This window comes from Macrobrachium nipponense, chromosome 14, assembly GCF_015104395.2.
Source record: "Macrobrachium nipponense isolate FS-2020 chromosome 14, ASM1510439v2, whole genome shotgun sequence".
Taxonomy (NCBI): domain Eukaryota; kingdom Metazoa; phylum Arthropoda; class Malacostraca; order Decapoda; family Palaemonidae; genus Macrobrachium; species Macrobrachium nipponense.
This window is the reverse complement of record NC_087207.1, coordinates 53126520-53189019: the sequence shown is the minus strand read 5'-3', so window position 1 is coordinate 53189019 and position 62500 is coordinate 53126520. Positions and strand designations below refer to the sequence as shown.

Genomic DNA, 62500 nt, shown 5'->3' with positions numbered 1-62500 from the left:
CTCTAGTGTTACGGAGGACAGAAATACATATACATAATTAAGGAGATCACGGCAACAGCTCCAGTGTTTCAGAGGAGGGAAACCACCGCTAGGGTTTAGTGTGTATTTGATAGGTTATTCTTGCTTTCCGTATGCCTTCTCCTGTCTGAACCCCCTTCTCTTTGTGGATGTATTTTGCTTTTTCCTATCTTAATTGGGTAAGTGTGTTGTTTTATAAATATTTCAGGGTGGTTGGTTTTCATTAATATATGTATTCCGAGGTTCAGGAATAACTTCTGTCTGGATATTTTTGTATTAAATTTAAGTATTTTTGTGGTGTTTCGTTTTCCCCCATGAATTAATTTTTGCACTTTGATATTATTTTTGAGCTATTCCACTGATTGTGGACTTAGCTTCTTGTTGTGAACAGAGTTTGGTAAGAAAGTTATTTAATTTTTAGTAACGGAGGAAAAGGACCGTTACAGCCACGAAGGAAAAAATGAAAAGCGACATAGCCAAGCACTTTCAGTCTAGTGCGACCCTTTACTCAGGCACAACTGATCTTACAGAGGAAAAACATAGTCAAAGTAGGCTTAATATCCAAACTGACATTACAAGATTAGCAATAAGGTCGATTTCACTCTACAGAAACGAGGAAACCCCTGAGGGCAGGATAAGCGAATTTTTAGGCAGCCACATCTTGGAGTATCACACACGTGGTCTACAGATGATTCATTCAGAAAACAATACATTTTGAAAAAACAAGAACGCATATACAACTTATTACCATGAAATTTACAAAAATGTTCCCCCAAAAAATTAATGAAAAGACGAAAAAAAAGATATAAATATATCGAGCGAGAGAGAGAGAGAGAGATAATAACTATACACATGTGGGACTAATTGATTAGTAGTTCATTTATTTTAAGGTCCTTCATAAACATTTTACAAATATACGAGTCCAAATAGTACAATCCCAGACTAAGATTTAGGTTGTTTTCATTAGTGATTTGTAAAATTGCTGATTCCAGTAAATTTCTTGATCTAGCAATTACAGAGGTATCGCCCCAATTAATACAATGAGATTTTTCACTCAGATGGATAAACAGTGCATTTGAAGTCTTGGCTGTTCTAACTGAATACATATGCTGCTTAATACGTACACATAAATTTTTACTTGACTGTCGAACGTAAAAAGATGGGCAATCCTTACAAGGAATTTTGTAAATGATGTTGATATTTGTTTCGGGATTATTCTTAATTTGCATATCTTTAATGGTATTGTTATAAGAGAACACTGCATTAACATCAAACGATTTAAATATTGATTTTATGGTTTCAAATCCACGAAAGTAAGGTAAGCAAAGTACATTTTTAGGTATTTCTTTTTCATTACTAGTAACACTAAAACTTTTTATGAGCTTTTTGATAACATAAATCAATTATATGAGGTGGGTAGCAGAGATCGTTTCCTGTCTTTTTTATGTATTCCATTTCTTGGTCAAGATATTGTGGACTCGTGATACGCAAAGCACATAGGAACATAGAAGAAAAAATTGAAATTTTAATATTAAGATGGTGGCCAGAATAAAAATGTACATATGTTAAATTATTTGTGGGTTTTCTATAAATACTGAATTTACATTGGAAAGATTCTCTAAGTATTAATACGTCTAGGAAAGGGATGACATTGTTATTTTCAATTTCAACAGTGAATTTTATGGATGGCACTAAGTTATTCAATTTAGACAATAAATCATTTACATCGATACCAACGGGTAAGACTACTAAAATGTCATCTACATATCTGTACCATTTTAAGGGGACAAGTGTGATATTCGGGAGGTGTTGTCTTTCAAAAAATTCCATATATAAGTTTGAAAGGAGAGGTGATAAAGGGTTACCCATGGCCATACCAAATATTTGTTGGTAATGTTCTCCATTAAAAATAAATCTGCAATCACAAATATATAACTTAATCAATGAAATTATGTGACTAACGAACATAGGCAATTTATGCAATACAAGTTCATTACTTAAATATTCTAGCACAGAGTCAATAGGGACTTTTGTAAACAAGGAACATAAATAAAATTGACTAAGATATCACTAGGGTTTAGTACAATGTTATTTAATTACTATATTTCAGAGACTGCTGTCTCCCTCTGAAGAGGGAGACAGCAGTCTCTGAAATATAGTATTTTTCTCTCTATATTTTGGTGTTTTTATGGGCTCCTTTTACTATATATATATATAGTATATATATATATATATATATATATATATATATATATACATATATATATATATATATATATATATATATATATATATATATATATATATATATATATATATATATATATATATATATAAATTTATTTATATATATATATATATATATATATATATATATATATAAATAATTTTGCTCGATTTTAGCGCTTTTTCCGGGGTTGTCTCGCCACGATGCTAGTGTTTGATCAGGTGACTCCATGAGCAATATAGTTTTGCGCTCAGGCCGTAAAACCGTACTGTAGACTGTTAAGAATCTTCTGTGGGCTTAATTTCAACTGACTGCCAAATTTCATTGTCAAAGAAAAAATGCGTATGTAATGAAAATCTGCTGTCTAAGTATCCATTTATCAGAAAAACTACAACAGCAAGCGATGTAAGGCGTGAAAAAGGTATTAGTGACTTCAGCATTTCACATAGTGGAATTGGTGATATAATTAAACATCTTGGCACTAAAAGACATCGGTCAGCTGATATAAGTGCTTCAACTAGTAAAGCAGTTACTGATTATTTTACACATGAGAAACCTAGTGATAAGGACTTGGAAGTGGCTGCTGCTGAAGGTTTGTGGGCAAACCACACAGTCAGGGAAAATCAAAGCTTTAGATCTGCAGACTGTGCAACAAAAGTTTTGAAAACATGCTTTGAACTAAAGTTTTTATGTGCTCGAATAAAGTGTGAGGCAATTATTTCTAAAGTATTTGCACCATATACTAAGGCAGAATTACAAAAATAAATAAAGGATGATCACTGCATAACACTGTTAACTGATGCAAACAATCATGGCAGTTGTTTCTTGTTTTGATTCGCTTCTTTCAGCCATACGAAGGTGCTCAGGTTAAACTCCTTGACTTTAAATCTCAACCTGGAGAAACCTCAGATACAGTTGCGCTGAATGGCCTTCGGCTCCGGCTCGTGGCAAATGGCCACAAATTTTATAAATTCTTATTCTCAGATACAGTTGTTAAATATTTGAACAGGAAATTGGTTGTTTTTTGTGGTGATAACACTAACTGTAATTTTGGGGGTGTGGCAAGAAAAGGAGTGAATAACAGTTTCAAGATGTTGAATGAATACATTGGTAGAGAACTAATCGGAATTGGCTGTTTTGCACACATTGTACATAATGCTGTGCAGTCTGCTAGCGATTGTCTCCCAGTCGACATGGAAAGAGTGGTGGTGAAAATATACTCATATTTCTATATCTATACTGTTAGAGTAGAGGAGCTGAAGGAGTTCTGTAGTTTTGTGGACATTGAATACAGATACTGGGATATAGTAAAACGAGGTGGCTGACATTAATGCCCGCAGTTGAAAGGATATTTAATTTGTTTCTAGGTTTAAAATCATACTTTCTGAGTCAAAGCAAATGTCCAGTTATATTGAAAAGCTTTTTCGAAAACCCAGAAGCTGAAATATGGCTCAATTTTGTTCATTCTCAAGCAGCTAATTTTCACCAAGTGGTTTTAAAGATTGAAGGTGAAAATATATCAGCTGTGGAAGTGTTGAGTACAATATCCAGCTTGAAGGAATCTCTGTTATCCAAAAAAAGATAATGCGTTTTTGCCACACTCAGTAAGGAGCCTAGTAAGCAAACTTGAGCAAGTAGGTCTGGTTGAGCTGCCAGCTGTCCGAAGAGTACTTGACACGAGTGTCAAGTACTTAGACCAATGGCCAGGTCATTTGACAAACATTGAGTGTATGCAATGGGCTTCATTAAAACAAGTTCCACAGTGGTCGGATGTTGAGAAAACTATGGATTTTGCTGCTGAAAAACAAGTAGGCAGTCCCCGGGTTACGACGGGGGTTCCGTTCTTGAGACGCGTCGCGTCGTAAGCCGGAACGACGCTTGGAAATATGTCTTAAACTAATAAAAAGTTATAAAAACCTTACTTGTAATCCTTTGGTTACACTACATGTTGTTTCCTGTAGTTTTATGTACAACCTGGAGTTATTTTCATAAAAGAATGCTGGTTCTTGAAGGTAAAAACTATTGTAATCCTCTGGTGACACTACATTCTTGAAGTTTTATGTACAACCTGGAGTGATTTTGCCAAATCTTGAGGGCTACAAGAACAGCTGATTACTATTTACGTATCATATAGACTAATTAAAGTAAACGTATCTTTAAATAGGCTTATATATTAGTATCAACAAAACATTTCCTGCTATGATGAGTCAGAGGCCGTTTAATGAAACGAACACTTCTCTGTCCTATCTGTTCAGAAAATAAATGTTACGTCAATCCCCGAGACGGTGACCATTGTTGCCAAGGCGTCTCTCTCTCTCTCTCTCTCTCTGATCAAATTACACTGGAACTTTGACATACGATTGCCCTAATATACGAATGTTTTGAGATACAACAGAAAATTTGCGAAAATATAAGCTTTGATATACAACGAAATATTTGAGATACGATTTTGCGATGAGTGTTAGTTGTATAGCCGACCGATAAATGGCGTTCAGTCTGTTTGTTTGTTTGGTGCTGCATGTTAACACGTCGTTGTTTAGTTCGTTGTATTTGCGCCTATTTTTCGTGTTATTTTGTCTATTTATTATTAACCATGGGTCTCAAAGCTAAAGACAAAGCATAGGTGATAAGAAAAAACCCAAGAAAATGATTTCGATGGAAGCAAAACATGAATTATAGCAAAGCATAAAACCTTCCAAAGGCATCACCATTATTTCTAACTACAAACTGATTAAAATAAAAAATAAAAATTAGTTTAGCAATGTTATTTCATTTGTGTTTATTACGTAGTTATTAGTGTACATACGTAAATAAAAAGAGAACAAATCGTTCCCTGCCACCCTTCCCTACCTCTTCCCCCTGCTGGCCTCACGTCATCTTTCGTTGTGGTAAGTAAAATTCCTTTCTTTTTTTTAATTGATTTTATTAACCTTTATTATCATTTATCACATTGCTATGTTATTTATCATTATGTGTGTTATTACTCTGTTTATTTGTGTATAAATTGTGTATATTATATGTAATTTAGCTGTGTTTAGGTGTGGTTCATACCGCTAGAAACGGATTAATACATATTACATTATTTTAAATGGGAAAAAATGCTTTGAGATACAACTGTTTTGATATACGACGATGGTAACGGAACAAATTAAATTCGTATGTCAAGGTTCCAGTGTACTGGATAATGTCTCTCTTTGGATACTTCGATTTTGCCAAATCTTGAGGGCTACAAGAACAGTGATTACTATTTACGTATCATATAGACTAATTAAAGTAAAACGTATCTTTAAATAGGCTTACATTATTAGTATCAAACAAAACATTTTACTGGCATGAGTCAGAGGCCGTTTAACGAAACGAACACTTCTCTGTCCTTACTCGGAGCGTCGGAAGACGCCTCTCTCTCTCTCTCTCTCATTGTAATCTAACCAGAAACTTCTTGTTTTGTTATTATTACTGGAAACAAGCAATGATTTTTTTCATTATTTGTGCTTTTGGACTGTATATGTAAACTTTGCGCACCGCAAGCTAGTAGTGTTCATTCGCTCGGAAACTAGTTCCGCATATGAGGCCGTCACTAAAAAAACATAGAAAAATACGACATAAAAAGTGTCGAAAATCACCATAACCTCAAAATTTTTTTTGTAATCTAACCAGAAACTTATTTTTATTAATATACTGTGCTAAACTATAAAGGAGTTTTATCATAGTATGAGTTTTTTAAAAGCGTCGTTAACTCGGAGCGTCGGAAGCGTCAGCGTCGTAACCTCGGAACAAGCGTCGTAACCCAGGACGGATTTTTCCATTGAATATTTAAGAAAAAGCGTCGTAACCTCGGAACGTCGTAAGCCGGAACCGTCGTAACCCGGGGACCGCCTGTATTTGGTCCCAAGTTAAATGCAACTGTATATGAGTTCACTTGTGTCACAAAACACATTAATGGAAAGTAACTGAATGGAATGCCTCAAACATACCAACGATGGGTAGAAATATTCACCCATTTTAAGGCCAGAGATATCAACCATCAACACATGTCTGCATTGGTTCAATTTATACTCTGCCTCCAGGAACTAATGCTTCAACTGAACGAACTTTCTCTCAGATGAATAAAATATGAACATCTGAAAAAAACCAGCTTAAAGTGCCAACCCCTGAAGCACTACTAACAATAAAGATAAATTTCAAACAAACCTGTATGGAATTCTACACTACGTTAAAATCAACACCTAGGTTATTAAAGAAGATCACATCCGTTGAAAAGTACGAGAATTGAAAGTAGGGAAATTTTTGCCTGTTGATAAGGAATTGATGTTTCTCTCTCTCTCTCTCTCTCTCTCTCTCGATATATATATATATATATATATATAATATATATATATATAAATATATATATATATATATATATATATATATGATATATATATATATAGTGTCCCGCTTTCAGCTCCAATAAATCTGGTCACCTGATGTAAATAAGTAAACAAAAATCGAGAGTTAAACATTCCTCAAAGGACCGTATAATGAATGTCCTTTGGAAACATAAACCATTGATCTGGTTAAAATTGTTTTAAATTACAAAATATTTGTACAAAACGCCGCAACAAATTTGGATATAGCTGACATTTTCAATGGCAGACCTAAACGTAACATGTTAAGTGGGTGGGGAGGGGCTACCCTCCTACAAGAATTGCCCACCTGCTAAATTTCGCAAACAAGGTCTGTAGATGATTTAAACAACTAAAACACTACTTGAAAAGGACATTAATTTGATTAACTACTTGTTGCTGTAGTTAGAAAAAAATATCTGAAAAATGATTGATAAATTATATACATTAACCTGAAATAAGTGCACAATATACTCGTATGATATTTTATATGCAATGACTAAGTAAAAAAAAAAAAAAAAAAAAAAAAAAAAAAAAAAAAAAAAAAAAAAAAAAAAAAGTGTCCATCCACTGACGAACTCTTCGTTTATCCCTGTTAAATGGAACTCAATGAATTCAATGGAAAGAGAATAAAAAAAAATCTAGTGCAATGGAAATCTGGTACACAATAACTAATATATACGTAGCTGCCTTCTTTAAAAATAAACCCACCAGGTGGAACATTTCAGTCCATCAATAATCCCTAATAAATGCAGACTGAAACGTCTTTAGGTATACACAATAGCGACTATTTGAAAGAACTAAATGTAAGGGCGGAAGATGAACGGAAAATGAAGCTTTAACAAGTAAAAGACAAAATAATCTAACAATAATTGGACAGGAATTGATTATCTACAAAAGTGATGACTGAATCTTGTTAGAATAGGTATTTTACTTAAAGTGAATAAATGAAAGTAATATTTAATGAGTTTTCTATTTTTTTCTTACCCAGAAGAAGGAGAAGAAGAAGAAGAAGAGATTGAAATTACAAGCCAGAAGCAGTGGGTTAACATTAGCAGGAAACCCGAATTCAAAGACTTGTAGGCGGATTTCAAACGAATCGAAGACAACGGAAAATGTGGCTGATTTTGAATGATTTGACCAAATTTTTAGTGGATTTCGTTCGAAAATCTGAAATTCCTGAAATTTTCTGGTAAGTTATTAAATAATGATTTATCAAGCAAGCTTGTGGATTAATATATCAGTGAAAATGTAATGTTTGAATAGGAAACGTCCAAGATACGGAAGATAATCCATTTCAAGAACCACCTATAGTATTTTCACGGCTTATTTCAACTGCCGAGGTTTAATCTTTAAATTAGTTAATGTTGTTCGCACTATTAAAAACTGACTGAGTAAAACAAAGGGAAAACAACGCCATTTTGTGAATTCCTAAAAATACGACGGAAAATGGGATAATAACCTCGTTTTTCCAGAGGAGTTTATACCACCGAAGGTTCCTTAGAGCACACCTTCACAAAATAGGTCAGTGTGAGGAGCAAATCTCATTTTGTATGTGTGTGAGAAACATTTCAACTTAAACAAAAAGATTCAACATTTAGCGAAAATAGCGAAATGTCAGGGCGGCTTTGGCGAATTTCAGTGCGTTACATTTGGCAATACTGTCAGAAGACTCAGAAGGGGCAAGGCCGCAAGATGGAGTGGCGATCCAGTCTACTCTACTCCTTGGGAGCTGTACCTGGTCTGGTGTGAATAAATTGCTTAAAAACTCGACTTGAAGCGAATTCTGGTGAGTATGAATGATTTATTCAGATTTGTGAAGCGCTGGAGACACTGTAGCTGATTAAATTACCGTAAAATATGCCCATATCTTGTTTTATTTTGCTTAAAAAGTGAACTTGCTTTTGTTAGGGTATAGGCCTAACCTATAGTGTCCTGTTGTGCTTCTAAATTGGTACTGGCGCACGTGTTGAACAAGTAGTGAATCGAATTTCGTGACTGAAATAGGGAAATTATAGGGTATGGTTTATAGATTGTTAGTCCTATAGTTGCTGCTGTTGTTTAGGCTTGTTAGTAACATAATGAGGTTGATCATTGAGAATACCAAAGTCATGCAGAAAACAACTCCAGACTTCAGGCCAATGCCACTATAGGCTATATGTGTGGCCAGACAAAAATGGTTTTATCCCTGACACTTGACCATTCCCTTTAGTCAGTGTATAGTGAGCTTTAAAACAAAAACACAGTATAAATATTTTGGTAACTACTACACTTTCACTTTGGTTTTAGGGTTAATGTCTAGGAGAGGGCCGCATGAAGATATAAGTGATTTTCAATTTATTTTTACTAGAATGTGTAGGAATGTATGTAAATAGTGGTATACGAGTGAGATAATTTAGTTAAATTCAATAACAGTCGAAATATCGACGATTAAACTCACGCTACTCTTGTCGTCCTCCCAGAATTTTTCTAAGTCTGTTGTTATTGTTGACTGTGTCTTTTTTTTAGCTCTAATGAGCCCTGTAACTACTATAATCCGCAGACAAACTAGTTCACTATGACGTCTTACACGTTTGGCCAATCAGAGTTTCATTTGCTGACACCTCATCAACTTTGGCCAATGGCGCAGGTGTTTGAAAATTTTCTCAGCACGACAATAAATTTTCTTGCCCAGTTCGTTCTTAGACATGGAGGCCGTAGCAAGCACTTCAGCTGTTATTGCACAAGAAGTTGAAATTCCAGTTTCTTGTCCTGACTGTTTCCTTAGTTACGGTGAATTTGTTTTAGCGTATTCGGGGAATATTGAAAAACTAGTGGATTTGTGCCAGAGAGACAATTTAATTTTACAAAATAAAATTTTTGTCCATATTGTCATGAAGTGTGTAGGGTAGATTATAAGAAACATAGTTTTAGGTGTGATAAATCTTACATTACGAAAGGACGTAGACGCAAGCGTTGTTCATATAAAGTGTCTTTGTTTGTGGGTACCTGGTTTTCAAAAGTGAAAGTGGACATTGAAACAAATTTGAAATTTATAGTTTTGTGGGTTCAAAATTGGTTTTGCTACGAAGTAGCCATTTCTGAATTAAAATTAAATAAAGGTACTGTATGCGATTGGTCGTCATTTTGCAGGGAAGTAGTAATTAATTGGGTATTTCGGCGCAGCAAGAAAATTGGCGGCAACAATTGTATAGTGGAAATTGACGAGTCCAAATTCGGCAAGCGGAAATATAATGTTGGCCGAGTAATAGACGGCCAGTGGGTATTTGGTGGTATTTGCCGCGAATAATGAGAGTTTTTCCTGGTTCCCGTGGAAATCTGGGATCGTGACACCCTGCTCTCGGTGATTAAGGAGAGGATCGAGCCAGGCACAACCATAATTTCTGCCTGTTGGCGCGCATATGACTGTCTGGCAGAGGAAGGTTTTAAGCATTTGACTGTTGACCACAGCCTTCACTTTGTTGATCCCCAGACACAGGCTCATACCAATACTGTAGAGAGGAAGTGGCGGGACGTGAAGAATTTAGTGCCTAAATTTGGTAGGAGAAAGCAAAACACTCGTCGGGTACCTGGCCACTTCCTACTTTAAGTTGCATGTCAGGGAACCTTCGCAACGGCTTCACGTTTTCCTCAAAGCAGCAGCACATCTTTATCAACCAACAGTTTAAGGTAAGCTTCAATAATTTATAGAGTATATTATAATGGTGGTAGTATAACGATGTATACAGCAGTACCATCACTTTGGATTTGGTTTGATGGATGTGTTAGGTAGTGGCCTTAAGGGGGGGTCCGCTCCCCGCTAGGCCTAGGTAGGAGTACAAGGTCCTAGGTTAGGTTAGGTGGTTGTATTAGGTTCGGTAGCGCCCCGAAAATCACTGTGGCCTTAAGGGGGGGTCCGCCCCTCCCCCGCTAGGCCTAGGTAGGGGTACAGGGCCCTAGGTTAAGTTAGGTGGTTGTATTAGGTTCGGTAGTGCTCCGAAAATCACTTTTCTCCTCCTCCCCCCCCCCCCACCCACCCAAAAACCCCGCTTCCCACTGGGGTCCCCCATAATTGTAGTAGTAGGTTTATGCTTACATTTTGTGTGTAAGAGTAAGTCTTACCTTGGTTTTTCTTCATTTCCTCATGTTTCTATGCGATGTGCAACACCAATCTGGTCGTTTTTTGCCGTTTTTCGTCGTTAATACTTGAAAAACGGGTGCGGCCTTCTCCTGGACATTTACCGGTTTTAGCATATGTAGGTATAGCCCTCCACAGGGATGATTCCCTTCTCTGGTACTTTCTTATATATTTTATAATTGTCTTTTAGTGTTTTCCCATCAATATTGTAGCTCCTGCAGACAGGAAAGTCTTTAGTTCTTTTTTAAATTTGCCTTAATTTTTTATGATCTTCACTTCAGACAGTATTTTTTGTATAGTCTCTTAAGATTTAGTGAAATCCATGATCCGTGTCGTAAATTATTCTACGACTATAATTACTGGCCTCGCCAGATCTTGTTGGCATATAGGCCCACCTGAAGGGACAGCTCCCAGCTCTTGCACGAGGACAGATGAAAAAGGAACAAGCAAAGTTTGACAGTTTTATCACAAAAATAAATCCTACCCTCATGCATTCCCAACATTAACAACCTAACCTACACTTAACAATAACTTCCCACAAACTTAAGAACATGGTGTTAAAGCTCCAGTAATGAGCTGTGGCATTGCAGTAACAATACTACTGCTAAATCTGGTTATTTCCCATATTTTATTTATTCCTGCAGATGGTAACATGCAATTCAAGATATAAGAATATTTCAGCCAATTAGCCTAGGCTAGGTGATTGAAAATAAAAGATTTTATATGAATTGCTTATCTGGTTTTGCCATTTTAACTCCAAACCATCATGGTCTTTTTAAAAAATCTCTTTGTTTGCAAGTTTGTGAGTTTCAAGTTCCTCTGCAGCTTCCACATTTATATGACGATTGTAATAATGCCTTGCGGCCATGAACGTTAGCAATTTGTATGGAGACCTATACATATTCAAAATCTCTCCAATTTTGTTGTAAGTAGTAGTGTGTACCTGCATTTTGTAGTAGCATAACATGGGCCTTATATGCTTATCATTTAATTTCTGCTCTGTTAACAATTGGGATATAATTTTTTTTTTTATACTGCCTTGTTAATATCTGAATGTGCCTGCAAGTTAACGGAACTTTCTGCCTCTCCAAAGGCCTTTTTGCAACCATATGGCATCCACTGATATTCCCTGTGTGCGTTTTAACATTTCTATGACTGAAAATCCTGTATGCATTTATATTTGGAGCCTTGAGTATCTCATATGAAACTTACGATTTATTAAATCAGGTGAATGATGATAAGCTCAGCCCTACATCCCATTTGTGACAGAGTTCTCAGAGAAACAAAGTAAAAGTGGAAGGTTTAGAATTTTCTGTACAAAGGTGTACTACTAACGTAAGGCAGCAGTATTTTTTTAGAGGCATTTTACACACCCACCTCACTTATACCTTAAACAGATAGGCTAAGTCTTGTTCACAAATGCAGAAACACCCTTTCTTTCTCGTGTTTATCAAACACTGTAAAACTAGGAAGAATCAATTATACATTGTTAATAGTGAAAAAAAAAATTAATACTGCTGAAGATTTTCTAAGGGAAAAAACTGGAAAGATGCAGATTCCACTTAGAAATCATAAATCATTTGAAGAATAATTTTTAGTGGTGATTATTTGTAATTCCCATTTTTAGTGAGGTTTTGTCGCCAAGGTAACCTTTTTGTGCAGTGTACTACATTTTTGGTTTTTCATTCACAGGGGACAGCAGTTAAGGGCATAGACTGGCGTTGCTGCTGAATGTATTTCAGAACTGATGCTGCCATATGATAGTTAACAGAACAGAAGTTGTAATGGAATAATCCAAATTGCAGAATGGATTTGGCCCTAGGAAATGACCAAGCTTTTGATAAGTAACAAAATGTCTTTGTAAGTATATTCTTTTTGTGTTTAAAGTTTTGTAGGTCATAAATGATTGCATTGATAAGATATAAATGTAGGAGATTAAAGTTTTCATTTTTAACCCTATGTAAAAGGCCTCATGTTTCAAGTATGGGTTTATCAAAAATATTTTTGGTCTTTTCTTTTTTCAGGTTAGATGCTGCCGCAAAGTAAAGGTAAAGAGCAGAATTCATTCAACAAGAAGACTTAAGTTGTCAAGGAATATTGTTTTCTTGAAGTCTCCACAGAAAAGACATGCATATATTGTCTTAGGTTCTTGAATTGTTCTAATGTATTTAAAATGCACAAATGTTGAAGAAACTTTATGAAGAGACAAATCATTGATTAACAAGAGCCTAATTCCTTCGTGTATCGGAAGTGCACAAATGTTGAAGAAACTTATGTAGATACAAATCACTGATTTATAAGAGTGTAATTCCTTTGATACACATGTAAGAGTGTACAAAGAAGATTTTTCAGGTGTTTCTTAGGTGAGGGAGATCCCTCTTGAATAGGTTTACCCTTCAGTCACATTTCCTGATAGGGAGTTGGCCATCATAGCTTTTGTAATAATGGTCTGATCTTGGAGGTGGTACATTGGCATAAGATTCTTTTACGAATGAACTTCAGGAGATAGAGGATTTTTTTTTTTACTAGAGTTGATTTCCATATGAGGATTTCTGCTACCCTTGACATAACTACCATGTCGTTTAAGTTCAGAATCAGGAGGAAAATGGCAGCGTCTTCTGTGATCTCTAGATTAAAAAAAATTTTCATTCGGTTCAAGTAACGGAATGGAAATTATTTATACCAGTGAGTAAGGTACAAGTATTTAACCCACCAGTGTATGTTGGAGAGGTTTTGATTTTATTTTATACTCTGATAAGCATGTAACCAATTTTCCTTTCAGCACTGGATGACCTATTCGGCCACAGTAGTTGTCCTCGAGCCTAAATTTTATATTCTATTTAACTCCCTTCAGGCAAGTTGGGGTTTTGACCTCTCGTGTATGAAGAAATCCTCTGGGTAAATCCCAGTGATGTAGTAGAAGGCAAATGAAGATTGTATATTGGATATATGACTGCCTATCAATCCTTATTTTACAGTAATTTATTACTATTGCTTTTAAGCATATGCCCCTGGTGGCAATGTTTTGGAAGCATATTGCGTGATTTCTTAACCTTATTTAAATGTGTGCTTTTTCCATTTCATTCACCTCCTAATTTGTCGTCATGTTGACGTGGTAAAAACTAGTTACGTTTCAGAACTCGTTTAGAATATGACTTGAAGTCTTCAATCCAGGAGTCATATTTAACCAGACTATTCAATAGAATACCTTAGATGATATTATACAAGCTTGATCTCTGTTTGGAAGAACACTGGATTTTTTCAGAATTATTGCTTCGCCAAAAGTGTTGTAATTTATATAAGAAATGGAATATGTTAAACTTTTTCACTTTTCCCATTTGTTGGCGGGCCTGATATATTCTCTCTCTCTCTCTCTCTCTCTCTCTCTCTCATTGATTAACATACAAACTTGACCGAATGCCTTTTTAGCCCAACTTGGTGTGTCTATAGCTGAATTCTGATTTCCAAATAATTATGGTGGTGGTTGTCTAATGATTAAGGTCACATTGGTATATGGTGTATTTAGTTTGTTCCAAGTAAGGTCACATTCTCCTTCGATTTGTGAAGAATATATTTGTAGTATATGGTTAAAATTAAAGAATAATATGATGTGATAGGGAAGACCTTCACTCAAAGTGTCCTTTGCCTGAAGCTGTTTCTTCCTTGAAAAGAAATCTTCCATAACTGGAGACAAAGAATTCCAATTATTTTCCACTTGCCACTCAGCAAATGAAAATTTGTAACCAAAGTTGCAACGGAGGTGGCAGGTCTTCAACTTCCAGCATTGTTAGACTTGAGAGGGGACAGACTTTAAGTAATCTTTCAGCTGCATCTTTCTGAAAAATAGTCTCATTTCATAGGGGTCTATTATGAGTCTACTAAGTAAAAATCTCATTGTAACCTTTACCTTTCAAGATAATCTTTTATCTCAATTTTGCTGATTATTTCGACTAGTACCCGTGAATGTTGTCCACACGGGTGAGGCGATGGAGAGGTGGGCGTACTCGACGATGCCAGTAGTGTGTTCAGTGCGGTACGATAAACATGGTGCCTACCACAAAGAAGAAGATAGTGTAGCACGATAATTGCTTTGTGTGATGGCGCAAAGAATGGCTCTGTAAAAGAAATGTATATGGTTAACGTACGTCTGCCAGGGTCGAAGTTCAAGCCATCGGGCACCACCATGGTGATTTTGCTACAGGACCCATCTGGCGGTTTGCCCGTTAGAAGGGAAGTCCGCCGATCAGGCCCGATAGTGTGGACAGGCCTTAAGACTGGTTTCAGTCAAGCCTTTGTTTACTATTCATAGCATGTGAAAATTGCGGAAGTGAAGATGGTGGATCGTGTAACTCCTAGCGCTGTCGCTAGGAATCTTGGAGCTAGTGCTAGTGCTTTGCTTTTGAGGTCTTTCGTTAGTTTGGGTGGATGATGCTAGCTAGCATTGTGGTGGGTTTTGAGCACAATACAAGCTCAACTCACAATGTTGCTTGGTTTCTTCAAAAATAGTCTAGGGGTTGGAATGTGTTAACCTTCCTTGCTCGATCATGTCTTTCAGATATACTTGACGGCATTGAGGTGACAATTAACTTTCATAATCAAGAATTCCAAGTATGTGTTCCCCCTCCGTATTCTTCTCCATGTATTGTCATGATATACCCATAGTTAACATTTAAGAAGAGGGCATTAAGAGTAAGGGAACACAACAGTAGTGAAGTATGCAAGTTTATACTGAAGACTTAGTTTAAAGTTCTAATAATGTTTAAAGTATGGTCGGTGTTTTTTTTTTGTTTTTTTTTGAATACTCTGTACTTAATGTTTAAAGTGTGTTCGGCTTTTTTTTTAATTTTTTTAAATTTTTTTTTTTTTTTAAAAAAAATTTTTTTTTTTTTTAAATCTGTTACTGTGGTTTGTGTCGTTCAGTAGTAAGGTGGCTCCATTCTATATGTTTGCAAGAAAGTCCTTTGTCTCTTTGGAAGCAAGAGGCTCCACTAATATTGACTCCACTGCACCACCCCACCCAAGATAACCATCTGTAACAAGACAGTTGTAGGAAAATTATCACTCCATACCTTTAAAATTATGTATCAACAGAAGTAAAGATTTCATTTGCCTACTATTATAAAATGGGTAATATATTTGTGTTTATCTGTTAAATAATTTGTAATATAGATATTTTGTATCGGGTTTGTATTCTTCGATATTTCTGCGTAATGGGGTTGCTGTAACGAACGTTGCCACCTCTTACGCGCTCAGTTCACCTCGTGCACACTGCATGTTGACTTCTACCACCTTATAAAAGTCTGAAGAAGGGTTCAACGTTTGGAAGCGTAGAATGAAGTTTACTTTGGTGTTTTGCACATTTTAAAGTTGGAAGTCCCTAGAATCTCTTCATATTTTGGATGCCAGTGTACGAGGGTTCTCTCAAGTGATTGTTTATTGAGTTAGTGTGTGTTCTGGAGGTACCGGTTAAGGACGTTTTGTTTATTTTCACGGGACTACTTGAATTCTTGCATAATTTAGTTGTTCATTGTGACTATCATGTCATATTCTAACTTTCTGGAGTTATATTATTCATTTTGCGATGCTTTCATCAAGGTACTGATTCGAATTATCCTCCTTTTCAGTTCAAAAGTAATAATACACCGTCTGACAAGTTTTATATGGAAAGCCAATAAATAAAAACTTATATGTTGCTGTCAATTAGAACCCCTATTTTGAAACACACCCTACAACAGTGTATTATGGAAATGGTACATCTGGTGTTCCAGTAAAAAAAGTGATTATGTGGCTTGTAAATTGGGTGTTAATTGGTAAAGATGCGAGATATTTATCTCCACGATTTATCTAAGATTTATATGTTGAGAAAAAATTATTGATGTGAGGTCTTTTGAATTTAGGTAATTTTCCTTTTAAATGTCAAAGTTATTGTTCCAAGTAATTAATTTTTTTAAGTAATTTTTTATTTTAAAAGTTTTGATTTAGATAATTTTATTTTTAAAAGCGTTGATTTATTTTGAAATTGTTACAGCAATTTTGAGTGTTTCAAGTAATTTTTCAGTATTTAAAGTGATTGTTTAGTGTGAAATAGTTTTCAGTGTTTTGATTGATTTTTAGTCAAATGATTTTAGAATTTTTTTAAAATTTTCTTCAATTTTTTTAGTAGTGGTTTTTCTTTTCTAAAGTTTGAAATTTCCCAGTGGTATTGTTTAACTTTTTTTCAGTAAAGTGATTTAAAAGTTAATTTTTAAGACTAAAGTGAATTTTTTCAAAAGATCCAAGTAACCTAATCTTAAGATTTTCAAGTAATTTTTCAGTAAAGTAAATTCTTCAGTTTGTAATATAGTTTTCAGTGTTTTAATTTTGTATAAAATAGTTTTGAAATTTTTAAATTTAAATTTTTTAAAAAGCGAATTTTGGTTCAAAAGATTAAAGTGTATCAAAATATATTTTAAAGTGGGGCTTAATAAAATAACTCAGTGAATTTAGATTGTGGTTAAATTTTAATTTATTTTAGATTAAGATTTGAAAGTACATAATAGTGGTCTTAACTGCCAATTATGTTAATTACCAGTATTTGACAAAGTTCATTAGGATTTCTCATAAGTACTCTCTCATAAGTACTCAAATAAGTGGATCGAGTGATTGAATTTTCTGGTAATTGCTCTGTGCATTTTTTTTTTTTTTTTTTACCTGTGCTAGTGTTACTATTAAATATATTGTTGTTCTGTAGTATAGCCCCCGCATTTTTAGGAAAACCTGTAGAAGTAAATATTAGTGAGAAAAGAAAACATTAAACAGCCGGACTTTCTTTTAATTCAATTTTTAAAATTACAATTCAAAAGTTGAGGTAGGTTTCTCCAAGTCTTGAAATAGGTATTACCTATTTTACTTTAATGCAAGCAGTACAGTGGCCAAGGAGGGGTTTTGGGTGTGCTCTCTCAGCAGGACACAGCTAAAAGCAGGTCATGATCCAAAACCTTTCAGCTGTGTTTATACTAGAGTAATTTGAACTGAACTGGTGACTCATCGAGGTGATTATCTTTCCTTGCCCTGAACTAGACTTATGCCCATTTTCTTTACTTGCGGGAGAACGCCCTCTTCCTTTCAAAGGTGAAACTAAAGAAAAATTAAACTTACTTGGATGCTCAAGTAAGCCCCCATGACTGGTATTCAGGTAGTATCGATACGGTTTAGAGCTATATAAAACTCATAATGACTGCCAATTGGTACTTAAGGTAAGTCTTCGCCTTACAATTTGCGCCTCATTGATCTAATTTAGAATGCCCTTTAACTAACATTGCCAAAATTACACGAGTTTAAAATGGCAACTAGTGCCAGATAATGCAATTTTATAGTTTCGACACGTGACACTAGAAAAACTACGGAAATCGTACGTAGTACACATGGCTTTCGAATGATTACATTAATTTTCATTTAGAAAATAACAACACTACTCTCACGTTCTGTTCGAGAAAACGCGTTTATTTAACGTCAAAGAAAACGGATATCAATAAGAAAACTACTAATGTTGATTCGTACTCAATTTTTTGCTCTCCCGATAATTTGCAATTTGCCGCGTTAGTATTATGAAACTGATGATTGGATATCAGCTTTGGAGAAAAAAAAAAAAAAAAAAAAAAAACTAGCCTTACGTTAAGATTCAGGGACAATTTGTACTAAATTTACTTTTGAAATATCGAAACTAGTAACCGACCTTACCTTTGTTAAAATAACTTTTGAAATTTAGTTTCAACATTAGATTTTTTAAGAGCAAGGCAAGAGCAAGGCGTACATTATACGCTTAATTTATGTAGTACTGAATAGAACCTGTCACACTGATTTTTCTCATGTAGTATAGCTAATTAATTTTGAATGTTTAAATCTAAAAATATTCCTGAATGTGGTTTTTCTAATTGATCGAATTCGGTCTCTTATCTCACTTAGGCTGTTTAAAAATTTTCTGTACATCTTTGAATCTTCTTCCCAAACTTTTTACTTTATGACTCTTTGAAAAATCAAATACGTATGCTATATAAAGGCCTGTCCACACGATCGGGCCTGATCGGCGGCCTTCCCCTCTAACGGGCACACTTGACGAGCAAACCGTCAAATTGCCCAATGGGTCTTGTATGTTGTTGTTGTTGTTGTTGTATTAAGCCAACACTTCTTGTTGGCACGGGCCTTTCCCTTGTTCGGCCCGTAGGTGATCTGAAAAGATTCTTTAGGTACATGGTTAGTTTTTTGAAATTGGAAATATCTTTAGTTGTAGAGACAGGAGTGGACAGGGGAAGGATGATGGTGTCAGTAAGAGAGGGCCATCATGTCATATTATAGAAGAAGTTTGAATGAGTGTAAGGCTTTCGAAAATCGGAGAAGCGGTGCAGGTGGGGTTGTCCAACCCTTTACTCCTTGGGTCCCTGCGGGAGGATTTTAGTTGTAGGTAAAGTTTTTTAAAAGAATGATAGTGGATGATGTGGATAGAGCCTTACAGTGAGGGGATGTGATGAGGGTGATTGATTTTATTAGTTTGATTACCTTGGTGGAGGTAGGTTGTAGAGCACCTGGGCATGCTCTTCTAAGTTTTCAATGATTGTCTTTGTGACTGTGGCAGCTGCATGCTCAGCATCTTGTGCAGGTATTGCATTTTGTGCTGCACCTCTTAGCTGTGCTGTTTCTCTGCATTCCAGCAGGTAGTGAAGGAGTGGTTGCTGTGTTTCTTCTTGACAGTGTTCACATGGTCTGACACTGTTTTCCACAATTTCCCAGCAGGCTTTATATCCTAGCCTGAGTCTGTGGATGATCACAGCAAGTTTTCTTGGTGTGTGCCTGTCTATGGGAGGAGGCACTAGACCAGTCGATTTCTTATACCATCTGGCAGACGGTGAGTTCTTTTCTACCACTCACGATGGTCATTTATCAATTTTTCTTTGCAGAGTGGTTTCATTGCATTTTTGACTTGTTGCAGTGCAGGTTGTATATGTACTTGCACTCTGTCAATGTGTTTTGTACTTTTGGCTAGCTCATCAGCCCTCTCATTGCCTGGAATTCCTATGTGTCTGGGTATCCAGTTTAAGGTGACAGGTCTTCCTCTTTCGCTGTGCTGGTGTAGCAGTGTTTTAATTCCAGGCAGCAGTGCCTTATTTTCTTTAATTTTCTGTTGTTGCAGGGCTTGCATTGAGGACTTTGAGTCTGTGTGGATGATTACAGGCCTTACTTCATTCTCCAGTGAGTACAGCAGTGCCTGTCTTATTGCTGTTAACTCTGTCTGCATAGTGGAGGCGTGGTTGGAGGTCCTCCAGCAGGCTGTGAAGATTCTTGAATATACTGCAGCTCCCGTAGTTTGATTCTCAGGATCTACAGTGCCATCAGTGTAGTATGTTTGTGCCCCTATGGTCTCAGTGTTTCTGATTGCTTCATAGGCTGCCGCTCTTAGCTCTTCTCCTGTGCAGTCCTCTTTTGCTCTTGGCAGGCTTGTGTATTTGTATATTGTAGTGTCCTTCTTCCAGGGTGGTAGTTGTTGTGTGCCCTGTGTTGTGTCTGGACCTAGTTGCAGCAGTGTTTCTGCCATGCCTAGACTTTTGATGTTGTCACTTTGGTCCTTACCATAGGAACTCGAAGTTTGAATCTGTGGGTGTTTGGCAAGTTCCTCTCTTGCTCTTTTCTTAGAGATGGAGTATCTTTCTGAGAGGAACATCTTGGCCATTGTGCTTACATTTCGCTGTGCAATCCTATCCTCTAGCTTTGGCAGGTTAGTTTCAAGCCTGAGGTTGCACAGTCTTGTCCATGTAGGTGCTCCTAGCATGAGTCTCATTGCATTGTTTTGAATGACCTCCAGTGATTCTTTCTGAGCCTCTGTCAGCCTTATCAGAGTGGGGGCAGCATAGTCCACCAATGTTCTGGTGCAGGCTAGGTAGTACTTCCTTTGTATGTGTTCATTTGCTCCTTCCTTCAGGGATGACATGTATCTCATGGCAGCAAGTCTTGCATTTGCTCTTTCTCTCAAGTACTTGATTTCTTCCTTGAAAGTTAGCTGCTGATCTATGACAACTCCTAGGTACATGTAGCTGTCTACCCATTCTATGGGCTTCAGCTCCTATTGTTAGTGGTTGCAGCGGTCTGTGGGCTTTTATTGTCATGGCCTTTGTTTTATTTATGTTTATTTTTAGGCCTAGCTCATTTGATTTATTGTTGATGTCATTGAGTGCCCTTTGCATTCTGGGTACTCTAACAGCTCCTCTTGCTACTACACACACATCATCGGCATAGATGAAGATTTCTACGCCTTCTGGAAGCTGCAGGGAGGCTATATTCTCCATTAGTATATTGAATAAAAATGGACTCAGAATTCCTCCCTGAGGGGTGCCATTTTCCAAGTCGTGGAATGTAGACATCACTCCTTGGAATTTTACTCTGGCCTGCCTTCTCAGCACGTAGTTTTTTGTCCAGGCTAGTAAGTGTCCTTGGACTCCCTTCCTTACTACTGATTGTAGTATTGCTGCTGGACTGGCTAGTTCAAAAGCCTTTTCAAAATCTATGAAGACTACTGTGGCCTTCTTCTGATTTATATAGCTGAGAACATCTGTTATGCACTCTGTAGTTCCGACTCCTTCCTGATATGCATATAGCTGCTTGTGCAGTGGACTAATCTTGTACTTAATTCTATTTAGTACCATTTTTTCTCCAGTTTTCTCAATGCATGACACCAATGCGATTGGTCTTGGGTTCTCTGGATCTTTAGGTTTGGGGATTGGCTGCGTGTCTTGCTGCCGCCAGGTTTGTGGTCTTGTGTGCTCGATGTGTGTTTTGTTCAGGATTCTCAGAAAGGCTGTTTCTCCTGCAGGACCCATTTTGCTGATCAAGGTGTATGTTATCCTGTCTGCTCCTGGTGCTGTGTCTCTGCCAACTTTAAAAACTGCTTTCAGTTCCTCTACTGTGTAAGGGATGTCAGTATCGTCTGGTCTGTGGCAGGCCGCATCGATCTCCTCCCATCGAATCGGTGCTAGTTGATCCTGAATTCTTCTTGTTTCAGGGGAGAGGTTACCTGAGCTAGTCCTATTGGCGAAGGATGTTGCCAGTCTTTCCGCTTCTTCTAGTGGGTGAGGGTGAGTTGCTACGGGTGTTCTCTTCTTTCCGGCTACTCTGTTCAGCCACTTCCATAGCTCCGAGAGAGATGTGTACTGTGATAGTTTTGTACACCATTCCATCCACTTTTCAATTCTTATCTCTTGCAGCTGCTGTTGAACATCATTTTTGACTGCTTGTAGTAGTTCCCTGTTTTCTGTTGTCCTTCTTTTCCTATACATTTTTGTTACCCTGTTCAGTAGGGTTTTCAGTCTTCTTACTTCTGGGCAGTAGTACCAGGAGTCTTTGTAGGTGTGGTCTCTTCTTCCTACTCTCATGGGCATTGCCCTGTTTGCAGCATTGTGTATAGCCTCAACTAGATCTTTTTCTAGCTGATCTATGTCTTCTGGAGGTGTGTATTGTGCTGCCCACTCTTCGAGGGCTAGACGAAACACAACCCAATCTGCTAGGTCTTGGTTCCATGTCGGAGGGGGTGGCGGTATTGGCGGTAGTTGCTGCATCTCCAGCTCTGTTACTGTGGCAAAGTGGTCGCTCACTAATGTCGTGTGTACTTGCCACCTTGTTAGGTGTCTGATTGTTGTTGTGGCAAATGTCAAATCTAATCTGCCTCCTCTTATGTGTGTAGGTTGCCCTGAGTTGAGTAGTGAGACTCCTTCAAACTCATCTAGAGAGAAGGCTATGTGCTCTCCAGGTTGGTTTGTGGTCGATGGGGTCTTGTAGCACAATCACCAGAGTGGTGCCCGATGGCTTGAGCTTCGACCCTGGCAGACGTACGTTAACCATATACATTTCTTTTACTGTGCCATTCTTTGCACCATATTCTCTTCTTTTTCTTCTTTATCACACACAAAGCAATTATCAGGCTACACTATCATCTTTGTAGTAGGCACCATGTTTATCGTACCGCACTGAATACACTACTGGCATCGTCGGGCACGCCCACCTCTCCATCACCTCACCCGTGTAAACAACATTCACTGGCAAGCCCGCCAGAATTTGCCCGTCAAAATATACAGGGTCTGCTCACGAGGCGGTACTAAAACCTTTTCCCGCCCCCTTGTGGAACGTCTTCAGTTACAAAAGGACCATATCTTTATAAAACTATATTTACGATAACATTTTCATGTAACTTTGCGATGGCGTTTTTTTTATATAAATTTTCCTTTTATTGCATGTTGCCGTATACTACGTTAAAGTACAAAGAATGCTCTTTCAAATGATATATAGCACATTACAATTAAGATACTTTCAAACCCACAAGGTAGCTCAGAAAAAATTATCTACGCACAAAAATGTGCAATTACTTCATCCGTCAACCTACATACATTCACGTTTCGTAGCGTATCTGACTAAGGTTTGATAGAAAAACTGAAAAATGGATTAGAAAGCTGATAAAATTTACTATATAGTGCATAAATAAAATTGATAGGTGTTCTCAGAAATTTTCGAGGAATTCTAGGTCGAAGACGGACGAAAATGTTTAAATTTTATGTAAATATTTACCACATTTTTCTCACAATTTTTCATCTTATTACGTTTTGCCATATACCATGTAAAAGTACAAAGAATGCCCTTTCAATTGGTATATGACATTACAATTATTTTCAAACCCATAATCGCGCACAGAAGATATTATCTACGCACGCAAAAATTATAAAAACTTAAGCGTTCGTGGGAGATCTGAAATCTAGCCCCGCCTCTTGTGAAACGTCATCAGGTACATCCAGCCAGACTGACGATTAACTTTGTACTTTTTTCGAAAATATTATAATCATTTGAGGCATGCATAATTAATACCTTTATGTATACAGTTTGTTATATGTAAACTTGTGTTCGGAAGTATATTTATGTGATAAGAAGTGCTAATGAGAAATTTGCTGGAAATGTGTTCCCCGTATCATTTTCTTCATTTATTCCTTTGATACCTTATATCGTATATGATGTAATTCTTATACTTTTGATGTTTTCTTTTTTGTGGCCAAGTCGTGCAAATGCAACTGCCATTTTTTACACTTCCTGTATCCACATTCTTTGTATTATTGCATTACAATAAGTATTTACAATAAGATTTGGAAAATATAATTAATCTATCATTCTGACCTTCATCATAAAAGAAAGTTGCTTTTCAAAGTGAGGTATGAACACAGTGACAGAACTAAATAAATTTCTTAAGAATTATTTAAAATCTTGATATTACTACCTGAGAGAGAGAGAGAGAGAGAGAGAGAGAGAGAGAGTTGTCATGTTAAAAGAAATGGACTTGAAGAGAATACAGCAAACCAGTATATAGGTAAGTAAATAAGTAAGTAAAGAATAAACATATGAAGAAAGCTGGAGTAGCTGTGTGTGTTCAAACTGGTATATTTTGTGCAATAAAAAAAGGTTTGGTGACTAAATGAGAGAATGGGTATTAAAAAAATCAAACTTGTGACCTCTACAGATTTTATCAAGATTTTATGAAAAACACCACGTGATATGGATTAAATGTATAAAAACCAAGGTGTTTTTTTTAAGTAATTCAGTGGAGAAACACTGGAGTGTTACTCTTGTGATGTCACAGTATTAGCTCCGCCCCCACTGCCGAGTTGAGCAGACCCTATATACTTTGAATGCTTATTAAAAAACATCAAGCATGTGACCTCTCTACAGGTTTTATCAGTTTTTTAACAAAAAAACCATGCGATTTGGATTAAATGTATAAAAACTAAAGCTTCTTTAAGTAATTCAATGGAGAAGCACAGGCTGTGTTACTCTTCTGACGTCACAGTATTAGCTCCGCCCCCACTGCCGAGTTGAGCAGACCCTATTACTTTGACTCTGTCCTGGAGCATGCCGATCAGGCCCACTCGTGTGGACAGGCCTTAAGATTTAAATACTTTCAAAATCAAATACGCTTTGATATAGTTACTCATTAACTGCAGTTTACAAATGAAAAGTAAAGTTTACAAAAGCATCGGCAGAAGTCTGAAAAACCTTGAAAATTGCCTATGGAGTACTTGAGGAATTTTGAATACCAGTTAAAGGCCTGTCCACACGATCGGGCCTGATCGGCGAACCTCCCCTCTGACGGGCAAACCGTCAAATTGCCCGATGGTTCCTGTAGCAAAATCACCATGGTGGTGCCCGATGACTTGAGCTTCGACCCTGGCAGGCGTACGTTAACCATATACATTTCTTTTACTGAGCCATTCTTTGAACCATTATCTCTTCTTTTTCATCGCACAAAGCAATTATGCTACACAATATCTCCTCCTTTGCGGTAGGCATCATGTTTATCGTACCGCACTGAACACACTACTGGCATCGTTGGGCACGCCCACCTCTCCATTGCCTCACCCGTGTGGACAACATTCACAGGTAAGCCCGCCAGAATTTGCCCGTCAACCCAGGAGCACGCTGATCAATCTTGTGTGGACAGGCCTTAAGATAACGTGGAAATCTTTATTGAGCTTTGAATTGCTAACTAAAGTCGTCCTTCAACCTTTTGGTGTGCGAATAGTACAGCAATTATCACAAAAAGCGAATTCTTTAAATATAACATCTAATTATTTTATTGACAGCAAATCAGTATAGTAAGTTTCACGTGAGCTGTTTATACAGCTGTTAAGAATTCCACGTGGGACTTAAAACTCCTTCCAAAACAGCGTTGTCAACATCATCTGGGTAGTACTACCTTTGCCAAGTTACTATGGTAGGTTAAACTTAAAATATTCTACAGCTAACTAGCTGTCTTGCCCTATTGACTACAGTATGCAAGTTCCCTAAGACCGATATCCTGGTACTTGGCAAGACGAGGTTAGATTTGTAATTCTAAGTAAAATGATGATGAAGCATTTTGCCTAACACCTACTAGAAAAGTGTATGGTCTAACTGATGCACCCTTTTAATACCTGCGGTTTCTATCGTTTTAGTACTAAAAATTCTGCTTTATTTGTGCTTTAGTCTTCAAGAGTTGAATTCGGAGTTTTACTATAAAATAAAAATTTCAGTTTAGAAAATTTAACAAAAAATATGAACTTTACTCAATTTAAAAACCCACTAGAACTGGTACGCCACACGACAGTTTTGTAATCTAAGATGCTTCCAACTAGCTAATGAATTCATGGTCGGCGGAAAATATCCTTAAAAACACTGCCAATCTTCATGAAATCTATTATCAGCAGATCGTTCCCTGTTAATAACTTGCAAACTATTTATACTTAGAAAATACAGAAATTATAAATAGACCTATGTATTAACTAAAAAGCACGTTATGCAGACTAGGCCTGTAATTGCAAAACTTTATAATTATAGATTAAGTTTTCAAATGAACATCTCCTCAGCAAGATAGAAATGCAAAGCATTCAATTAACTCCAATTCTTCAATAGATTTATTTTGTATTCCAGCCTAATTTTACAAACCATTACTATTGAATATTCGTGAATGATTCACTTACACAAGATAAACATTAAAACCACCTAAAACTCATGAAAAGTCTACCAGCCATTGAGCTTGTAATAAACTTTCTAAGATACATAGGTACTGGAGTAATTCCAATACTGAGGTTACCCAAACTTAAACCAAACGATTAAAACTAAGCTATTCCTTATGGAAATAGCTGCCTTTATACCTCAAAGCATTTAGTAATACTCAGTGATTTAGAGTTTAAAAAGAAACTAGGTACCCTAACATGAAGTTTTCCCCCCTTAAAGTTTAGCATCTTTAATTTAAGCGTTTTTAGTCTAAGAAATAGTCTATGAAATCGAGTACTTAAATCTAGAAACTTGAAACTTCAAATATTGGCTTGACAGCATCCACCAGTTAAACATCTTGTAGTCCGTGCAAAATGATCTATCATCACTGCCATTACTTCTACGGACTCGGAATTACTTTTCACATTGAGATTGGAGACTGCTCACTTAGTATTCTAAAAAGACAGCCATCATAACACCCTCATCCCTCCTATAAGTAGTATACTATTAATAAGATTAAAGCTTAAGACGAGTAAGAGTCAAGCCACAAAATCACAATATCCCTTCTTGAAACAGATGTCAATCAAACGTATTATGAAATATCAATGGATGTTTAATATCAAGAGACATTTGGCAAGAACTTTAAAGTATTTTACAGACTTCCATTAATGCTTTTGTAAACTAAGGTTTGGTATAGACTACAGTTAACTACTCCAGAAAACTCTGTGTGAGAGGTCATAACTCAGTTCATTCTGCGAAAAAATTTCCACAAAAATCACTGCTCCAAAAAAATGTTAAAAGCGCTGTTTTATTACTAAGATTGAGAACAGTATAAAATCTCCCTTATAGAGTTCACAGGCAAATTCTGATAGGAATAGTGCACTATGCGTGACACCGTAACCACAAAGAGGTGTTGTCACTTTGGCAATGATATTCACAAGGCAAACAAAACAAGATCAACAGCAAAGTTAGCTTAAGTACCAATAGTCACAGCATTACAAAAGCTCACACGTTACCAATAGTCTCAACAACAGGTCAGGCATTTACTCTGCATCCAAGAGAAATTTCACATTGTCATTTCAAACCTTTGAGAGCAAGAGCTCGTTCTTCAGCGGTGGCAAAATAATGAGTAAATCTAGTAAAGTACAAAGATGGAGACCATGGAGACCACCTCCAACCGTTTTATCAGTTGTCAGCTTAAATCACTCACAAGTATTACTGATCAAGGGTTTTTTCTTTCCAACGGCTCATGACATATGCTTTTGGCTGTCTCCTGCTGAGAATACACACTTCCAATGTTGCTCGGAGAGTTTTGTTGTTTAGACTCTTCCAGATTTTTTAAGCTACTTACAAAAAAAAATGAAAATAATAATACATGAGAACATAAGTACTTCGGAAACTTCTGTACTTTAAGTCAGTAGATTGCAGTTTCAAAATTTTTAGTCTTACTCTTCTAACAATTTTACTCTAAAGCAAGACACAACGCTCCAGTACTCAATTAGTCCTATTTTTTTTATACTCACCAAAAAAGGTACAATAATTTGCTAACACAAAAACTAAAGACATTGTAAAGAAATGTTTACTGAACATAAAAGACGACTCAAGTTTGATTATACTTTGGTTGATTTTATTATAACAAAGCGATAAAATTGGATTTAATTATCACCACCAAGTGATAAAGCGAACATTTTGCCAAAATCTGAACCACTGAAGCTTAAAATAAACTCGATCAGAACTAAAAGAGAACCAAGCACGACGCGAGAGCAGTAGTAGTACAAAAGTCTCTCTCTAACGTTACAATGAAATGTTTTACAAATAAACATAACTAGAACTAGGCCTATCTTATCTAGAACATGTCTGTCACATTTAGTGAAATAAAGATATCGGATTTAATACGTTGGATTGTAATGAGGATTAAGCTTTTAAATTTTAAGGCAAAGGTCAGCTTGTTCATTAACTCAAAAGCTAGTACGTCAGTTTAAAATTTTTGGGAAAGTAGTAAATCGAAGTAGCGTGATTAGACCCTTACTTCAAGTTCTTAACAAGTAATTTTTAGGAGCTCTTTAGTATAACATTAAAATTACGGCTAAAATTTTGAATCTTAGTACAATATGAGCGTGGCTAATTCTATAGTCAAAACATCAGGGTAGGTATTACCAAAAACTATGATTTAGAATTGAGTATCGATGTAAATATAATCTTTAATCGTAGCCGTCTTCAGAAATGCCTATATTTTGTAATTTACAGTTAATTACACAATCTGAAGAATACTCAGTCTTGAGAAAAACTAAGCAGACGAAACTAAATTTCCTTACAGGCTCAAATCAGGAACAACCGAAATCTTTTAAGCCACAGCAATATCGATAAATACTGATCTTAAAACTGCCCCCCCGAGATAAATTTAAAACTTGTATTTACTACATGCCAAACACTCTTAAGATGCTTTGAACTTTAAACGCATGTGTATCCCACTTTTTCTCACTTTTGGAACTATTACAGTAGTATAGTTCATTACAGATGCTTTTAAGATAAACGTGATCCAGATAAGATACCCTAACTGTAAATCTATGCTTATGGTTACCGAAAATTATCTTCATATGGCCTCTGAAAATCCAATTCTCAGCTGCATTGACTAGCTTTTAATGGCAAAAGTATTCAAGAACCATCTTGGTAAATAAGTTCAATTTTGACAAAACTAAGTACTATCTTACTATTCAAGAGTAAAGTAGTTAACTTATCTTCACTATATTTTTTAAGGGGTCAATTATAAAATTATAGAATTTGTAGCACAAACTAAAATTTTTCTAATCAGGATTTTTAAAGTTCATACATCGTTAACTTTGACAAACACAACAATACAGGAACTAAATTTTTAAACAAAACAAGACTAAACCAGATATACAATAATTCTAGTAGTGTAAGTGACTTTGCTACACCAGTAATACAGTATTTAGAATTGCTGCACTGCTGAATGTAAAATGAATATGAATAAGTTTCGTTCTTTAACTACTCAATACAGCGTTTTCTGATTAATTTTAAATTCTAGAGAAACTGTTACAATTGAACTTGAAAAATTTTTATAAATGTTTTTATCTTACTTTGAAGTATGGTAATTATCACCTTAATTACAAATCTCGAAAGCTATTGTAAACTTAAAACTTAAAAAGTTTTGAAGGGTATAAATCAATTATAAAAAAAATTGTATAAAGTTGTGTAAATCAAACCTAAAATATTAAACGTTGGAAAAATTTGGTCTTTTAACCTAACTAATATAATAAATAATGGCCAAACTTTAAACTTGTGAACTTTTGAAAATTATAATTTAAACTAATAATGCTTCAAACTGTATAAACTATTGTTGAATATGTTTAAAACCCTCAACTTGAAATGTATAAACTTGAAATCAAAGCTTTTTAAAGTTATAACCTTTAAGACAAATGTATAAACTTGAAACTAAAGCATTTAAAGTTAAAATCAACCTTAAACTTCTTAAACTTTCATAGACAACTATGCATAGGTAACATCGGCTTACGTCGAAACTGGGATTTCCCAGGAATTACGTTCAAAATATATAACGTATAGAAATGGCGATATACAGATGCATGAATAACTCCGCAACAAGATCCTAATTTCACCAAGTTTATCACTTTAAAGATCTCTTCTGGAAACGAAATCGTACGGTACAAGTGACGATCAGGTCTTTAAATATCAAAATCGAAAATTGTACTCAAAATTACGTAACCAAAGCACAAATCTTACTTGATCACCTTAAACGGAATTAAAGCACGCATTAAACACTTTGCTTTTATAACTGACAAATGACTAAGCTAAGCTAAACTAACCGTAAACAATAAAACAATTGATTGCAGTATATGAGGAAATTGCTTTAACTTACCGTAAACTGATAGTTATTGATAATTTCTTAGAGGGAAAGGTCGCCAGAAAACTCAGCTCGTTACTTTACAGCTATTTATTTACAAAAGGCCCTTACTGGCCTGGAGAAAGGGAATTATATATATATATATAAAAACGTTCTTTGGCAAGTATTTGCGTTAATGGTTTTAAACCACGAAAATCGCAGCTAAACAGTATTTGGAGACTGCAAACCTCCGTCAAGACTGATTAATACAATCGCAAAGTTACATTCCTGTCTCCCGGAATCTAGTTATTCGTAGCAATACTATAAGTCCATATATGAAGAAATTTGTTGAAAATCACACTAGCTTTGTACGTAGACCTGTCAAGTTCTAAACCCACCTAAAATTAACTGCAGCCTGATTCCTTCTTGCTTCCTCATATGAGCTATATGAATTCTACAACATAACTGACTTCAACATCATACCTATGAATTCTATATCTAGAAGCAGTGGAAAAAAAAAAACACGCCTGGTAAACTATACACCAATGTAAAGCAATACCTTTTTGATTAACTTGACAAAAACTAGCATTATGCAGTATACTTAAATCTCAGACCATTATTCTGAAACCCCTCTAAGAATGGCAAAGTTTTGGTAAAACATCGAAAAACTTGTGTGGCTCTTGAGAATTGAGATACTAAGGAAGTCTCAAGTTTCTTCCAAAGTTAGTTTTCTGTAAACTCCCCTTGTAAGGTTGTCCATAAATTTATTACTAGCTATCTTCTTGCTCTTGTCTCCTGGACACTACCTCCGTCAAGTTGCAAATCTTCCAGACAACTTCAAATTTAAATTTCTTCCAATTCCTCAGTAGATAATCTTCCTACATTCCAACCACTTGTTTCATGAACAATCTGTCAAGAAAGGTGTTTTACTTCCTTAATCCTACTCAAAAATGAACTAAAAAGATATATACAAGCCTTTTGAATGTTTTGAATACAAATATATACATTTTAGTTAAACCAAAAATAGAAACCTTATGGTTTCAGTAATTTTCACATTAATAAACCTAGTGGATATGGTTGCTTCGTTTATAAAAGCCTGACATTGTGCTCAAGTGTTTCAACTAACGAACAGCACTAAATACCAAATGTCCTACTTTGTTTTGCAGTAGTACGTATTTTAGGTGTTGAAATGTAATGGAGGTTATTATAAAGAGCCAAAATAAGAAATTCATTCTGGATTGACCAAAACAGGCAGAGATGTGCAAAGGCCTTAGTGAGAGCACGAAGGATTTAAAAGGATTTTGTATGGCAATACAACTCTCATGTCTCGAGATTACAAATATTATACACAAAACTTTAGACAGCTGTAAAGTATGAGCTATTAAGAGCTACAAGACTACCAAGTGGTGACCAAGTTAAATTGGCTACCTATTTAAAGATGTGTGTTTTTAACAGGTGTTGCAACAGTTATCAACACTTGAAATCCGAAGTATAGTATTAGACTTGAAGTGCACAGCATGGTGGAAAGGCTATAGCTGTAAATTGATTAAAGTTACATGCAAGGAAATATTCGAATGCTGAAAATTTGTAACCCCCGTATTATACAATTAAATTCCTTTATATTAGGAGCAATAAAGATTTTTTGAAACAAAAGTTATTTTCAGTAAGTTAATTTCTCAGTATCGCATGGGGCATTTTTGATAGTATGGAATACAACAAATTTGTGTTTACTTGACAAATGTGCTGGACCTCCTGGGTATCTGCAGCAGCAAAATCAGGCAGATAATATATTAACATATGTAAGGTTCACTCTAGTGGCCTCTTTCTGTATTAATGCATATATCATAAAACAAGGTACATAAAAAAAAAAAAAAAAAAAAGCCTAAAGTGAATGAAATGAGTAAAAATTCACCTTTAAGTACGTTGCAAAATTTTATGTGGTCCAGGACTGCAAGTGTAAGGCTACAGAAGTCCTCCAACTTTATAGAGTAACAAGCCTGTGAAGGAATAATTTCAAGATATCACCATCAAGCGACCCTATAAATAGGACATTTTTAAATTTTAATCTCAAGTTTAAATGGTCAAAACTCACCAGTCAGCGAGCACGATGCAGCAGTTCAAGTAGTCCATGGCACTGCATTCTTATTTCCAGTATGAAGAGCCTGAGAAGAATAATTACTTTTAGGACACTTTATAATAGACTTTTACAACCTGGTCATTCATATTTGAATAGAATTTAGGTAACTAGAAATTACCAAAACTCAACATTCATGATACATTGTAAACAGTGTTGCGTTCCCAGGACAGGTGACAGGTAAAAACACTTAGCTGAAGTAACATCTTTTATCTGATGAGTATCAAGAACCTATAAAGGAAGAGGATTGTTTTAGAAAGGCGAAAGCACTACAACTGATCTACCATTAATATCTGAACAAAAGTAAATTACACAGGCCTATGGAAACTTAAGAAAACTACAACAAAAACCGTTCGGCTAACATACTTCTATCAACTTAGCCATCATATGAGAAAACGTAGACAGTTCCACAAACCAGTTTCCACAAAGATATTATAATTGTCTTGAGCGCTCAAGTCATTCGGACGATTTCGTGAACCAGAAAATATGGGAAGAGATTCTTAACGTCGCCTGGAAATTATACGTGTTTTTGCAGTTGAATTTTAACTAAATAGAAAAATAGCCTTAAAAAAAAACCACAGCCTTCAAAAATGACCTTCAATAAAAAAAAAACCTACAGCCTAAAATACCTCACTGCCTAAAAAGAAAAACTACCTAAAAAAACAGAGCCTAAAAATACCCCACATCTTTAAAAAACCGGCAGCTGTAAAAAATACCCACAGCCTAAGAAAAACCTGGAGCTTAAAGCCCACAGCCTAAAAAAAACCCACAACCTAAAAAAAACCTCGCAGGCTTCAATAAAAAAAAACCAGGTTTCATTAACAAAAAAACCTACAATAAAAAATTCAGTAAAAACCACCTTCATAAAAAAACCCAACCTTTAATACAAAAACACAGCCTTCAAGAAAAAAACAAACCTTCAATGAAAAAAACACCACAGCCTTAAAAAAACCACAACCTTCAATAAAAAAAACCCGCAGCCTTAAAACCCTGCATCCTTCAACAGAAAAAAACATTTAATAAAAAAAACAACCTTCGATGTAAAAACACAACCTACAAAACAGCCTTCATTAAATAAACAGCTTTCAATTGAAAAAAAATAAAAATACAATTAACCCAACATTCAAATAAACGCAGGCCTTAACAAAAAAAAAAAACAATATAGGAAAAGACAACCCTTTATGTATAATAAACAGCCCTAAAAAAAAAAAAGCTGCCTTATTACCAACCCCCTCACATTAAGAGACCTTACTGAAATCAGACAAATATCCAAATACAGTTATACAACTTAATGGATGAGACCTACACAATAAACAAGTATTGAAATTTAGAATAAAGCAACACGTGGATACATTATCGCAGAGAAAGCTTATTACTTTGATAAAAGCTGAATCAGATCCGGAAACATATACGCCAGAAGAATGATTACAGTCCTTTACCCAACTTTATAATCTTTCAGGATTAAAAACACATTATTACTTAACTTACGTTTTAGCTTGAACTTTTAGTAAAACTGCCGACTCCTACAGCACCCTTCTAATATGGTAAATACCAGTTCACGTGCAATACGGGCACGGTATTTTAACTTAGTTTTAGCTTGAACATTTAAGTGAAACTGCAGACTACTACCGCACCTTTCTAATATGGTAACTGCCAGTTCACGGGCAACACGGGAACGGTCTTGAGTACCAGCACTTCAGTGACGAACGTAAATGCACAGAGTCGATAAATATAAACAAGCAAAAACAAAAGGCGGCAAATATTCCAGTTGGCGACTGGTGGGAACAACTGATTTGTAATTTAACTACGGTACAACTGAAACATCAACGGTGCCTCTCCAGTTTTAAATTCCAATTTTCAACGTACGCAGGAAAAAAAAAAAAGTTAAGAACCAACCTATTATTGAACAAATTAAATGTTCGGCAAGTATTTCAAACTACCACCTATCGGTAAGTCAAAATCACGCAAGGTTTCCGGTAACTGCTAAAGGAGTGTATAACAGAATAACCAGAGATCTGAAGTGAAAAGTTGAAAAATTTAACGAAACTAACCAAACGCTTTATAAATATTTAGCTAATTTCAATCGGCATACAACCCCACCAGTCTGATAAAGCAGTCCGTCCAACTTCGATATGAACCTGTGCATTTTACGCCTTAAAATTCCTTAAGTTATATATTTAAGATTCCGGTAATTCTGAGCAATAGTTCCGTACCATTTCCGAAAGTTAAAACCTTAGAAATCGCTCAAAAATTCTTGTATTTTTACTGCTGCAATATCAGTAAAACTGTTGGTAAACCCTTTCGACCACCCAACAATCTTGGGAGACCACAGGTGGGAACCGGGGGTTTTTGGTGGGGGAGAAAGTTGGGAAAAATATGTAAAATGAGTAAAATATCAGTTAAAACAATGTTAAATGGAAAACGGCCGTAGCGGAACGCTGCTTCGCAGCTTATCCGCATTTTAAATGATTCTTGGCAAGTTCGTTAAGTTCTGGCAAGCGGTAATATCTGTATTCAGTGTAGAATATAAGTAACAGACTTTTGCAGCCAGGGCACAGTTTTTCACGTAAAATTATGCCATGATTTTGAGAATATACCACATTTTCTTTATTTGCAGTATAAATATAGCAAAACTGTCCGTAACTCACAAAATACTCTACACATTAACACTTCGACGATAATTCTGGCGGAGTTACGTGAGAAAGTCCAGCTTCCTCTATGGACTTCGCAACGCATTGCAGACTGACCACAGGAGACAAAGATCGGCTAACCTTTCTTGAAAATGATATTCTTACGCGACTAGGGACAATATAAAAAAAGCGTTAATTACAGACGCTCTCATTGGCTATAGTGACGTACTTAATGACTAACGCAATTGGTTTGATTTTTTTTTTTAAAAAAACAGGCGATTGGTTGTCACTTTCAGAACTACATTCCTACAAGGATTTTTTGTTCATGTTATGCGTTCTGTTGACAAACAACAGCGCACCGATCACATTTTTGGACTTACATTTTTGACTGAAGCATTTTGAATTGGAGTAGCTTAATTTATTACTTAGAATTCTCCCCCCAAATTGAAATAGAAAGTGAACGATCCTTCAATAAGTTTACGATCAACGTAGATGTGCATTTTTCACTGAAACGAGTGCGGAACCGTTGCTCAGATTCACCAAAAAAATTTACTTTTAAAACCACCAGCGTCCACTACGGCAGTTAAATGTTACTAAACCACTAACGAGAATGTTTTTACTAAGATATTAATTGGAATGTTTTGACTACATTTCCTCTAAGCCAGTAAACTAATTTGGATTTAAGTGACAAGATTGGTAAAAGATCCGGGTAACTAAGTACCACAGCGTTATTGAGACTTTAAATCTGGTTACTTGGTATACAAAGAGCTTGCCATAACTATCTCGCCTCGGGATGAACGTAAAAAAAAAAAAAATCAAATGCTACCAAGTTTCTCAAACTCCAAAACGCCCTCACCTGTACTGCATTATATACACTTTTAAAAAGTTAAGTCATACTTTTATCACTAACGACAGGTCTGTGAGCAGCCCTTTCGGCAAGATGACCGGAATTTCGGTCTTTAAGTTTACCCGAAACCCATTTCCAGACCAAAATAAAAGGGTCGTAAATGCCTCATTTGCCCTCGCAGAACTAGATTTTAACCATCTTTACTTTACCTTCTTCAGACCACCGCTGTTTGATAGTCTAACAATTTCACATATAAATTTCTATTTCAACAACAGAAAACCAGATTTCACGTTTCTTGATCAACCCCTCAAATACTCAAAACCTGGACTACATAAAGACTTCTTGGTCAACAGTACAACTGTTAAAACTAATTTTAACCTCCGAAGACCAGATTACCTAAAGACTTCAAAGAGGTTAACCCCGCAATTTACATAAGTTAATGTTATCATTCAAAGACCAGCTTCCCCAGAGAACTCTAGGTCAATTCCACAAATAAAAATTCTAATCTCCAAAGACCAAATTATCAATTTATTCTTTGGTCAAGTGCACGCTGATTTTGAAAAAAAAAAATCCAAACTGCAAAAATCACATTACCAAAAAGCTACATGGTCAAACGGACGATTATTCAAAACAAAACCAACGGTTGGATAAAAAAAACTAATAATAAAAATACAAAACTTTAAACCAAATCTAACCACAATGGCAACTTACCCTTAAAAACTTCCAGAAAGGACCACTTTACCTTCCAAGGTAACCTCGGCACTTTAGCAGTCAGCACTTCAAGACAATCTGGAAAAGACTGAGCCACTGGAAAATGGAAGAGTGGCCTCTGCCAAGGAAAATCCTTCTTCTGACCAATCAGAGGCCGCGACCATGATGGATGCAGGAGGATTTTTCTGTCGAGTTCTTTCATTGGCTGAAAGGCTTTGTAATGGATTCCTCCATTGGCTGGAAGCTGGAAAGAAGTTTTCAAACGATCTTTGACATGGAAGTGAAACTGTCAGGGCCGATACCTTTCCTAAAATTGAATTGGGGAATCACCGAGTTCTTTAAAAATTATTATTATTATTATTATTATTATTATTATTATTATTATTATTATTATTATAACATCCTAGGTACTATGGACCATTGTAAAAATCTTTAATCCTCTTAAACTGCAAAAATCACTTATTTGTTTTCAGGTTGGCCCATGTGACCTTGGTAGCTGTGACGCCAGAAAAGCCCGAATGATTGATTGACTAATTATTTTCTGGCCATCGGAGCAGGGGAAACACTATACCATCATTGTTGCTCTTAATTTTTCTTGAAAAATAACTTTGAAAATAGTCTTCATTTGGTGTAAATAGTAACCGAATTAGAATTTTATTTATTCATACACACTCTTTCTCTCTTAGGTCGCGTATTTCTTTTCTCTGTTTGTCTCTACGGCTCCTATCTATCTATCTGTCTCTCTGTCTATCGACCAATCTATCTAGTTATCAGAGCATCATGGCCGAATTCGGGTCCAGATTAGCGAAGGTCTTCCATTTCCTAATTAAGTTCTTGCCTCCGGACCTATGAATATGAAGGAACTCGGTCCCCCCCCCCCCGTCCTTCCTCTTTCCCCTTCTCCCCTTCCCCCTACTCCCTTCGTCACCCCACCCCTCCCCCACAATCAGATAGCACTCGGAGATCCGTATTTGCATTCGGGATGAAATCGAAGAGTAAACTGAGATTTGCATATCACAAATTACACACTTGAATCGATGCTCTGTTCTTCGGTAGGATTCAGACCTCTTTCCCTACTCCCCTTCCCCCCCCCCAAAACTTCCCCACCACCCCCGTATCCCCAACAACTACCCCCCCCCCCACCCCACCTTTTTTTTTAAACCTCTGTTTGGTAATCTCCAACAATTGGGTTTTTGGGAAAAGGTGAGCGAGGAATTTCGAGAAATTAATTTTTTATATTTTTTGTGAGAAATTCATGCTTTCTTTCTCTAGGGAGTTTTTTCTTATTGTGATAAAAAGCAAACAAACAAACAAACTAAAGATTGAAGTTTCCACAATATATGTTTTCAGAAGCAGCCTTGTTTATCATTAAGCTCAACATACACTGTAAGGTGTTGGAGAGGCTGATAAAAGGCTGGTGTGGACCTGTAAACGCTCCCCACGTAATTGGTACAATTGTCATTCGAACATTTTATTCATCTAAGAATAATGAATTAAAATTCTATAACGTTTTGTTGTCATTTCTTTCTTATTTGCAACGAGGAAAGTCGTGTGAGAATGTGTAAGAACGATTAAGAACGTGCATAACATCGCATAAGAATATGAAAGAAGGTTCAAGAACATGAAATAACGCATAAGAACGTCTCTTCTTCTTCTTCTTCTTCTTCTTCTTCTTCTTCTTCCAATTTACTCATCTAAAAAGAATGAATTAAATTTCTATGTTTTGTTGCCATTTCTTTCTTATTTGCAACGAGGAAGTCGTGTAAGAATGTGTAAGAACGCATAAGAACATAAAAGAAGGTTCAAGAACATGAAAGGAGGCATAAGAACGTCTCTTCTTCTTCTTCTTCTTCTTCTTCTTCTACGTCTACTTGAACGTAAATCACTATTCCAGAACATAAGTCAGGAAAACAGGTTTCCTGTTGTATTTCGTCTTTCGTGAAGATAAAAAAATCCTCGGTGCCTTTTTTTCCTTTTTCCTTTTTTATTTTTTTTCCTCTCGTCATTCAGCCTGTTCGTTTTCTTTCCTGATTGCCAGTTGCATTTTTCAAGTCGGACACGTCCCTGCAAACAAAGACAAGGCTTGTTTTGTTTTGTCTTCCCCCCCCTCACAAACTCCTGGCCCCCCTGACTGACTTTTGTTTTTGTTACTAAAGCGCTGTACCTTCACAATGGCGTTGAGGAAGACAATCGAGAGACAATGGAGATGATAGTTTATGTAAATTATATATATATGTACACACACATATATATATATATATATATATATATATATATATAATATATATATATATACTAATATATATATATATATATTAGTATATATATATATATACATATATATATATATATATAGATATATATATATATATATATATATATATATATATATATATAAAGGCCCCATGAAAACGGCAAATAATAGAAAGTTCTTACTTTTTGTATTTTGGCGTTTTTATGGGCTCCTTTTACATTATAGATACATACAAACACACACACACACACACACACACACACACCACACACACATATATATTATATATATATATATATATATATATATATATATATATTATATATATTATATATAACATCTTCTCTTAGTTATAAAGACTAAGGTCTTCCCACAGCAAAAAAAAAAAAAAAAAAAAAAACACACAGTCAGACATTGACAACGATTAATCATTATAAGGAAACATTTATTTATCGTCTTCTTCCAGGGAAAGCTGTTCGTTTCTTGCTGCTGATAGCGTCAACAGGAAGTAAGTTATACCGTACTAAGAAGCTAATAGAAGCTATTATATTTAGCAATTTCTCCGTCTCTATTTCACCCTCTAGAAATAGACGGCCATTCTTGCCTCTGTGCTTCTCCTACGAACAAAAACAGCAAAAATATTTCCGCGGTCTGAAAGTAATGAATTTACGTACATTATTCTTACTTTTGCGTGGGATAATTTCTTTTACTAGCAAACATATGTATACAGTAATTATGAAAGATAAATTCGTAAAGTAACTAAGTCTACGGGCACAACATGCCCCGTTTCACGGTCAGAACTAGCTCCTTTTCAGGGAATCCCTTCTCACCTCCACCCCCTTCGGAGGGGGAGTGGAAGTAGGATGAAACCCCAATTATAAACCATCTTAGGGGTGCCCAATATAACCCTGCCAAGTTTCATGCCTATCGGACCAGCCGTTTGGCCGTGATTGAAAGACAGACAGACGGACAGACATAACGCCCATTATAGTAAGACGCTGTCTTGTCCTTTCGGGTGGTTTAGACGAGACAAAAGACCCTGGAAAAATCTATAGAAAAATACTTGCGCATTCGTTTGTAACGACCGCGATATTACACAATTTCTTTTGTGGAAGAAATATAGTAAGAAAGTCTCTTTCTCGAACAATCTAAAACGCAAATGTTGGCCCGCTACCTTGAAGACAGGACGCTCTAATTAAATCTCGTTAATGATAGGAATTTCCTCTCTAAGAGTAAGCTTGAATTATAAAGTAGAATGCAGGTAAGAGTTATATCACATTCTTTTGCCCAGAGGGGAAGGAAAAATGAAAAAAAGATTATAAGTCTTCAAAGTGCTTCAGACGGGATGTAAAGGGATGGTTCTTTTAATGTTTGATTTAGGGATATTTCTCTCTCTCTCTCTCTCTCTCTCATTATAAGGAAAAATTGGGAAATTTCTTGTAAAATTTGATTTAGAGACTTTTCTCTCTCTCTCTCTCTCTAAGAAAAAATGGGAAGGGTTCCTGTAAGATATGATTTAGAGACACTTCTCTCTCTCTCTCTCTCTCTCTCTAAAATGAAAAATGGGAGAGGTTATTGTAAAATTTGATTTAGAGACACATTTCTCTCTCTCTCTCTCTCTCTCTCTCTCTCTCTCTCTCTAAAATGAAAAATGGGAAAGGTTATTGTAAAATTTGATTTAGAGACACATTTCTCTCTCTCTCTCTCTCTCCTCTCAAAATCTCCCCCCCCTCAAGGCTCTCTCTCCCTGCTCTCTCTTCTTCCTCTTCTTCTTCTCCTTCTTCTTCTTCTTGTGGAAGTCAGGGCGTCATATTCGTCAGATGAATAATTCCTTATGTTTTGAGGCGACGCGGTTAAATAAAATAACTGAGGATTCCCTTGCTAGAATGTGACCAAAATAAAGAACAGAAAAAGACAAATAAATAAATAAAGAAAGAAAGAAAGAAAGAAAGAAGGAAGGAAAATTAAGATGTGGAGTGACTGAAGAGAGGGTTTATGTGTCCATCCGAACTTGCAAGTTCTTTCGTAAGCTTAGTACGTTTCGCTGTGTTAGGCATAATTAAAGAGGTTCTGAGAATTTTGAGGAAATGTCTAATTAATTATTATTCAGTATTTTCAAAGTACTGCTGAAAAGAGTATGTTGTTAAATTATGCAGATTTACCGTATATATATATATATATATATATATATATATATATATATATAATATATATATATATATAATATATAATAACGGGGACACCACCCTTCCCCCAACGTTATCCACTTTGGAAGCGATAGCCAGAAGCGGCAGGCAAACTTAGTTCAGGTAACACATTCTCCTCCCTCTCTCTCTCCTCTCTCTCTCAGACCCTGACAATAGCCCCCTTTCTCTCTCTCTCTCTCTCGACTCGCAACCTCTCTCTCTCCGTTTCATTAGGTCATCAAATCAGAGTCGGAACTACAAAAATATATGTTTATTCAAAGTAAAGTACTAATTGAATAACTCAGATTCTTACAGAATAATTAAATGGAATGATAACTCAAGTTCAGATAACACAGATAACCCCCCAGTATTTTAATAGTCTTAATCAGTAATTAGTCACATCATTTATCCCTTCTCCAAAATATAGTTCCCTCCACACAGTCCCCCTCACTAGGACACGGTCCCCCTCACTAGATCTGCCTGTTTAAAAGAACAGGAGAACACACTAGTGAGCATACACAATTGTAAAGACAAAGTCAAAAGATTAAATGAAATAGAACACTGTTACAAAATATCAAAAATACAGAAAAGCCATATCTTTGGCTAAAGCACAGTAATTCTTACCCATCTCCAGCCTAGAATCTCACACAAAGAAATAAATATATAACGTCCGCAGAGCTATCCGCTCTTTCTCTCCAAGGCAACCGTCTCCATCCTTCTGGCTAATTTCCTGCCATTCTGAACGGACATAGCTTGTACCTACACACGAACTCACACTCAAAAGTTCGGAACGCACACGCCCCAGGTAACTGGTTGCAGCCAGTTTTCAAAGGCACCTTGGACAAGCTCTCATGGCACTGATTTGCTTAGGTAAGGATCACACCATCCCAAAAAGATACATCAGCATTCTAAACTGTCGCTGAGACTACTCTGTATCTAAGGAAGTTAAAAATGATGGAATCTGTACATTCCCCCTTTTTACACACACACACACACACACACACACACACACACACACATATATATTATATATATATAATACTATATATACATATATATCCTAATAGATATATATATATATATATATATATATATATAATATATATATATATATGTGTGTGTGTGTGTGTGTGTGTGTTTGTGTGTGTTTGTGTGGTGTGCCTCACTAGAAAGAATTATACTAAGGATGAAACTATCAGGACAGAAATCATTGCCAAGGAGGATTCAGCACGAGGCTCAGAATGTCTCCTCTGGGGGTCCGAATTTATTTGAAAGTTAATTAATATACGTATGTTACCGAGCATTATCTGAGAGAGAGAGAGAGAGAGAGAGAGGGAGAGAGAGAGTTGGATTAAAAATGCACGGACAGCAGGAAACTTATTGCCTAATAATGAGTCCTTCACCTTATGTATACACAAGCTGCTGTACCTACCCGGCGTTGCCCGGGATAAAAAGGGGCGTGTCGCCCGTGATCACAACCCCTACAGGGCAGATGATGCAATCACTTCCAGAAAAAGGAAGTTATAAAAAATGAGGGGGTATGGAAAAAGAAGGGGTTAAGGCCCCCCCCTTAGAAACGGCCCTCGAATTTCGGATTTTGATTAAAATCTTCCTTGGGGGAGGGGAGTCTACGGTAAAAATTTGGTAGTCCTATAGCTCTCATAGTCCGGTCGTGCATAACGCTAAATAACGCTATATAGACTTCTATATAGCGTATCGTCGACGATGACCATATTGTAGCAGCTGCAACGCCAGGTATAACTTATTCATTCAGGTTTACACATTCATCCTCCAAATCGCTCACCAAATACACGTTTCGTAGGCTCTTGGTCATTCTTGTGACCCATAACCGCTCTTTAACAGCCTCACCACCATTGCTGCAATCATGTCTCATTTCAGCAATGCTTTCATATAATCTCTATATAAATGAGAGTACATTGATAAATTACTGATTAGGTATTTCAGTCAAAAGGCTTTTTTCTTAATCTTTTTTAACTCATTTAGGTCCTGAGTGTCACTTACCACTGAGACGAACCGACGCTAAAAAATGAAACTTGAGATTAAGAAGAGGAAAATCATTCGAGCATCAAGACCCTGCAAGCAAATGTACCCTGCTAATTATTCACATAAATACGGGGGGACATGTGCGGCACATTCACATTAGCCAGGGACTGTCGCATATTTTAAGAGGGAGAGGAAACTAAAAGGGGGAGGGAGGGAGGAGAGGGAGGGGTAGGGAGACGGGGGAAGGAACATATTTCCTCCCAGATGCAGAAGCGCGAGAAATAAGTAATTTCCCCGAGTCATAAGACCTGTTTAATTAGATTCATACTCTCCTGACTTATGTGTAAATGACAGGAGGAGTAATATACAGCGTCGAGCGAGGACTTTTTTTCTGGGGTTTTTTTTTGGGGGGGCGGGAGGCGTATGTGGGGGAGGTAAGGGGGTAAGGGGAGGGGAGGTAGGAGGCTGGCTCACAGGAAAATTATTATCACGGCACTGGGGAAATTACCGTTTTCCCTCTCTCTCTCTCTCTCTCTCTCTCTCTCTCTCTCTCTCTCTCTCTGACTACCAACTTTCTTTCTCTCCTTGGCCTCCTTTCCCTTCTCTCTCCTCTCTCTCTTTCTCTCTCTGACACATTTTATCTTCTCCTGGCCTCCTCTTCCCTTCTCTCTCTCTTCTCTCTCTCTCTCTCTCTCTCTCTCTCTCTCTCTCTCTCTGACCACCTTTCTCTCTCTCCTTGGCCTCTTAGCCTCCTTGTATCTCATTCCGTAAAAACCAATTCTGTCTGTCTGTCTGTCTGTTCTGCGAGCCCCACAGAATGGGTCTCATTCTGGACTTGGCATTGTGTAAATTCAGAATGGTTTCCCCTTCATGAAACTTCAGATGCAGCTTCCCATTTTCTTCATCACTGAATTCCCATGTTCTTCATTGCATTGATAATTAATAAACGTAACCTATGCACCATAACTCGTCTTAAATGAAAGTAACTTTCTCATAACACTTTAAAAATGAGAGAGAGAGAGAGAGAGAGAGAGAGAGAGATGCTGAAACGTACTTCGAATCAAAACTTAACTTCGCATAAATGTGAATTCACGTATCCATACCATACTCGATTTAACAATGACAATAAATAAAGTGACTAAAATAATACCTGTCACAGTAAACATCATTTGGAATATATTGACGGAAAACTATTTAATATGGAATTCCTCGTTGCTATGGGTTCAAGTTATTAGAGGGAGTGGAATTCATTCTACTGTGAATTCTTTTACAAATAATTAATTTACATATATAGATAAGGTGTTATGTTTTCAAATACACGCATAAAATAGGAGATTTATTATGCTACCATTCATATGTATTAGAACTTTGTAGAAAATAAAGCAAAATCGACATATTACAATCCAACCAGTGTTAGCAAAGAACTTAAGAATATGCTCTGTGTACCATTTCAACCTAATTTCATTCCTGCTGTATCAGTTTTAAGAACTATCAACTTAGTTAATAGTTTTTAAATTCAAACAATATCGAGAGTCTTGATAAACAATGGCAATTGCAGATCATTGGTTTATGCTATTAACTGGGACAATTCCTTGATAAAATAATCTGCAGGGTTAAAGATCACCACAAAAGGAATCTGACGGAATCCATTTTTATTGAAGCCACGTCAACAAGGAATTTAAATCTCCATACGGGATTGCCCCTTAATCCCCTTTCCTTGTCTCTTTTGCTTAAAAAACTCGCCGCCCCTATTCCGTTTTTTGTATATAAAGGTCTGTCAACTTCTATTATATTTAGTGTGAGCTTGAAAACGTAGAATAAACTACAAAAGTAGCACTTGTTCCAAGTTCCCAGTTTTTCACTCACCTTTCTCCCGTGGATTTATGGATATTCCCAAGCACGTGTTCCTTCGTGCTACATTGGATACATATGTATACATATATATATATATATATATATATATATATAACAAATATATATATATATAGTTATATATATAAATAATATATATATATAATAAATATAGATATAAATATATATATATATATATATATATATATATATATATATATAATATATATATATATGTGTGTGTTGTGTGTGTGTGTGTGTGTGTGTGTGTGTGTGTGTGTGGGTAAACATAAAAGGAGAGAGAGAGAGAGAGAGAGAGAGAGAGAGAGAGAGAGAGAGAGATGTTACCAAACATCAACCAAATCCAACTCCATTTGAAAGGTCAATTATGCATTTCATATCTCACATGAAATTATTGCCACCAGGCGTCGCTCCCAACCCTCGCAGGCGGCAGAAATAATTCAGGGCTAATCACCTCAGGTGGATTTAACACAGGTGAGCGAATTTCGGCGCCGCCGCCGCGAACACCAACCAGAAAAGAAACGGACAGAAAAGATGGGGATGTGGGGGGAGGGGGGTTTGTTGGGGGTGGGGGGGAGACTCATTTCAGCTGCAACTTTTTTTCCATCGAGGTTATTAAACAGTCATGGGCTTCTACAGAGCCTTCTTGTACTGGTGCGGTAGTTTGACATGAAAGTTTTTGTTTGCTTGTTTGTTCGATTTTTTTGTGGTCACCTGTTTGTGATGTTTGTTTTTATTTGTCTGAGATTTGATTGGTTCTCTTTAGGAATGTTTGCTTATTTTTTTAGTTATTTTCTAAATTCAGTTTATGATTTTGTGGATTCTGTTTAGGGAAAGATTGCTTATGAGAGCCAGAGCCCCTATGAATCATAATAATAATAATATATATTTCTATTTCTATATATATGTATGCATGTATACACACATATGTAATATATATATATATATATATATATATATATATAGGATAAATATATATATATATATATATATATATATATATATATGTATATATATATAGATATACACACACAGATATATATATATATATATATATATATATATATATATATATATATATATATATACAATAATACTTTAATTAACACACACCAAAAATACAATGACTTTATCCACTGTGCAGTCCAGATCGGTCTAAGAATCTCATAAACTTATCGGAACATGGATCCGGATTTTAATAAAAAATCTACTATTCACCTTGCCCACATCTGAATTCATCATACCCACTCAGGTTCTAATCAGTTCATCCGTTCAAAGATACCATTTCATCTCATCGGAATCAAGATCTAACACAATATCTATAAAGATAATCAATCATCCTCGTCAAGATCCAACTCAGGATCTAATCAGCTCATTTACATATAGATGCAGATCCAGATCCAACTAGACACCGTTTCTAGAGATATCAATTCATCTCATCAGCATCGAGATCTGACACAATATCTATAAAAATAATCAGTCATCCTCCTCAAGATCCAACTCAGGATCTAATTAGCTCATTTACATATAGATGCAGATCCAGATCCGACTGGAATCCTATTACGCTTTCAGATCCGATTCTCAAATATTCCATGGAAACCTCGAGAAATAAACTGATCTCTGTAACAAAACGGCTCTTGGATTCTACGAAAAAGTGAAGTAACTCTTTTTAAAAGTCCAGTAAAGTCCAGAGTTATAATGCAGAGCTGCTTTTAAAAGCCTCTATAAAAACCGACGTTCCAGTCAGAAAGTGACTTGAAAGGGTCAGATGCCATCATCGCAGAGTAAAACGGAATAATTGATTCAGTTCCCCATGAGATGAAAAATAACACGTCAGAGAATAATCTACCTTTCAAAAGGTGGCATCAATTAAGCAGAGACCAACCCAAAGAGTAACGAACACAATTACATAATCGCGAACTGTCAAAGTCGTGGGACCACTGGTAAAGTGGCGAAAGATGAAAGGTTTATGAATGCTAGCTGAAAGAGAAGGTCAAAATGTCACCGAGTAATTGGCAAAGATTATATCTGGCTTTTCATTTTTTTTTTTTGCGAGAGGTTTCCTAACTTTTTAATATCGCTGGTGGAAAAATTCTGGTCGTCATAAACTATTCTGTGTGCACATCGCCGTCGTAGTTCATCCGCTTGTTGAGTTTTCAAGGATTGAAGTGAACATTTGAATAATTTTCTGACCAGTATTCCTATTGCGTGTTTTCAGGGTATAATATGTAGTACTAAAATTGCTACTGACTTTTTTATCAATGGTTTATCTTCAACATAAAGGTTTACATTTTACTTAAAGTAACTTAAGCAACATTTAGGAATTTAGGACGTTTTGGCCACAAATGTTTTTGAGCCACGTTTTGGCCTAAAATTTATCTGATACCGACGCGACGCCCAAATTATCTTGCGGACCCCTTGGAACATACACGGACCCCTGGGGGTCCGCGGACCACACTTTAAGAAACACTGTTTTAGACTAAACTACCATACTCCATTCTCTAATCACGTCCTGGCCACATAGAAACACCTACGCTAACCATTCTCACGTCTCTACATTTTCCTTCCCTTCAGTGGTGGCTCCCCTGCGTTTACTAAGCAAGGAACTCATACTGACAATTCCACCTCGTTTTCTTTAAATTCGCGTCAAAGTTCATCCATTTCTTCATATATCCAGGTTTTTGCTTCCGTAGACTTTCCTCATTTCCTCAAGTTTGTTTTTGTTACCTTATCTGCGTCTCATTTTCTGCCATTTATATTAACGATCATTGCTCCATCTTGCTAGTTTTCATTTTCAACTTCCTCCTCCTCTTGCAAAAAAAAAATTCAAAAGCTTTCACCAGTCTTAGCAGGTTTTCGTTTCCACTACCAACAAGTAACGTCGCACTATTTGAAAGTCTCAACCACTCCACCATCTACTTACGACCACCTTTTTTCTTGACTTCAATTCCAGTCACTCACCTAATTTGCATACTTCATCGATCCATCTACTAGACAAGGGAAGAACCATGGTACTATGACACACCTTAACCTGGTACTCTTACCTGAGACTTATCTATACTTTCACGCCAAACCAGTCACTCGCCCGTCGATATTCTTAAGTCAAGTTTTGCTTTCGTCATCGAGAATGTGTAACCGAAAGGAGTAATTAGATTCAGTACCAGGCATCCGTCCATCAAAAGCTGATAATCAGTGTTTAGAAGTTTATATATTGTCCATTAATTCTGCCAATTACAGGAAACTTCTCAAGCTTTTGGCCAAACCAATCCTTGAACGAAACTTCTCGAAAAGGGAAGTTACGACGTCGGACGGCTAATGAAGTTACGACATTGTTTACGACGTCGTAAGTCTAATGAGAGAGAGAGAGAGAGAGAGAGAGAGAGAGAGAGAGAGAGAGCGAGGATGTAGCAGCGAGGGTGGACCCCGAAACTTTGGGGCTGCCTCCCGTCATTTCAACTTTTAAAACTAGCCCCGATTCGAATCGTCTTGCGAGCAGAGGGTCGTCGAAACTGTTTGATGGCTGATGAAATTACTTTTAATGGAACCGTTCCCCCCCCCCCCCTCCCCCCTCCCCTCCCCCCCCTCTTCTCTCTAGCTTTGTGTCTCATTTCGGAATCTCTCTCTCTCCTCTCTCTCTCTCTCTCTCTTCTCTCTCTCGCATATATATATATATATAATATATATCATATATATATATATATATATATCTCTATATATATATATATATATATATATATATATATATATTGCTGTCTCTCTATCTGGTATAATCTGCCCTCGGCAATCTCTCTCTCTCTCTTCTCGGGGGCATCCTCATCACTCTCTCTCTATCTTTGTTGTCTGCCAATCTGGAATTCTCGTCTCGTCTTCGCGCTCTGTTCTCTCTCATCTCCTAACTTCCATATATACTAGATATAGATATATCCATAGATATATATAACTATTATGAATATAATAGAATAGATAATAGATATAGATATAATAGATATATATATTTTCTATTTCTTCGCTTCGAATACGAGATAAGTATTGCCCCCTTCCCTCGCATAATCTCTCTCTCTTATCGTCTCTCTCTTATCTCGTCTGCTCTCTATCTCTCTATATATATATACATATATATAAATATATATATATATATAATATATATATATATATTATATACTATATAATATATATATATATATGATATATATATATATATATATATATAATCTGTATATTGTATGTCTGCTGCTGCTGCTCTCTCTCTCTCTCTCTCTCTCTCTCTCGTCTCCTCTATCTCTCCCTCTCCTTCTCTTTCTTCCTTAGCTTCCTTCCCCCGTAAGCTCACAAATGCCAGTTTAATTAAAGAAATTTTCTTATCTGTTTTTTTTTTTTTTCATCTAGCAAGACTTCCCACTCCACCTCAGATTTTCCTTTCCGTGTTCTCTTAACAATGTATCAACTTGAAACTTTCTTTTCCCCCACATTTACTTTCTTTTTTCCCCATTTACTCTCTTTCTTCCCCTTTCCATTTTCCATTTTTCCCGTAAAATGAGGTTAACTCGACATCTCGAGAAGTTAGATGATTTTCAGGTTTTATTCCGGAGTTGATGTGTTTCACTGAGAGAGAGAGAGAGAGAGAGAGAGAGAGAGAGAGAGAGAGAGAGAGACAGCGGACTTATATAAAAATAGCTATATATTAGGAAGATATATATATATATATATATATATATATATATATATATATATATATATATATATATATATATATGTATATATATACATAATATAATATAAAGCTTTTTCCTTTCCAAATCTACTTTTACTAAATCCATGTTACGATTAAATTAATCCGCTTTGGTAAATCCTCTGATAATTCACTCGGGAACCGGTTTAGGTTTATATTTTGTCTGAGGCTTAAAATGAAAAAAAAAAAAAAATTGAAAGCAACGTTAGGGAAATGTTTTTATAGTACGAATTTTATGCTTATTATTTTTTTTGTACACTAACGGACTTAACGTTGAATTTTTTTGTTTTGTTATGGATCGACAATTAGCCGGTGAGCGTGAGGATACTGTAGCGTAATGCATGGCGCCAGAAAACTGGATATTTCATCTATAAATCAGCTGTACATTAAGTGCATCGACAGTACAAAATCTCTCTCTCTCTCTCTCTCTCTCTCTCTCTCTCTCTCTCTCTCTCTGTCTCCTCTCAATGCAGGAATGCCATTTGTTAAGATAAAAAGTGTTTTTAAACGTTAGGATCTTTAAGAAGTAAATTACTTTTTTTCTTCGTTTCATCTGAAAATAGATAACTAAATCTACTAATGCACTGTTCATTTTTACTTAGCCTTTCATTACTGACGTTTCATAATAAAGCATTTAAATACACTCTGGTGATAAAGCCATTATCTTCAATGTTAAGATTGTGAGCTAAAGTGTCTCTTTGGATGATGATAATAATAATAATAATAATAAAATAATAATAATAATAATAATAATAATAATAATGAATAATAATAGTAATAATAACATTTACCATTCCGCTGCGGTAACATTAAAACAAAACTCATAATAATAATAATAATAATAATAATAATAATAATAATAATAATAATAATAAAATAATAATAATAATAATAATAATAATAACATTCAAAGCCCCTCTGGCAACATCTGGCATCCAGGCAAATCATAAACTTCCCGAGATCTATGCGTGTGTGTGTTACATGAACCCAGTTTCCCCTCCACAAACTTCTTTTCCAACAAAACTTACTTTATTTTAACGAAAACTTCCACAACAAACGAGCAGGGGGCCGGGGGGGATATCTAGTATCGCCTCTAGTAGTTTGTTTTTACTTTTCGTCTTTATGTTTTATCTACAAATTATGTGTTGTTGTTGTATATATATATATATATATATATATATATATATATATATATATATATATATATATATATATATATATATATATATATGTGTGTGTGTGTGTGTGTGTGTGTGTGTGTGTGTGTGTATGTATATATATATATATATATATATATATATATATATATATATATATATATATATATATATATATATATATATATATATATATATTATATATATATATATATATACTAGCTGACCAATGCGGAAATCTCTGATTCCAACCAATAAACTCTCTCTCTCTCTCTCTCTCTCTCTCTCTCTCTCTCTCTCTCTCTCTCTCTCATTCCTGGTAAGATAGTTGCTTCTCACTACGCCTCCCTATTGGAGCTAAAATTGGACTTAAAGTGCTTCAAAAGCATCGCTGTTCATCTCAGTGACCTTGAAAACTATGGACTACACACTAATATCTGTTGTTTTCGATTATTTTTACATTACCTCTTTCCCGCCCTCTTCTCACCCCGCTCTCTATTGGGGCTGAACTTGAACTTAAAGGGCTTCAAGAGTGTCGTTATTCATCTCAGCAACCTCAAAAACTCTGGATTAGAAGCTAATATCTGTCATTTTTGATTAGTTTTACATGTCACTCCCTCCCACTCCTTTTTCACCACCTCCCCTCCCTAATGGGGCTGAACATGGACTTAATGGCATCGGGAGTGTCGCTATTTATCTCAGAGACCTCAAAAACTATGGATTAGACAGTAATACATGTCTTTTTTCTGTAATTTTTACATTTCCCTCCCTCTCACACCCACCCTTTGGTGCCCGTGATGCCCTTATCCCACAGTGTTCTTTCCCCAGATAGTAAGAAGCATGTACACCAAGTTAGGTTGAAATCGCTTGATGTGTTTCAAAGTGTACGTGGAACACACAAACACACACACCACAATCACTCAACCATCCATTTATATAATATAATATATAGTTATATATATATATATATAATATTATATATATATATATATACTAGTAAATTATTCAAACATCACTATAAAAACTCAACTAAGAACCTTATGTACAACATTCAACATTCACTAAAAAGCTCGACCAAGAACCTTATGTACAATATTCAACATTTACTAAAAAGCTCGAAGGAAACATTTAGAAATCGACTCAGCCATCTCAAACAGCACCAGAAAAAAAAATGAGACTCCACACACACACACACATACACACACACACACACACACACACACACACACATATATATATATATATATATATATATATATAATATATATATATATAATATATATCCATGATTTTGACATCCAGAAACATACCGGAGTCTGAATACGTTGCAATAAGGTCATCGTCAAAACTGAGCGACCCTCTCTGACACTTTTCTCAGCAGTAATCTGGAGCACCTTTCGACCGGAGTCAATTCTGCCCAACCTTCCCCCCCCCACTCCCCACCCCTTTAAAAAGTCAGCAAACACATGAAGGACTTTTACTGAGAAGGTAAAAAGCATTGGAGAGTCCTCTGCAGACTCCTGAGAGATGAGAATTCGATTTCTCAAATGGAGTCTCATTTTTTTTTGGTGCTGTTTGAGATGGTTGAGTCGATTTCTAAATGTTTCCTTCGAGCTTTTTAGTGAATATTGAATATTGTGCATAAGGTTCTTGGTTGAGCTTCTTGCGAATGTTGAATATTGTACTTAAGGTTCTTGGACGAGCTTTTTAGTGAATGTTGAACATTGTACATAAGGTTCTTTTCGAGCTTTTTCGTGAATGTTGAATATTGTACGTAAGGTTCTTTTCGAGCTTTTTAGTGAATGTTGAATATTGTACGTAAGGTTCTTGGACGAGCTTTTTAGTGAATGTTGAATATTGTACGTAAGGTTCTTGGTCGAGCTTTTTAGTGAATGTTGAATATTGTACGTAAGGTTCTTGGACGAGCTTTTTAGTGAATGTTGAATATTGTACGTAAGGTTCTTTTCGAGCTTTTTAGTGAATGTTGAATATTGTACGTAAGGTTCATTTCGAGCTTTTTAGTAAATGTTGAATATTGTACTTAAGGTTCTTGGACGAGCTTTTTAGTGAATGTTGAATATTGTACGTAAGGTTCTTTTCGAGCTTTTTAGTGAATGTTGAATATTGTACGTAAGGTTCTTTTCGAGCTTTTTAGTGAATGTTGAATATTGTACGTAAGGTTTTCTCCTTCGAGCTTTTAGTGAATGTTGAATATTGTACGTAAGGTTCTTGGACGAGCTTTTTAGTGAATGTTGAATATTGTACACGTAAGGTTCTTGGTCGAGCTTTTTAGTGAATTTTGAATATTGTACGTAAGGTTCTTAGTCGAGCTTTTAGTGAATGTTGAATATTGTACGTAAGGTTCTTGGTCAAGCTTTTAGTGAATGTTGAATATTGTACGTAAGGTTCTTAGTCAAGCTTTTAATGAATGTTGCATATTGTACGTAAGGTTCTTGGTCGAGCTTTTTAGTGAATGTTGAATATTGTACGTAAGGTTCTTGGTCGAGCTTTTTAGTGAATGTTGAATATTGTACTTAAGGTTCTTGGTCGAGCTTTTTAGTGGATGTTGAATATTGTACGTAAGGTTCTTGGACGAGCTTTTTAGTGAATGTTGAATATTGTACGTAAGGTTCTTGGACGAGCTTTTTAGTAGATGTTGAATATTGTACGTAAGGTTCTTGGACGAGCTTTTTAGTGAATGTTGAATATTGAGTAAGGCCTTGAACGAGCTTTTTAGTAAATGTTGAATATTGGTACGTTTAAGGTTCTTGTCGAGCTTTTTAGTGAAGGTTAAGTGTTGTACTTAAGGTTCTGTCGAGCTTTTAGCGAAGTGAAGGTATACTATAAGGTTCTAGCGAGCTTTTTGTTGGAATGTTGAATATTAGTACTACTTGCTTTTAGTGGTTTTTTTAGTTTTTGAATGTGAATGAAATTATTGGTAAGGTTCTAGTTGAAGCTTTTAGCGAAGGTTGATATTGTAGCTAAGGTTCTTAGTCGAGCTTTTTAGTGTGAATTGTTGGAATTGTACGTAGGTTCTTGGTCGAGCTTTTAGGTGTTGAAATAATTGTACTTAAGGTTCTTGGTCGAGCTTTTTAGTGGATGTTTTTGAATATTGTTAATAAGGTTCTTGGAAGAGCATTTTATGAATGTGAATATTGTAGGTAAGGTTCTTGGGCAAGCTTTTTAGTAGATGTTGAAATATTGTACGTAAGGTTCTTGGAGAGCTTTAGTGAATGTTCGAATATTTTGGTACGTAAGGTTCTGGACGAGCTTTTTAGTAATGTTGAATATTGTAACGTAAGGTTCTTGGTAGAGATTTTTAGTGAATGTTGAATGTTGTACGTAAGGTTCTTGTTCGAGCTTTTTAGTGAATGTTGAATTGTACATAAGGTTCTTAGTCGAGCTAGTGAATGTTGAATATTGTACATAAGGTTCTTAGTTGTGTTTTTTAGTGAATGTGAAATTATATGTAAGGTTCTTAGTTGAGCTTTTTTAGCGAATGTTGGAATTATTGTAACGTAAGGTTCTTAGTCGAGGCTTTTTTAGTGAATGTTGAATATTGTACGTATTTGGTACGAATTGGTCTTAAGTCGAGCTTTTTAGTGAATGTTGAATATGTACGGTAATGTTCTTGTAGAGAGCTTTTTAGTTAGATTTTTAGTGAAATGTTTGAAATTGTACGTAAGGTTCTTGGACGAGCTTTTTAGAAAATGTTGAATATTAGTACGAAGGTTCTGGTCGAGCTTTTTAGTGATGTTGAAGTATTGTACGTAAGGTTCTTGACGAGCTTTTTACGTGAATGTTGAATATTGTACGTAAGGGTAAGGTTCTTGACGAGCTTTTAGTGGATGTTGAATATTGTCGTAAGGTTCTTGGGTAGCTTTTTAGTGAATGTTGAATTGTTAGGTCCTTGAAGGTTCTTGACGAGCTTTTTAGTAATGTTGACTATTGTACGTAAGGTTCTTGGACGAGCTTTTTAGTTTTTATGGTGAATATTGTACGTAAGGGTTGTCTTGGTGGAAGCTTTTTAGTGGAAGGCTTTTGAATTTGAATATTGTACGTAAGGTTCTTGGACGAGCTTTTAGTGAATGTTGAATATTGTACGTAAGTAAGGTTCTTGACGAGCTTTTTTAGTGCATGTTTTGAATATTGTACGTAAGGTTTCTTGGTCGAGCTTTTTAGTGGATGTTGAATATTTGTTTACGTAAGGTTCTTGGACGAGCTTTTTAGCTGGATTGGTGTTTTAGGGATAATATTGTACGTAAGGTTCTTGGACGAGCTCGTAGTTACTTTTATGAAATGTTGAATATTGTAGTAAGGTTCTTGGACGAGCTTTTTAGTAAATTTTTGGTATTGTACGTAATGGTTCTTGGAACGAAGCTTTTTAGGTGAATGTTGAATATTGTTACTAAGGGTTCTTGGTCAATTCTTTTTTAGTGTGTTAGAATATTGTACGTTAGGTTCCTTGGACGAGCTTTTTAGTAAATGTTTTTTGAATATTGTACGTAAGGTTCTTGGACCGTGCTTTTAGTGAAGTTTTGAAATATTGTACGTTAAGGTTTCTTAGTCCGAGCTTTTTAGTGAATTTGAATATGTACGTAAGGTTCTTAGTTGAGTTTTTTAGTGAATTTTGTGATGTCCGTAAGGTTCTTGGTAGAGATTTTAGTTGATGTTTGAATTGTTGTACTTAAGGTTCTTTGTTCGATTTGTTTTTTAGTGAATGTTGAAATTGTACATATGGTTCTTAGTTGAGCTTTTTAGTTAATGTTGAATATTGTACGTACGGTTCTCAGTGACTGATTGACTAACGTCAATTTGGAACACCCTCACTGTAAGGTTAATGCTGTGCAATTGGAACTCAAAATTTAAAGAAAAAAAAGCTAGCATAAACCTAGCTAAAAAAAACAAACAAAAAATAGCCAACTCAAAAAGAAAGAAAAAGGGCTAATATAAACCTAGCTAAAAAGAAAACAGCCAACTCAAAATGAACGAAAATATCTATCATAAACCCTGCTTAAAAAACAACCAATTCAAAAAAGAAACCAGATAACTCAAAAAAGAAAGAAATAAAAAAATAAAAAAATGGAACTTTCAAATGGGCGAAGGACCCCCATTTCGACTTTAGAAACCGGTACTGTGGATTCACCAATCGTCCCATAAAACGGGTCCCAGGAAGCTGTAAAATCCATTATATTACCCCCGAGAAGATAAAGAACCCAGATACCGAACGACCCGTGATACAACGTAAACTGACATTAGCCTTATCTCCTGATACTCTGACCTTTAGGGATTGACTTTTTATGGAGGGGGGGGGGGGATGCGGGGGCGGGGGTAGGGGAGCCGGATTTGGGAGGCCAACGAAGGCCGAGAGATGTCCCTCGGAGCAAGACGGATGTCACTGCAAATGACATCAGCTGCAATCTGCAGAATGGAATCTGCTACAATTATTTCTACGGCAAATTAGTCTATATATATATATATATATATATATAATATATATATATATATATATATATATATATATATATGTGTGTGTGTGTGTGTGTGTGTGTGTGTGTGTGTATACCTTAAGACGTTTTGACTTTAATCTCATTTGCACTCAGACATATAATCTTACTGTGTGTGTATGTGTGTTTTTTTCATATATGCCCGATCTTCCTTTAAAGGAACATACCCTCAATCTCATTCACTCCACTCATGTACATATTTATACGTATCTATACAAAAGACAGAGAGAGACAGAGAGACAAACAAATAATCATAATCAACTTGAGGGGAAAATGACAGCACAACTAACTAACTGGCTACCAGCTGGTGTAAAATGCGCATGCGCAGAGCCCCGTCCGATTCCGCGCCTGAGAAAATCTTATCGTTTATTTTTCTAAGAATCTGGAATAAGTTGGCTGATAAAAGTAGTATTTCCTCGCCTTCTTCAGCTCGAGAGAAGTCGTGATTTTAACGCGCAGACGAACACAATCAAGGCAGGAGACTCTCGAGGCAGAGGCAGAAGAAAAACAAGGATTATTTGACAATTTCTTTTTGGAAAGTAGCTTTGAATCTTTAAAAAGAATATCTTCTCAATGATAGAATTTTGAGACTGTCCGCCTTGACGGCTTTAGATCAGAGTTTCTAATTTCGTTCTGTTAAACAGATAAAAATTATCATTACTAGAAAACTGACCCATCTACGATGGGTGATAAAATACGGGTGCAGAAGTGAAAAATTTTTATGTACTATTTGTTCAGCAATATTAAAATAAGGGCGATTTTTATACATACCTACTACAGAACCTCTTTGTACACAATATTAATTTCAAGTTGGCAGAGTCAGTTGCTCTGCTCATCGCCACATACAGTTGGCCATGCGTGAACATGGGTGACGGCAGAAACACACCAACATGATCCAAAGTCTGGCCCTGCGACTTGTTTGCAGTGAATGAGAAGGCCAGGTTGATGGGAAACTGCCTGCACCGTAACTGGAACGGAAACTGGTTGTCCGAAGGCATCAGAGGAATCCGGGGGATAAACAGACGTTTGCCGGTGTGAGGGCCCGTTGCTATCACTGCTTCAATGACGTGGGAGTTTAGCTCCATAACGGTATACTTCGTTCCGCTGCAATGTCCATTGGCAGGATTGAAATTCCGAGGCAACATTACCGGGCAGTACTTCTTCAATGTTATTTTGTGCACTGGCAGTCCCGATGGATTTAAGTTATTCAAGAAATCTTGTGGATATTGATGATAATTTTCATCTTCTATTGTGTCCGAGCTGAACTATTCGCGACTTTCTCCGGGGAAGTTGTACAGAAATTATGTATGAAAAATCGTAAAGTAACTAAGTCTACGGGAATAACCAGCCTCGTTTCACAGCCAGAAACAGCTCCGTTTCAGGGAATCCCTTCTCACCCCCACCACCTACAAAGGAGGGGAGTAGGTTGGATAAAACCCCATTACAAACCATCTTAGGGGTCCCCACCCTAACCCTGCCAAGTTTCATGCCCATCTTACCAGCCGTTTGGCCGTGACTGAATGACAGACAGACAGACAGACATTACGCCCATTATAGTATGATTATTCAGAAAATGAAACTACATATCAAGAGAAAGACCACAAGGGCCATTGATTTGAAATTCAAGCCTCCAAAGACTATGGTGTTCATTGGAAAGAAGTGACAAGGTAATGGAAAATGCAGAAAGAAGAGATCACTTAGTGAGAAAATAAAAACAAACGATTTAGCAAACAATTAAAGAAACTAGCAAACATATGTATACAGAAATTATGTACGAAAATTAGTAAAGTCACTAAGTCTACGGGCGTAACCCGCCTCGTTTCACCGGCAGAACCAGCTCCGTTTCAGGGAATCCCTTCTCACCCCCACCCCTTCGGAGGGGTGGGGGGGGGGGAGGTATGATGAAACCCCATCATAAACCATCTTTGGGGTCCCCACACTATAAACCCTGGCCAAGTTTCCATGCCCATCGGACCAGCCGTTTTCGGGCCGTGATTGAATGACAGAACGGATGGATAGCCGTAACGCCCATTAATATAAGATTTATTATTATTAGTTATTATTATTATTTATATTATTATTGATTTATTATTATTATTATTATGATTATTATCATTATTACTATTATTGAAATTCAAGCAACCAAAAATGGGGCTCCACTATAACCCTGCCAAGATTCATACCCCATCGGAGCAGCCGTTTTAAAGCAAGATACTTGGGCTAAGGTCTCTCTCTCTCTCTCTCTCTCTCTCGTGGCCAGCTCTTGCTGAGACCTGGGTAATAAATAGTATTTAACCCTCAATTGACCCAACAGGGATCCCAGTTATGTAAATTCGATGTGCGGTATGAGATTATACGAACCAGATAAGGCTGGTGGAATTGCTCAAGATTGATATATATATATATATATATATATATAATATATATATATATATAGACTATGCTCCTCTCACCGACTCCTACGGTGCGTTGTAAGTTTCTAATACGACGACCTTTGGGACGGGGTTAAGCTGGTTACACTCCAGATACGGACCAGAGGCAAGATGCTTAAACTCCCCGTGGCCACTCACTTACGTGAATGTTTTAATGTCATTTGTTTGGCCACCTAACCGGGTAATGGCCAAAACCAACGTTACTTAATGGTGCTGGTTCAGGGAAGAGTTTTTATTTAGATTACATGGGTCACTCAGGAATCGAACCGGGGTCGTCTCGCTGGTGAGGAGAACGCCGTAACAGCTGGTCCACGAAACGCGCTTCCGCGCGCACACGAGATATTTCCCACAACTTGTGAGAACCTGGACACCGCGTTATGTCAGTGAGTCAAATTTCTCTAATTTATAAAGGTAGATCTCTCTCTCTCTCTCTCTCTGTGTATGTATGTATATACATACATACACACACACACACTCACACACACACATATATACATATACACACACACATATCTATATATATATATATAGATATATATATATATATATATATAATTGTCATGGGTACAATTTAAAATAATTTGAGTATGGAAACACACACACACACACACACACGCACACACACACACATATATATATATATATATATATATATATATATATATATATATATATATATTATATATATATATATATGTGTGTGTGTGTGTGTGTGTGTGTGTGTGTGTGTGTGTAAGTGTGTGTGTGTGTGTGTGTGTTTGTGTAAATACGTAACCCAACGTACTACTCTGAAACATTATTATCAGCTCTGAAAAGCAGATGGCGACTCCCAACAAAGCTTAATTGTCATGGGTAAAATTTCAAAATCATTTGAGTATGGCAACACGTTTGTATGTACCCGTTTAAATTGTACTATACTAATTTCCTATTTTCTTAATTTGTAATCTTGAGTTTTGAGTGACAGTTTCAAACGAATTTTCGACTTAAACAGTTTCTGACTGTTACTTTTGTGAGGGTAAAGAATTTTTGAGAATAATAATAATAATAATAATAATAATAATAATAATAATAATAATAATAATAATAATAATAATAATAATAATAATATAATAAATAATAATAATAATAATAATAATAATAATAATAATAATGAATAATAATAATAATAATAATAATAATAATAATAATAATAATAATAATAATAATAATAATAATAGAATTTATTTGTAAAGATTTTTTTTAACCAGTGAGCTTACGTAATAATAATAATAATAATAATAATAATAATAATAATAATAATAATAATAATAATAATAATAATAATAATAATAATAATAATAATATAATTTAACTGTAAAGATTTATTACCCAGTGACCTTACGTAATAATAATAATCAAACTTCATCCTTCTCTCTACTACATTTCGCAGGGGCATATTCTCCATTTTTCGTTATCAGCTGTTCGATAAAAGGAGATAAGGAATGTTTCGAAAAAAAAGGAGAACTGACCTACGACTATTGGGACTTGAAGATAACAGCTTATAAATACAGAAGACCTTGGGACCAGCTGACGAGGAGGAATCTTGCTGGTGACCAAAGATGGAAGAAGCTCTGGTGATCTCCTGTATACTGACGCTGGTTTCGTGTGAGTTTTCCCTTCATAAGTTCGATATGGACCAGGCCACCACCGGGCCGTGGTTAAAGCTTCATGGGCAGCGGCGGCTTATATAGCATTATACCGAGGCCACTGGAAGATTGGTATATTTTCCGTGGCCTTGATTGTATACGCTGTACAGAAAACTCGATTGGACAGAAGTAACTTCAGCGCATTTTTTAATTGCTTTAAATGTCACCAAGAGCCACTTTTGATATTTTAATATTTAAACATATAATAAGGTTCCACATCTAGTTACACATGACTTGTTATTTCTTTAAATTTCACTTAGAACCTGTGGTAATCTATTCAAATCTATATATTGTACGTTTCATAATGCGCTCAAAATTTTACTGATTTCATACAGAGCCTGTAATATATTCATTCTATTGACAATCATACAGATTATAATCATAGGTCTTATAATCGATTCGAAATTATACAGAACACTTGATGTGTTCTACTTAAATGTACGTAGTACATTGTATGCAGAGATGAATTCTATGTAGACTACCTGCTATGTCAAAGTCAGTTGCATAGAGAGTAATACTATGTACTTATGATGAAAATTATGTCAAAATCAGTTGCAAAGAGAGTAATGCTATGTACATTTGGAAATTATGTCAAAATCACTTGCATAGAGAGTAATACTATGTACATTTGGAAATAAAAAAACTGCAGACATTAACGAATTATTTACAGACAACATTGCAAAGAACATGCATTCTATTCTACCTACAATTATGGCGAGCTCACTTGTTTGCTGAAAGCCATCCTACTGTCTTAAACATTCATTTCCCAGCATCTAACAAAACCCAACGTTGGTTCTCCCAGCAGCCGCACCTCACATCCACATAAACGAACACGAACAGAACACGAGGGTGATTGGTGGGAACACAGCAGCGAGAGGAGAGTTCCCGTACCTGCTCAGTCTGCAGGTGAAGACTGGAGAGCTGCTGGGAACTCACATATGTGGAGCTGCTGTTGTCAGCAATATGTGGGCAATATCGGCTGCCCACTGCGTCGGTCATGCTCTCGTCGACAAGGAATCGTTGCAGGTCAGTTATTTTATAGAGGAAAGAATAGGTTATTGTATTTTCTATACTTAATTTATGCTGTTCTTGACTTGCTTTGTGCAAAGACTAGTTACAGGTTAGATAGCTTTGTGCCTATTTCTCGTTGTGGATTCTCACGCCCATTTATCGGGTACTGCCAATATCTGTTTTTCTTTCTCTCAGATAGTGGCTGGAGAATACTCGCTCCAATCACCAGAGGGAACCGAGCAGAGAATAGACGTCGCGGAGATTGTGGTCCACGAAGAGTTCGACCCCCTGACTCTAGCCAACGACATCGCGCTCTTGAGATTGAAGAGCTGGCTCTACTACGACAGAAACGTCCAGCCGGTCGCCCTGGCCTTCCGGGGCTACAGCCCCCACCCCCTGGCCAAATGCGTCCTCTCCTGGCTGGGGCGCGACCCGCGAGGAAGGCCCGACGTCGGACGTCCCGAAGTACGTGAAGCTCCCCGTCGTCTCGGACTCGTCCTGCGAAGGATACTACGAAGGATCTGGCTTGAGCGTCTGGGTTCGTCCACCCTCTGCGCTGGGTATGAGGGCGGCGGGGCAGACGCCTGCAGTCAGGACGACGGGGGGCCCTTGGTGTGCGAGGCTGGGGCACACAAGTACCTGGTGGGCATCGCTTCCTTCGGCATAGGTTGTGGGAGGCCTCGGCAGCCTGGGGTCTACACGGAGGTGTCTTACTTTGCCCAGTGGGCTGCCGAAGTGACTGGGGGGCGACGCTGAGCGGAATAGGAGCCTTTGTTGCGACAGCCTGTGGTGGACTTGTCGTAAACAATAAACTAATGGTATCTTAGTATCCGCAGAGCTGATTGACTAAGATAGTTGGATGGAGATGCCAGCAAATTGCTCGGGGATAATTGTACTCATGGTTTTCTTAGACGAACCCCACTGCCAACACGATTGCAACATTTTTGGTAAACACGCAAAAAAAAAAAAAAAAAAAAAAAAAAAAGCATTTGGGCAATCTGATCTTTACATATCGGCCGCTATATGAGCAACAGTTCGTTCCTTGCTAAAATATAGCTTAGTAGCATCTAACTACAAAAACCCCGATGAATTTCAATAGAGGGTTTAAATTAAAAGAAGATCATTCATCTTCGAAATGGACGAAACAGCAAAACTTGAAAGTGACGTTCAGCTATGGATATGAACTCGTTCCTGTTACAAA

At 36.3% G+C, this 62500-nt stretch overlaps 1 protein-coding gene and 2 long non-coding RNA genes across 4 annotated transcripts; 2 read left to right on the top strand and 1 right to left on the bottom strand.

Moving 5' to 3' along the window:
* The first annotated feature begins 8297 nt into the window (after positions 1 to 8297).
* LOC135226500 (uncharacterized) lies at positions 8298 to 15515 on the top strand. Its single transcript, XR_010317237.1, has 3 exons — positions 8298 to 8419; positions 12440 to 12607; positions 12772 to 15515. It is a non-coding gene; the product is annotated as an uncharacterized LOC135226500 (long non-coding RNA).
* A 14731-nt stretch (positions 15516 to 30246) lies between these two features.
* On the bottom strand, positions 30247 to 32490 carry LOC135226497 (uncharacterized). Its single transcript, XR_010317236.1, has 3 exons — positions 32418 to 32490; positions 32233 to 32302; positions 30247 to 31049 (listed from the first exon to the last, which is right to left on the bottom strand). It is a non-coding gene; the product is annotated as an uncharacterized LOC135226497 (long non-coding RNA).
* A 27678-nt stretch (positions 32491 to 60168) lies between these two features.
* Positions 60169 to 62267, top strand: LOC135226104 (trypsin-1-like). 2 transcript variants are annotated; one of them, XM_064265558.1, is made up of 3 exons: positions 60169 to 60247; positions 61094 to 61314; positions 61495 to 62267. In XM_064265558.1, the coding sequence occupies exons 1-3, from the start codon at positions 60202 to 60204 to the stop codon at positions 62053 to 62055; spliced, it is 828 nt and encodes a 275-aa protein (XP_064121628.1). In that variant the 5' UTR covers positions 60169 to 60201; the 3' UTR covers positions 62056 to 62267. The 2 variants fall into 2 exon arrangements, with proteins under 2 accessions (XP_064121628.1, XP_064121627.1); XM_064265557.1 differs by having other exon boundaries at positions 60171 to 60247; positions 61091 to 61314.
* The last annotated feature ends 233 nt before the right edge of the window (positions 62268 to 62500 follow it).

Coding starts and splice junctions, on each gene's coding strand:
- LOC135226104 (XM_064265557.1), top strand. CDS start 60,202: ATGGAAGAAGCTCTGGTGATCTCCTGTATACTGACGCTGGTTTCGT. Junction 60,248..61,090: donor TATACTGACGCTGGTTTCGT/GTGAGTTTTCCC, acceptor TGGTTCTCCCAG/CAGCCGCACCTCACATCCAC. Junction 61,315..61,494: donor TCGACAAGGAATCGTTGCAG/GTCAGTTATTTT, acceptor TCTTTCTCTCAG/ATAGTGGCTGGAGAATACTC.